The sequence below is a fragment of the Salvelinus fontinalis genome, chromosome 6, assembly GCF_029448725.1.
Source record: "Salvelinus fontinalis isolate EN_2023a chromosome 6, ASM2944872v1, whole genome shotgun sequence".
NCBI classification, from domain to species: domain Eukaryota; kingdom Metazoa; phylum Chordata; class Actinopteri; order Salmoniformes; family Salmonidae; genus Salvelinus; species Salvelinus fontinalis.
In genome coordinates, this window is record NC_074670.1 from 31371811 (window position 1) to 31443391 (window position 71581).

General features: G+C 43.4%; 5 protein-coding genes across 11 annotated transcripts in view; 3 read left to right on the forward strand and 2 right to left on the reverse strand.

Annotated features, from left to right (window-relative positions):
- Positions 1 to 11283: 11283 nt before the first annotated feature.
- LOC129856701 (beta-2 adrenergic receptor-like) lies at positions 11284 to 13481 on the reverse strand. Its single transcript, XM_055924433.1, has one exon. The coding sequence runs from the start codon at positions 13391 to 13393 to the stop codon at positions 12329 to 12331; it is 1065 nt and encodes a 354-aa protein (XP_055780408.1). The 5' UTR covers positions 13394 to 13481; the 3' UTR covers positions 11284 to 12328.
- Positions 13482 to 23488: 10007 nt separating this feature from the next.
- Positions 23489 to 49820, forward strand: LOC129857663 (pleckstrin homology domain-containing family F member 2-like). Of its 4 annotated transcripts, none has more exons than XR_008759935.1 (3): positions 31445 to 31778; positions 45663 to 47802; positions 48642 to 49820. XR_008759935.1 is itself a non-coding variant. In XM_055926132.1 (3 exons), exon 3 carries the CDS (start codon positions 45674 to 45676, stop codon positions 46418 to 46420), a length of 747 nt encoding a protein of 248 aa, XP_055782107.1. In that variant the 5' UTR covers positions 31445 to 31778; positions 40636 to 40725; positions 45663 to 45673; the 3' UTR covers positions 46421 to 49820. The 4 variants fall into 4 exon arrangements, 3 of the variants coding, with proteins under 3 accessions (XP_055782106.1, XP_055782107.1, XP_055782105.1); XM_055926132.1 differs by adding an exon at positions 40636 to 40725 and having other exon boundaries at positions 45663 to 49820; XM_055926131.1 differs by lacking the exon at positions 31445 to 31778 and adding an exon at positions 23489 to 23639 and having other exon boundaries at positions 45663 to 49820.
- A 5630-nt stretch (positions 49821 to 55450) lies between these two features.
- On the forward strand, positions 55451 to 60448 carry LOC129858596 (serine/threonine-protein kinase pim-3-like). Its single transcript, XM_055927920.1, has 7 exons — positions 55451 to 55484; positions 55724 to 56107; positions 56193 to 56287; positions 58991 to 59041; positions 59191 to 59569; positions 59774 to 59950; positions 60104 to 60448. Exons 1-7 carry the CDS (start codon positions 55451 to 55453, stop codon positions 60193 to 60195), a joined length of 1212 nt encoding a protein of 403 aa, XP_055783895.1. The 3' UTR covers positions 60196 to 60448.
- Positions 60449 to 62852: 2404 nt separating this feature from the next.
- LOC129857665 (cilia- and flagella-associated protein 418-like) overlaps positions 62853 to 71581 on the reverse strand; it is a 21996-nt gene continuing 13267 nt past the window's right edge. Inside the window, exon 7 of one of the 2 annotated variants that reach the window (XM_055926136.1) lies at positions 62853 to 65672. In XM_055926136.1, coding sequence (XP_055782111.1) covers positions 65628 to 65672 — 45 coding nt within the window. In that variant the 3' untranslated portion in view covers positions 62853 to 65627. The remainder of the gene's footprint in view (positions 65673 to 71581) is intronic. The other variant, XM_055926137.1, reaches the window with a different exon arrangement.
- Positions 68136 to 71581, forward strand: part of LOC129857664 (T-cell differentiation antigen CD6-like) — an 11953-nt gene continuing 8507 nt past the window's right edge. For all 3 annotated transcript variants that reach the window (XM_055926133.1, XM_055926134.1, XM_055926135.1), the window contains exons 1-4: positions 68136 to 68394; positions 69572 to 69652; positions 70821 to 71120; positions 71396 to 71581. The exon at positions 71396 to 71581 is cut by the window's right edge and continues 129 nt beyond it. In XM_055926133.1, the coding sequence (XP_055782108.1) occupies positions 68343 to 68394; positions 69572 to 69652; positions 70821 to 71120; positions 71396 to 71581 (619 nt within the window). In that variant the 5' untranslated portion in view covers positions 68136 to 68342. The remainder of the gene's footprint in view (positions 68395 to 69571; positions 69653 to 70820; positions 71121 to 71395) is intronic.

Below are 71581 nucleotides of genomic sequence, written 5' to 3' on the forward strand. Positions count from 1 at the left end.
GGGGATGAATGAGCCAATTGTAAACTGGGGATTATTAGGTGACCATGATGGTTTGAGGGCCAGATTGGGAATTTAGCCAGGACACCGGGGTTAACACCCCTACTCTTACGATAAGTGCCATGGGATCTTTAATGACCTCAGAGAGTCAGGACACCCGTTTAACGTCCCATCCGAAAGACGGCACCCTACACAGGGCAGTGTCCCCAATCACTGCCCTGGGGCATTGGGATATTTTTTTTTTAGACCAGAGGAAAAAGTGCCTCCTACTGGCCCCCCAACACCACTTCCAGCAGCATCTGGTCTCCCATCCAGGGACTGACCAGGACCAACCCTGCTTAGCTTCAGAAGCAATCCAGTAGTGGTATGCAGGGTGGTATGCTGCTGGCAAGAATTGCATTTGATGGGATTGTCAAGCTAAATAAATTGCTGTGATGCACAACATATTGAGATTAAATGTAAATTGTGTGCTGAACCCTATGTGACTTGACAAGGTTCCCTGTAGTCAAAAGCCTACTAATTCCATATTGCAGGAAATATAGGTCCATCCCAGCTCTTGATCCATTCTGTACAAAACAAAAATATAAATGCAACATGGAACAATTTAAAATATTTTACTGAGTTACAGTTCATCTAAATTAGATTACGACCTAATGAAAATAAATAAATTAGGTTCTAATCTATGGACTTTAGATGACTGGGAATACAGATATGCATCGATTGGTCACAGGTACCTTTAAAAAAAAGTAGGGGCGTGGATCAGAAAATCAGTCAGAATCTGGTGTGACCATCATTTGCTATTTACCTCTTGAGCTGTCTATCCTCCTGACTGGTGTTTCTTATTTTTAAGAAACTTAATATGCTTCCCTGTACCTCTGCTAAAATCTGGGTAAAAGATTCAAAAGAATGTGAGTCTTATCCAGTACATTTAGTAATTGCTTGCTTTTCTAAAGTCTACCAACCTTGCCAGCTAAAATACAGGTAACTGACAAAATAATGGAAACACTTGAGTAAATGAGAAATACAAAATATATTGAAAGCCGGTGCTTCCACACGTGTGGTTCCTGAGTTAATTAAGCAATTAACATTCCATCATGCTTAGGGTCATGTATAAAAATGCTGGGCAGGCCATTATTTTCACTATTATTTTGGCTACCATGGCTCTGCCCCAATAGGATGACAATGCCCCGATCCACAGGGCACAAGTGCAGCAGCAGCTGAAAAGATGAGCTCCTACAAATATTGAAATTTAAATGTTTTTTTAGAGTAAAGTACATCGAAAAAAAATCAAAAGAAAACTGCAAACTGAATAGGAGACCAAACAAGCAGCAAACAAAGAAGAAAGGCTTTTGAAAAAGTAACAATTTTTTCATAAAATTATACCGTTTTCTTAGCTAGCTAAGTTGTTTACCTGTTGCTAGGCAGTTGCTAGGAACATTCCTGGAAGAAGCTAGCTAGCTAACAAGGAGTGTCTAGTTGGCAGAAGAGAAGAAGGGACAAAGAAGGGACAAAGTGGGACAAAATAAGGACAGAAAAAAAGGGAAAGGGGGGAAAGGGGACATTAAGGTGAAGCAGTCCTCTAAAGACACAAAAGACAATAATACAAGAAACAACACTTCTATTGCCTCTCCCTCTACGATACGCACTTCCGGGTTGGAGCGAGTAGTTGCATTCCGCTTTGCTCCACAGGTAGTATTACATTTCATTTCATTACAGTACAACAGTTTGATTTGTTTGATCTTAGCTGGCTACATAGCCGTCTTTGTATCCAAGATAATTGTGTAGTCTAGAGTAATTGTCGAGGTTACCTAGCCAGTTAGAGGTTACCTAGCCAGCTACACTTTCAAACAAAGTCAACAACGCAGCCACTGCTAGCTAGCCTATTTCACCAGCCAGCAGTACTATATCATTTTAGTCAATAAGATTTTTTGCAACGTAAGCTTAACTTTCTGAACATTCGAGACGTGTAGTCCACTTGTCATTCCAATCTCCTTTGCATTAGCGTAGCCTCTTCTGTAGCCTGTCAACTATGTGTCTGTCTATCCCTGTTCTCTCCTCTCTGCACAGACCATACAAACGCTTCACACCGCGTGGCCGCTGCTACTCTAACCTGGTGGTCCCAGCGCGCACGACCCACGTGGAGTTCCAGGTCTCAGGCAGCCTCTGGAACTGCCGATCTGCGGCCAACAAGGCAGAGTTCATCTCAGCCTATGCTTCCCTCCAGTCCCTCGACTTCTTGGCACTGACGGAAACATGGATTACCACTGATAACACTGCTACTCCTACTGCTCTCTCCTCGTCTGCCCACGTGTTCTCGCACACCCCGAGAGCTTCTGGTCAGCGGGGTGGTGGCACTGGGATCCTCATCTCTCCCAAGTGGACATTCTCTCTTTCTCCCCTGACCCATCTGTCTATCGCCTCCTTTGAATTCCATGCTGTCACAGTTACCAGCCCTTTCAAGCTTAACATCCTTATCATTTATCGCCCTCCAGGTTCCCTTGGAGAGTTCATCAATGAGCTTGACGCCCTGATAAGTTCCTTTCCTGAGGATGGCTCACCTCTCACAGTTCTGGGTGACTTTAACCTCCCCACGTCTACCTTTGACTCATTCCTCTCTGCCTCCTTCTTTCCACTCCTCTCCTCTTTTGACCTCACCCTCTCACCTTCCCCCCCTGCTCACAAGGCAGGCAATACGCTTGACCTCATCTTTACTAGATGCTGTTCTTCCACTAATCTCATTGCAACTCCCCTCCAAGTCTCCGACCACTACCTTGTATCCTTTTCCCTCTCGCTCTCATCCAACACTGCCCCTACTCGGATGGTATCGCGCCGTCCCAACCTTCGCTCTCTCTCCCCCGTTACTCTCTCCTCTTCCATCCTATCATCTCTTCCCTCTGCTCAAACCTTCTCCAACCTATCTCCTGATTCTGCCTCCTCAACCCTCCTCTCCTCCCTTTCTGCATCCTTTGACTCTCTATGTCCCCTATCCTCCAGGCCGGCTCGGTCCTCCCCTCCTGCTCCGTGGCTCGACGACTCATTGCGAGCTCACAGAACAGGGCTCCGGGCAGCCGAGCGGAAATGGAGGAAAACTCGCCTCCCTGCGGACCTGGCATCCTTTCACTCCCTCCTCTCTACATTCTCCTCTTCTGTCTCTGCTGCTAAAGCCAATTTCTACCACTCTAAATTCCAAGCATCTGCCTCTAACCCTAGGAAGCTCTTTGCCACCTTCTCCTCCCTCCTGAATCCTCCTCCCCCTCCTCCCCCCTCCTCCCTCTCTGCTGATGACTTCGTCAACCATTTTGAAAAGAAGGTCGACGACATCCGATCCTCGTTTGCTAAGTCAAACGACACCGCTGGTTCTGCTCACACTGCCCTACCCTGTGCTTTGACCTCTTTCTCCCCTCTCTCTCCGCCCAACAACCTGCCCGCTTGACCCTATCCCCTCCTCTCTTCTCCAGACCATTTCCGGAGACCTTCTCCCTTACCTCACCTCGCTCATCAACTCATCCTTGACCGCTGGCTACGTCCCTTCCATCTTCAAGAGAGCGAGAGTTGCACCCCTTCTGAAAAAACCTACACTCGATCCCTCCGATGTCAACAACTACAGACCAGTATCCCTTCTTTCTTTTCTCTCCAAAACTCTTGAACGTGCCGTCCTTGGCCAGCTCTCCTGCTATCTCTCTCAGAATGACCTTCTTGATCCAAATCAGTCAGGTTTCAAGACTAGTCATTCAACTGAGACTGCTCTTCTCTGTGTCACGGAGGCGCTCCGCACTGCTAAAGCTAACTCTCTCTCCTCTGCTCTCATCCTTCTAGACCTATCGGCTGCCTTTGATACTGTGAACCATCAGATCCTCCTCTCCACCCTCTCCGAGCTGGGCATCTCCGGCGCGGCCCACGCTTGGATTGCGTCCTACCTGACAGGTCGCTCCTACCAGGTGGCGTGGCGAGAATCTGTCTCCGCACCACGTGCTCTCACCACTGGTGTCCCCCAGGGCTCTGTTCTAGGCCCTCTCCTATTCTCGCTATACACCAAGTCACTTGGCTCTGTCATATCCTCACATGGTCTCTCCTATCATTGCTATGCAGACGACACACAATTAATCTTCTCCTTTCCCCCCTCTGATAACCAGGTGGTGAATCGCATCTCTGCATGTCTGGCAGACATATCAGTGTGGATGACGGATCACCACCTCAAGCTGAACCTCGGCAAGACGGAGCTGCTCTTCCTCCCGGGGAAGGACTGCCCATTCCATGATCTCGCCATCACGGTTGACAACTCCATTGTGTCCTCCTCCCAGAGTGCTAAGAACCTTGGCGTGATCCTGGACAACACCCTGTCGTTCTCAACTAACATCAAGGCGGTGACCCGTTCCTGTAGGTTCATGCTCTACAACATTCACAGAGTACGACCCTGCCTCACGCAGGAAGCGGCGCAGGTCCTAATCCAGGCACTTGTCATCTCCCGTCTGGATTACTGCAACTCGCTGTTGGCTGGGCTCCCTGCCTGTGCCATTAAACCCCTACAACTCATCCAGAACGCCGCAGCCCGTCTGGTGTTCAACTTTCCCAAGTTCTCTCACGTCACCCCGCTCCTCCGCTCTCTCCACTGGCTTCCAGTTGAAGCTCGCATCCGCTACAAGACCATGGTGCTTGCCTACGGAGCTGTGAGGGGAACGGCACCTCCGTACCTTCAGGCTCTGATCAGGCCCTACACCCAAACAAGGGCACTGCGTTCATCCACCTCTGGCCTGCTCGCCTCCCTACCTCTGAGGAAGTACAGTTCCCGCTCAGCCCAGTCAAAACTGTTCGCTGCTCTGGCACCCCAATGGTGGAACAAACTCCCTCACGACACCAGGTCAGCGGAGTCAATCACCACCTTCCGGAGACACCTGAAACCCCACCTCTTTAAGGAATACCTAGGATAGGATAAAGTAATCCTTCTAGCCCCCCCCCCCCTTAAAAGAGTTAGATGCACTATTGTAAAGTGGTTGTTCCACTGGATATCATAAGGTGAATGCACCAATTTGTAAGTCGCTCTGGATAAGAGCGTCTGCTAAATGACTTAAATGTAAATGTAAATGTAAGTGGTCACTGAATGGTTTGATGAGCATGAAAACAATGTAAACCATATGTCATGGCGGTCTCAGTCACCAGATCTCAACCCAATTGAAAACTTATGGGAGATTCTGGAGCGGTGCCTGAGACAGCGTTTTCCACCCCAACAAAACACCAACTTATGAAATTTCTAGTGAAAGAATGGTGTTGCGGCCCTCCAATAGAGTTCCAGACACTTAGAATCTATGCCAAGGTGCATTGAAGCTGTTCTGGCTTGTGATGGCCCAACACCCTATTAAAACATGTTATGTTAGTGTTTCCTTTATTTTGGCAGTTACCTGTAGTTGGACAAGCTAACTACTGTAACTTGATTGATAGCCTGAAATGGCTTTTTGGTAGCTAGTTATGAGGTTAGCAGATAGGTTTCCAATCTGGGCTAGCTTAAGCCAACTTCATAAAATGCTAGTAGTATTACAGAAAAACAACACTTTTTTAAATGTATTTTATTTATCTTTTAAACAGGACAAATCTGAGGTACCCCTGTGCCCCCTATGGGCATGACACCTCTGTATATGAACATATGCCCAGTCATACCCAGAAACACAGACAGTTATCTAATTCTGGAGGATCTATTGTCACTGTCTGATAGGAAACATGATCATGTAAAGTGTGAGGAACAAGGGGTTAGGAGGAAGAACTAGTAAACAACTCCTGCTCTTCTGTTCAACTTCTTCAAAGGAAGTGGTGGGTGAGTAGGAAGGCTCCTGATGCTTACCAACTTGAAAAGATGCACAATGGCTCCTGCCCTGTGTGTGTGGGCAGACTGGTTAGCTAATTGTAATTTTCGTGACAGATCCAGAGTCATGCCAGATAGGTTCATGCCAACATCAGATTGAAGACCTTTTTACAGCCACATTCCCTCAGCAGGGTTGCATAATGAGACAAGAGGGGAAATCATCAGAGAAGAGTAGGCTGGGAATAGATAATGGAATAAACTGAGTTTATCATTTCTCTCTTGTCAAGTCCACTATTCACATTTTATCCTTTGAAATTGCTGGCAGGTAGAGATAATGAATATATCACCCATACCAGTTACAGGACTTCTGTTGCTTCAAGCAGGTCCAAACAAACTGCATACTCAGGCCCTAGACATGTTTAAATGAATGCAGTTTAATACATCTGGTCTCCTTCTGTAAACAGCATTTTGATGAGTACATGAATCCTAGAGTGTTATGTAGCATAAGAATTATATTTCTGACTTATCCTGGACACACTGTTCCGGGTTTCGATTCACTAAGGCGTTCGGTTTTTATGGAGATTACAAAATGTATCTCTGGGAGGTACTTAAATACTCCCTGGTTCCCCCACAATAGATGTTTACAGAGGAGCTGTAAAGGACTAACTCTTAAACCACCTGAAAAGCCCTCCCACATGCACCGAACAAACACTACAATCCTTTTAGCCATAGATTTGATATACTTCTTAAAGCAACTTCTCCTCTTCTATTATTTTCCATGGCAACCTACTGTAGATGTTATTCTATGTCATTACTGTGATGTTACAAAAGAACCTCAAGGTTGTATGGGTTTATTCAGAGAACTTGGGTATTTCATGAAGTTCTACTGTTGTGTGGTTTACTGGTTGGAAACACTTGGTTAACAGTATGGACTTGATGTAGCCTACAAGATAGAAATGACAATCACAACAATTGTATGCTGAATATACTGTAAATAACGCTGAAGGAGAGTGCATGCTAAATCAAACACATCAAAAAAGGGGCAACCGAATCAATATCATTAATATTTCATAACTACTTGCTGAGAAAGACAGCAACATCAACTTACACCCCTTAGTCATGGCATCTTGCTTCTCAGAGTTTCATATCTAGAGGCAATTACGTTAGTAAATAGAGAGAAACATGGGGAAATATAGTACATTGTTTTTTATAAGCACTGGACACATACACTAAGTCTCTTAAAGCTGAGAGTGTTTTGTCATTTAGGAGTGTCAAATGAAGAAAATGAAATACTGGATGTGCTCCTTTCATCTGCTGCTGGGTTATGAGTGTAATGAAAATGGCTCTGCGTTCTGCTAATTTAATTTTGTCACCTAGTATGCCTACTTTTCACATAATTGTTGTCAAAGTGGACTTCACCCCATAGTAACCCTGTATGTGATAGGCTGTGAAAGTGCTTGACAGAAAGCTCAAATATTATTTTTGAACTGTTACCCTTTTTAGCTTTTGTGTGAATAATGTCGAAGCCTGCTATGGCCTGCTATAATCACTTCAGAGGCTACTTCTTGATAACCAATTTGTTCTTATATTTCCAGTATCAGCATGAAGCTCATGGTGGTTAGGCTAGTTAGTTAGGCTAGTTATAGCCATGGATAATGAAGGAAGAGTGGAAAACAAAATAATGACATGAGAGAGGGAAGACAAATGCCTTTGGACTCTCTTAGATTAAGGTCAATCTTATTCACTCAGCTGAAGAAAGGATCCTTATTCCCATCATTTGTTTTGCACTTTACATTTTGAAAGCTATTTATTGAAGTGAAGTAAACATGAGCCTTTTCATGTAAACAACAAAGGTAATAATGCCACAAATTAAGTCTGAGGTATGTCAGCGCCGTGTTGCCTGTTAGCTCCTGAGAGACCCATAATCAAAGGTTATTTCTGTCACGCCCTGGCCTTAGTATTCTTTGTTTTCTTTATTATTTTAGTTAGGTCAGGGTGTGACATGGGGAATGTTTGTGTTTTGTCTCGTTTTGGGTGGTTATATGGAAAAGGTGGTGTTGGGTTTAGTGTATGGGTTTGTGTTGAGTGAGTGTTTCTAGGTATGTCTATGGTTGAGTGAATGTTCTAGGTGAATGTTCTATGTTCTTCTGTATATGGTTGCCTGAGTGGTTCTCAATTAGAGACAGATGTCTTTCATTTGTCTCTGATTGGGAGCCATATTTTAGGCGGCCATAGGCATCATGTTTTTGTTGGGTCATTGTCTAGGTCTGTGTCTGTGTCTAGGTTGCATGTTTGCATGTTGTTCGGTTATAGCTTCACGGTCGTCTATTTGTTGTTTTGCTTCGTTCGTTCATCTCCTAAATAAAGAGAAGATGTATTTTTTACACGCTGCGCCTTGGTCCTCTCTCTCTCCCATGGTCGATCGTGACAATTTCAGTAGAACTATTGTGTCTTTCTAAAGAGGATTGTAGGTAACTTCAATGTGTGTGTGTGTGTGTGTGTGTGTATTGCAGTGCAGTCGCTCTGTCTCTCTCTCCCTCTCTCTGCGGTGACGTACAAATGTCAACCTCACCATGTGTATGTACATGTATTGCAGTCTCTCTCTCTTTGTCAACTTCACCATTGGTCCAGATTGGTCCAGATGGTTGGTCCAGATGCCGTAGTAACATATGTAATTCTGAGAAGAAAGAGGATATACAGTATACTGAACAAAAATATAAACGCAACATGCAACGATTTTACCTAGTTACAGTTTAAATAAGGAAATCTCTCAATGGAAATAAATAAATTAGGCAGGCCCTAATCTATAGATTTCACATGACTGGGCAGGGGCGCAGCCATGGCTGGCGCCTGGGAGGGCATAGGCCCTCCCAAAACAACGTTGTAACAAAAAATATAAAGGCAACATGTAAAGTGTTGTTCCCGTGTTTCATGAGCTGAAATAAAAAATCCCAGACATTTTCCATACACACAAAAATGTATCTCAAATGTTGTGCACATATTCTCTAAAACGGCATTGTAACCAAAAATATTTTCTAAAACAACGTTGTAACAAAAAATATAAAGGCAACATGTGAAGTGTTGTTCCCGTGTTTCATGAGCTGAAAGAAAAGATCCCAGACATAGAGAAATGGTAGAGAAATTAACATTAAATTATCTGGCAACAGCTCAGGTGGACATTCCTGCAGTCAGCATGCCAATTGCACGCTCCCTCAAAACTTGAGACATCTGTGGCATCTGTGACTAAACTGCACATTTTAGACTAAACTGCACATTTTAGAGTGGCCTTTTATTGCCCCCCAGCACAAGGTGCACCTGTGTAATGATCATGCTGTTTAATCAGCTTCTTGATATGCCACACCTGTCAAGTGGATAGATTATCTTGCCAAAAGAGAAATGCACACTAACACAGATGTAAACAAATTTGTGCACAACATTTGAGATACATTTTTGTGTGTATGGAACATGTATTGGATCTTTTATTTCAGCTCAAGAAACATGGGAACAACACTTTACATGTTGCCTTTATATTTGTGTTCAGTATATATTGGTCTCATGTCCTTAGAAGGGGCTAAGCAGAGAATCTTGGTAGGGGATAAAAACCATCTGCACAGAAACATGACTGGCACACTTTCCAGGGCTTTCCTCCTAACTCCAGGTGTAGTACAAACAATTAATAAATAACCTGTCTTTGTTTACAATGGGTCTAAAGAGAGGGGACGCTGACAAGAATTTCAAATAAGTAAACCTAAACTTTCCTTACAATAGCTACTATTCACATTTGTAGTTAGCTAATTTAAAATAAAACTAACAGTGGTGACCACCTTCCGGAGACACCTGAAACCCCACCTCTTTAAGGAATACCTAGGATAGGATAAAGTAATCCTTCTAACCCCCCCCCCCCCCCCTTAAAAGAGTTAGATGCACTATTGTAAAGTGGTTGTTCCACTGGATATCATAAGGTGAATGCACCAATTTGTAAGTCGCTCTGGATAAGAGCGTCTGCTAAATGACTTAAATGTAAATGTAAATGTGATGTTTTCAAGATGTTTTTTTTTTTTTTGCCACAAATGGGAAGACGGACAACAAAATCTCTGCTATCGCCACCTTGTGTATGTTGCTATTCGTGGGTCTAGGAACATATGGACCTGCTAGAGCAAGGGGGCCGTACTTCTGTCCCATGAGACATTAAAAACCCGGCCCACGAGACATAAAAAAAAATATATATATATTTTGTTGCTCGTTTTTCTCCACAATTTCGTGGTATCCAATTGTCCTATCGCTGCAACTCCCGTATGGACTCGGGAGAGGCGAAGGTCGAGAGCCGTGGGTCCTCCAAAACATGACCCAGCCAAGCCGCACTGCTTCTTGACACAATGGCCACTTAAGCCGGAAGCCAGCCGCACCAATGTGTTGGAGGAAATACCGTACACCTGGCGACCGTGTCAGTGTGCATGCGCCCGGCCCACCACAGGAGTCGCTGGAGCACGATGGGACAAGGAAATCTCGGCCTTCCAAACCCTCTGGGCCAATTGTGCGCCGCCTCATGGGTCTCCCAGTCACGGCCAGCTGTGACACAGCCTGGGATTGAACCCGGGTCTGTAGTGATGCCTTAGACCGCTGCGCTACTTGGGAGGCCCAGCAAATGGATTTTAACTAACAATTGATCCCCCCAAAAAATGCATCCCTCTGTTGAATTTCAAAATCCTGATGTGGCCCTCAATCAAAAAGTTTGCCCATACACCCCTGTGTTAGAGCGTCATGTTACTAAAGGTGCGCGTTGCTCCCCCCAAAAAGTGTCCAGCCAAGCGCACGCACGGTCCTAGATCTATGAAGTGAAATGAGGAGAGACCTTAAGGGCACAGCTAGCGCGCGAGTAGGGGGGCGAAGAGCATTTTAAATTGCGCGATGGTTCTCATGTGAATGGTCAGTCGCCACGAAAAAGAGTGGCAAGCGCAAGGCTGGATATCAGAGAAGAAACTCATGATTGCAGCTCCGCGGAGCCGTAATCCCCAAAACGAAATTTAAGACAGGTTTAGAAAAATTCCAACTCTGCTCAAGATTACCACTGGCAACGTTTGAATATTTTCTCCCTGTGTGTATGTGCGTGCGCGTACGAGTGGGTGTATGCGTAATCAGATTGACAATGATGGACACTTCGGCCTGCCTATAGGACACCTATAATAGAACAGACGCATTACACATCTTCTTCATCATCATCGTATTCATTCCTTTCAGGCTACAATTTTAATATCCAACTATTTTAATTTCTGCACAAAACAAATTCATATGCTGCCATGTTCTTGTTAATGTTGAGATTGACCCTCTGCGCACTCACACGCCGCTCTACCCCAAAGTAGCCTATCAGAGTGAGGTGAGGTGTAGCTCCCGTCTGTGATTATGGTGTTAATAGAAAGTGCGACTTCCACCCATCTGAACAGGCTCCCTAAATTGTATTTGTAACAAAAATACATTTATTTTTAATAGTCAGAGAACACATTGTGTCAATAATACCACATATTTGAGCAAGTGCAGTACACACAGTTTACACGCAGACAAGTATTGCTAACTAAAAACAATAATTTCACAAAATGGCTAAGTGTGCGCTGAACATGACATAGCCTAAGTAAGACAAAGCTGCTATACCATCATATTTGAAAACGTTTTATGCTTTTATGATGTAATTTTATTTTTTATTGTTGGACATAAAAGACTGGGAAAACACCAGCAAATCAGCTCCAAGTGATTTGAATTTTTGGAATCTGTTCCAAAGTATTCCAAAAATTGGAGAAATATACACTGAGTAGACAAAACATTAAGAACACCTCTTTCCATGACATAGACAGACCAGGTAAATCTAGGTGAAAGCTATGATCGCTTATTGATGTCACTGTATTACATCCACTTCAATCAGTGTATATGAAGGGGAGGAGACTAGTTAAGGAAGGATTTTTAAACCTTGAGACAATTGAGACATGGATTGTGTGTGTGCCATTCAGAGGGTGAATGGGCAAGACAAAACATGTAAGTGCCTTTGAACGAGTTATGGTAGTAGTTGCCAGGCGCACCGGTTTGTGTCAAGAACCGCAATACTGCTGGGTTATTCACGTTTAACAGTTTCCCGTGTGTATCAAGAATAGTCCGCCACCCAAAGACATCCAGACAATTTGACACAACTGTGGGAAGCATTGGTTTTCCTAATGTTTGGTATACTCAGGTTATGTGATCGTAAACAAATATAAGCAATGTTTGAAATTATTGTTATAGTCAAATATTATCTATCTGGGCTTCTTGCGGTAAATGTGTAGTCGACACATTATTTGTAATTATGTTACTGCCCCTTAACCAAAAGATCTGCCTGCGGCTGAACCTAGTTGATGATCCCTGCCCTAACAGGTGTGTGCGTAAAGCATCGATCACATAGATACTATAGCCTAGCATTTCTCTGTAGGCTGCTTTGCTTTCGTTATTACATTGTCTTTGGTACCATTATCATAAATCCGTCATTTCGACATGTACAGAAATGTCAAAATGAGATTAAGACAAAATGTCCACCGTTTTTGAGGTCTTGGAGACATTCTTGATTTGGGAAGGAATCAGAAGCTTGTGCGCGCGCAGCCTAAACTTCTGGTCTCTCACGCTGTATATTATAACATTCCAACAGCTATTCGTAGTCAGTATCCAAAAAGCAAAAAGCGAAAAGTTGCACCATTCGTTTCCAATAACATTTCCCACGACAAAGACAGCAATGGGGGTGAAGGATAACGTAAAAGCCAGCGTTAAGGTCCCTATCGTTTTGGCAGCCTTGATATCGGAGAAAGTGGGTTTGGAGCCGCTTTGGCTTTCGCTTTCAGCCAGATGTTTTCTCTGCTTTGAGTTCTGGCGTATGCTAGACAATGAAATTATATTTATCACCACGGTTCCACCAAGGAGTGTGAAATCAAACGCGGGAAAGAGCAGGAGAATGTTCCATGCCTGGGAAGGAAACGTGTCGATGGTGCCCAGTGCGTAATTGCACATTCTACTACAAAGGTTATATTCAAGGGCAATTTCATTGCTGAAAATCATCGGAGACACTGCCAGAAAGAAACTTCCCATCCATGAGAAGAGTATGAGGATAGTGGTTCGTTTGCGCGTAATGACTGATTCCTTGTGCAACGGCCTCAAAACTGCGATGCTCCGTTCGATAGTAAGGAAAAATATAGTCGTAATGGACACAAAGGTGCAGCCAGCGAAAATGGGGCCAATTAAATTGCACGGGTGAAAAGTTGTTGTTTGTGAATTGTTCACGATCCATTCTGGCGCGGAGTTGTTCAACATAAGCGACACCTCTGCGTAAACGGAGACGGGCACCACGAATATCCCTACCGCCAAGTCAGCCACCGCTAGCGACGCCTTCAGATATCCCTGGGGCGTATGAAAGTGCTTAGTTCCGCACAGTACGGCTAATGTCACGGAGTTGCCGAACAAGATAGCAAAAATCAAGATGACCATAAAAACGACCATCAAAATCTTGTTGGTCACAGCCCAGCAACACAGAGTACAGTTTGTCGGCTCGGTTCCCTCCGGCAGCATGATTGGTCTATAAGAGAAACAGACCATGAACTGAAGTTACTGTAATAAGGATGACTATCTTCCTCTCTTCAACTGCATGTTACAGCAAGAACAGCTGTGGTAAACATATTTGACTCCAGGACAGGGCACGCGCTGTGCTGTCTCGCGTCGAGCTGTCACTACGAGTAAAGCAATGACGTCATATATAGTCATGACAGCAGCTGGAATAGTAAATACAGATTATATTATTGGTAAAGTGGATTTCATAACGGATATCTTGCAACCCTAATATTTGATAATAATGAAAAAAATACGATAAAATGTACTAAACACATAATATTCTAGGCTATTGTTATACAGTAGGCCAATCGCAATTATAAGAGTCGTTATTGCAGATGGTAGAAACACCTCACTTACTTTAAATTGATTTTCAAATTATTAGATATAAAATTCACCAATATGCTTTATTGGGCACACATAGGCCTACACAGTGGCTGCATCTTTTGCTCCAATTGAAATATTCCATATATAATCCCTCTCATAAAATAATGAAATATGACAGATTACTATTCTCAAACCCACTTTTTCCGATGACTCTTGGAGACGAGGACCAGACCCAGTCAGTCCGGGACGATATGACTGGACAGGGCTTGACGTCAGTATGACTGTATGTGCACTGCATGGTCGAATATTATAGGCAGAACTAGAGATTACATTTTTACGCAGGCAGATTCAACCCCATTGGCTGATGTCCTTGATGACAATATTTATGTTTAAATTGTTTTTTTTTTACATATGAGGTTTGCTTTGCACACCTTTGGGATGACAAACCTGCCAATTTACAGTTGAAGTCGGAAGTTTACATACACCTTAGCCAAATACATTTAAACTCAGTTTTTCACAATACTTGACATTTAATCCTAGTAAAAATTCCCTGTTTTAGGTCAGTTTGGTTCACCACTTTATTTTAAGAATGTGAAATGTCAGAATAATAGCAGTGAGAATGATTTATTTCAGCTTTTATTTCTTTCATCACATTCCTAGTGGGTCAGAAGTTTACATACACTAAATTAGTATTTGGTAGCAATGCCTTTAAATTGTTTAACTTGGATCAAACGTTTTGGGTAGCCTTCCACAAGCATCACACAATAAATTTGGTGAATTTTGGCCCATTCCTTCTGACAGAGCTGGTGTAACCGAGTCAAGTTTGTAGGCCTCCTTGCTCGCACACGCTTTTTCAGTTCTGCCCACAAATTTTATATAAGTGTGAGGTCAGGGCTTTGTGATGGCCACTCCAATACCTTGACTTTGTTGTCCTTAAGCCATTTTGCCACAACTTTGGAAGTATGCTTGGGGTCATTGTCCATTTGGAAGACCCATTTGCGACCAAGCTTTAACTTCCTGACTGACCCAAGCAGAATTGAGGCTGTAATCACTGTCAAAGGTGCTTCAACAAAGTACTGAGTAAAGGGTCTGAATACCTATGTAAATGTAATATTTCATTTTATAATTTTTTAAAACTCTTTTTGCTTTGTCATTGTGGGGTATTGTGTGTAGATTGATGAGGGGGACTTTTTTGGGGGGTCCATTTTGGAGTGGGGCTGTGGCGTAGCAAGGTGTGGAGGAGGTCAAGGGGTCTGGATGCTTTCCGAAGGCACTGTATAACATTCTATAGGCTACACATACTGAGACAGACGGGCATTGTTTCACTGTCCAGACAGTATCAGATACATGGTCTACACATACTGAGACAGAGAGGTGTTGTTTCACTGTCCAGACAGCATCAGATACATGGTCTACACATACTGAGACAGAGAGGTGTTGTTTCACTGTTGTAACGTTCGTCTTGTGGTGATTGAACGGACCAAGGCGCAGCGGTTGATGAATACATACTGAATTTATTTAACAGACGAAACACTGACAAAACACTAGAACAAACTACAAAACAATAAACGAAGGCAACAGACCTGAAACAAACGAACTTACATATAGACGAAGAACGCACGAACAGGAACAGACTACCTAAAACGAACGAACAAACGAAACAGTCCCATGTGGATTACACAGACACAGGAACAATCACCCACAAACAAACAGTGAGAACAACCTACCTTAATATGGCTCTCAATCAGAGGAAACGTCACACACCTGCCTCTAATTGAGAACCATACCAGGCAAACCATTAATCCAACATAGAAAACACATAACATAGACTACCCACCCCAACTCACGCCCTGACCAATTAAACACATACCAAACAACAGAAGACAGGTCAGGAACGTGACAGAACCCCCCCCCCCTCAAGGTGCAAACTCCGGGCGCACCCCTAAAAGTCAAGGGGAGGGTCTGGGTGGGCATCTGTCCGCGGTGGTGGACGAGGACACCACTCCACCACTGTCTTTGTCCCCCTCCTTAGCGTCCCTTGAGTGGCGACCCTCGCCCCCGACCATGGTCCAGGAACCTTCACCAACGCCCCTCCTAAATAGAGGAGACAACTCAGGACAGAGAGGTAGCTCAGGACAAAGAGGTAGCTCAGGACAAAGAGGTAGCTCAGAACAAAGAGGTAGCTCAGGACAAAGAGGTAGCTCAGGACAGAGGGACAACTCTGGACTAGTGGCAGCTCCGGACTGAGTGGCAGCTCCGGACTGAGTGGCAGCTCCGGACTGAGTGGCAGCTCCGGACTGAGTGGCAGCTCCGGACTGAGTGGCAGCTCCGGACTGAGTGGCAGCTCCGGACTGTAGGGCAGCTCATGACTGGAAGGCAGCTCATGACTGGAAGGCAGCTCATGACTGGAAGGCAGCTCATGACTGGAAGGCAGCTCACGACTGGAAGGCAGCTCATGACTGAAGGGCAGCTCATGACTGTAGGGCAGCTCTGGCAGCTCCTGACTGGCTGGCGGCTCCGGCAGCTCCTGACTGGCTGGCGGCTCCGGCAGCTCCTGACTGGCTGGCGGCTCCGGCAGCTCCTGACTGGCTGGCGGCTCCGGCAGCTCCTGACTGGCTGGCGGCTCCGGCAGCTCCTGACTGGCTGGCGGCTCCGGCAGCTCCTGACTGGCTGGCGGCTCCGGCAGCTCCTGACTGGCTGGCGGCTCCGGCAGCTCCTGACTGGCTGGCGGCTCTGGCGGCTCCTGACTGACGGACGGCTCTGGCGGCTCTTGACTGACGGACGGCTCTAATGGCTCGGGACAGACGGGCGGCTCTAATGGCTCGTGGCAGACGGATGGCTCAGAAGGCGCTGGGCAGACGGATGGCTCAGAAGGCGCTGGGCAGACGGATGGCTCAGACGGCGCTGTGCAGACGGATGGCTCAGACGGCGCTGGACAGACGGATGGCTCAGACGGCGCTGGACAGACGGATGGCTCAGACGGCGCTGGACAGACGGATGGCTCAGACGGTGCTGGGCAGACGAGCAGTGCAGGCGGCGTTGGGCAGACGGCCGACTCTGACCTGCTGAGGCGCACAGTAGGCCTGGTGCGTGGTGCCGGAACTGGTGGTACCGGACTGGAGACACGCACCTCAAGGCTAGTGCGTGGAGCAGGAACAGGGCACACTGGACTCTCGATGCGCACTACAGGCCTGGTGCGTGGTACCGGCACTGGTGGTACCGGGCTGAGGGCACACACCTCAGGGCAAGTGCGGGGAGAAGGAACAGTGCGTACAGGGCTCTGGAGACGCACAGGAGGCTTGATGCGTGGTGCCGGAACTGGTGGTACCGGGCTGGAGACACGCACCATAAGGCGAGTGCGGGGTGCTGGAACTGGAGGTACTGGGCTGGGGCGGGAAGGTGGCGCCTGATATACCGGACCGTGCAGGCGTACTGGCTCCCTTGAGCACTGAGCCTGCCCAACCTTACCTGGTTGCATGCTCCCCGTAGCCCGTCCAGTGCGGGGAGGTGGAATAACCCGCACTGGGCTGTGTTGGCGAACCGGGGACACCATGCGTAAGGCTGGTGCCATGTACACCGGCCCGAGGAGACGTACTGGAGGCCAGATATGTTGAGCCGGCTTCATGGCACTTGGCTCAATGCTCACTCTAGCCCGGCTAGTGCGGGGAGGTGGAATAACCCGCACCGGGCTATGAACACGTACAGGAGACACCATGCGCTCTACTGCGTAACACGGTGTCTGCCCGTACTCTCGCTCTCCACGGTAAGCCCGGGAAGTTGGCGCAGGTCTCCTACCTGACTTAGCCACACTACCCTTTAGCCCCCGCCCCCCCCCCCCCCCAAGAAATTTTTGGGTGAGCCTCTCGGGCTTCCAGCCGCTCTGCCTTGCTAGCGCCTCATAATGCCGCCTCTCCGCTTTAGATGCCTCCAGCTCCGCTTTGGGGCGGCGACACTCCTCTGGCTCTGCCCAGGGTCCTTCTCCGTCCAGAATCTCCTCCCATGTCCATTCCTCCTTGAACCACTGCTGCTGTCGCTGTTGCCCGTTAACCCGCTGCTTGATCCGGGTTTGGTGGGTGATTCTGTAACGTTCGTCTTGTAGTGATTGAACGGACCAAGGCGCAGCGGGTGATGAATACATACTGAATTTATTTAACAGACGAAACACTGACAAAACACTAGAACAAACTACAAAACAATAAACGAAGGCAACAGACCTGAAACAAACGAACTTACATATAGACGAAGAACGCACGAACAGGAACAGACTACCTAAAACGAACGAACAAACGAAACAGTCCCATGTGGATTACACAGACACAGGAACAATCACCCACAAACAAACAGTGAGAACAACCTACCTTAATATGGCTCTCAATCAGAGGAAACGTCACACACCTGCCTCTAATTGAGAACCATACCAGGCAAACCATTAACCCAACATAGAAAACACATAACATAGACTAACCACCCCAACTCACGCCCTGACCAATTAAACACATACCAAACAACAGAAAACAGGTCAGGAACGTGACAACTGTCCAGACAGCATCAGATACATGGTCTACACATACTGAGACAGAGAGGTGCTGTTTCACTGTCCAGATAGCAAAAAAAAAGAAGAAAAAAAAACTTCCTGACTGATGTCTTGAGATGTTGCTTCAATATTTCCACATAATTTTCCTACCTCATGATGCCATCTATTTTGTGAAATGCACCAGTCCCTCCTGCAGCAATGCAACCTCACAACATGATGCTGCCACCCCATGTTTCATGGTTGGGATGGTGTTCTTCGGCTTGCGAGCATCCCCCTTTTTCCTTCAAACATAAGGATGGTCATTATGGCCAAACAGTTCTATTTTTGTTTCATCAGACCAGAGGACATTTCTCCAAAAAGTACGATCTTTGTCCCCATGTGCAGTTGCAAACCGTAGTCTGGCTTTTTTATGGCGGTTTTGGAGCAGTGGCTTCTTCCTTGCTGAGCGCCCTTTCAGGTTATGTCGATATAGGACTCGTTTTACTGTGAATATAGATACTTTTGTACCTGTTTCCTCCAGCATCTTCACAAGGTCCTTTGCTGTTCTACCACTTCTTCCTGAGTGGTATGACGGCTGCGTGGTCCCATGGTGCTTATACTTGCGTACTATTGTTTGTACAGATGAACGTGGTACCTTCAGGCTTTTGGAAATTGCTCCCAAGTATGAACCAGACTTGTGGAGGATTACAATTTTTTTCTGAGGTCTTGGCTGATTTCCTTTAATTTTCCCATGATGTCAAGCAAAGAGGCACTGAGTTTGAAGGTAGGCCTTGAAATACATCCACAGGTACACCTCCAATGGACTCAAATGATGTCAATTAGCCTATCAGAAGCTTCTAAAGCCATGCCATCATTTTCTGGAATTTTCCAAGCTGTTTAAAGGCACAGTCAACTTAGTGTATGTAAACTTCTGACCCACTGGAATTGTGATACAGTGAATTATAAGTGAAATAATCTGTTTGTAAACAATTGTTGGAAAAATGACTCGTGTCATGCACAAAGTAGATGTCCTAACCGACTTGCCAAAACTAGAGTTTGAAATGTGTGGAGTGGTTGAAAAACAAGTTTTAATGACTCCAACCTAAGTGTATGTAAACTTCTGACTTCAACGGTATATCGTATCCAGTGGAGAGATGAGGAGGAAAGTATCAGTTGGTTGTCATGGTGTGCGTGACCAGGTTGGGAATTTATACAGGACTGTTAAAACCCCTATTTGTCATAAAACTCCACTATCACTGCCCTGTGGTGTTGGGGTCATCAGATTAATGGCCCTAGTTCTCCAACAGCGGCAACCTGATTTTGTCTACCCATCCATCTCCCTAAAGCCTACTAGGTCTGACCCTGCTAGATGAAAACCAGTAGAGGGACAGATGTTGGTGTGGTTTGGTTGACTAAAATCATACAATACTGCACAGATTAAACGTGATTGTCTAAGCAGTCTGTAACATGGATTTTCGGCTTTTTCTTTGTTTGGGCTTTAGCTCTGTTCGGCTTTAGCTTTGATCGGGCAGAAGTAGACACAAAGAAAAACAAAATAATAATCTCATGCCATAGTGGGTGTAGTGTAGTGGTAATATTCCCTAATCCAGGGTCACCACGTGTGACTCAGGTCCCAGCTCTGCAAAGCTCCATAAACAGAGGAAGACATGCAGTTGGCATCATGCCCATCTCACCAGATGCAACAGTCAATATTGCCTTTATCGCAATTCAACAGTGATAGGAGAAAACCTACCACTGTTGAACAACAACAGGGCCTCAAAACAGATGTGGAACGTCAAAAAGGGAAAACTTGAGAAGTCTTATCACTTAACACGGAGATGAGATAAAAAGAAATGCACGGGATTTAGAAAACACAAAAACATGGCTTTGGTAAAAAAAAAGGTACTATGTGTAAATTCCTTAAATGTCCATTAGTATCTACCTGGAGAGAAAGAGTCTAGAGAAAAGGTATTCACTTCCTTCTGGTTTTCTGTTCTACCTGATAATTAATTGCAGACACCCGGTGTCCCAGGTCTAAATCAGTCCCTTATTAGAGGGGAACAATGAAAGAATGCATTATAACTGGCTTCGAGGTCCAGAGTTAAGTTTGACGGGTCTAGAGGATGAAGCTGGGATTTAACGAAATCTCCTTGAGGCCACTCGAGCTGATACGAATGTTTATTTCTCCCTTTGCTCTCAATTCGGTTTTTGGAACTTGCCCAGAGGAGTCTTTTCCTTGTAGTCACCAGAGTACACACTTCAATTGAACAGACTAGTCTCTACACACCAGGTTTTTGGACTACAATTTAACCTGTTGTGTGTGTTCATGATCAGTCAATGTAGTTCAGATAATAATCAGTGCATTATCATTGTGCTCTAACTCCTAGCCTGGCTCTATGCTCTAACTCCTAGCCTGGGTCAGAATCAGCTGCTAGAGACCAAGGAATATGCTCCTCATAAAAGTGTGAAACATTCAGGTGCACTGAATTAGATGTACAATGAATTGTACAGGAACATGTACTGGAACATGTTTTCTGAGTGTTCTTGGATATCCCTGACCTACTAGTGCTATGTCTGTGTGTACTAGATGGTTGTCCATGCTTACATGATCCTCCAGGCTATATTCACCTCTAATAAGAGTGTGTTCCATATTTAAATATCTAGGCATTGGAGGATAAAGTTTAGAGAGGAGCAAGGATGTGGCATTGTCCTGATCCTCTTAACTACACAAAAATACAAATGCAACATGTAAATTATTGGTCCCGTGTTTCATGAGCTGAAATGAAGAATCACAGAAATGCCCATATGCACAAAAAGCTTATTTCTCTCAAATTTTGTGCACAAATTAGTTTATATCCGTTAGTGAGAATTTCTCCTTTTCCAAGATAATCCATCCACCTGACAGGTGTGGCATATCAAGAAGTTGATTAAACATGATTAAGCATGATAATTATACAGGTGCACCTTGTGCGGGGGACAATAAAATACCACTCTAAAATGTGCAGTTTTGTCACACAACACAATGCCACAGATGTCTCAAGTTTTGAGGGAGAGCTCAATTGGCATGCTGACTCCACCAGCTCTGTTGCCGGATAATTGAATGTTCATTTCTCTACCATAAGCCGCCTCCAATGTCGTTTAAGAGATTTTCAACAGTACGTCAAACCGGCCTCACAACCGCAGTACACTGAGGAGTATTTCTGTCTGTAATAAAGCCCTTTTGTGGGGAAAAACTCATTCTGATTGGCTGGGCCTGGCTTCCCAGTGTGTGGGCCTGGCTGCCAAGTGGGTGGGCCAATGCCCTCCCAGGCCAACCCATGGTTGCACCCCTGCCCAGTCATGTGAATTCCATAGATTAGAGCCTAATGAATTGATTTAAATTGACTTATTTCCTTATATGAACTGTAACTCAGTAAAATCTTTGAAATTCTTGCATATTTTTGTTCAGTATAGAAGAGAAAGCAGATGGGCTTGATGGGAAAGTGATGTATGGTAGTCCGTTCCTGACTTAATGCTGCGTTCAAAAACAACTGGGAACTCGGAAATCTCAGACTTCCGACATCAATGCGTCCAAAGCAAAAAAATAACGGTTGCGTGCCATCGACTGAAACATTGCTATAATATTTGGGACGCGTTCCTCTGACCAGGTGTTGGTTCCTCTGACCAGGTGTTGGTGATGCATGCCAAATCTTACAATGCCTGGATAGGTACACTACATGATCAAAAGTATGTGGACCCCTGCTCGTTGAACATCTCATTCCAAAATCATGGGCATTAATATGGAGTTATAACAGCGTCCACTCTTATGGGAAGGCTTTCCACTAGATGTTGTAACATTGCTGCAGGGACTTGCTTCCATTCAGCCACAAGAGCAAGTTCTGGTCAGTCAAGTTCTTCCACATCGATCTCAGCAAACCATTTCTGTATGGACCTCGCTTTGTGCACGGGGTAATTGTTACGCTGAAAAAGTAAAGGGCCTTCCCCAAACTGTTGTCACAAAGTTGGAAGCACAGAATCGTCAAGAATGTAATTGTATGCTGTAGCGTTAAGATTTCCCTTCACTGAAACTAAGGGGCCTAGCCCAAACCATGAAAAACAGCCCCAGACCATTATTCCTCCTCCACCGAACTTTACAGTTGGCTCTATGCATTTGGGGAGGTAGCGTTCTCCTGGTATCCGCCAAACCCAGATTCGGACTGCCAGATGGTGAAGCTTGATATATCACTTCAGTTTCCACTGCGCCAGAGTCCAATGGCGGCGAGCTTTACACAACTCCAGCCGACGCTTGGCATTGCGCATGGTGATCTTAGGCTTGTGTGCGGCCGCTCGTCCATGGAAACCCATTTCATGAAGCTCCTGATGAACAGTTCTTGTGCTGACGTTGCTTCCAGAGGCAGTTTGGAACTTGGTAGTGAGTGTTGCAACAGAGGACAGAAGATTTTTTGCATGCTACGCACTTCAGCACGAGGCGGTCCTGTTCTGTGAGCTTGTGTGGTCTACCACTTCGCGACTGAGCCATGTTGCTCCTAGACATTTCTATCTCGCAATACCATCACTTACAGTTGACCGGGGCAGCTCTAGCAGGGCAGAAATTTGACGAACTGGCTTGTTGGAAAGGTGACATTCTATGACAGTGCCACGTTTAAAGTCACTGAGCTCTTTAGTAAGGCCATTCTACTGCCAATGTTTGTCTATGTAGATTGCATGGATGTGTGCTCGACGTTATACACCTGTCAGCAACAGGTGTGGCTGAAATAGCCGAATCCAGTAATTTGAAGGTGGGGTCCACATACTTTTGTATATATAGTGTATTTTAAGTATTAGCCAACCACATTATATGTTATAGCAATCTGTCAGTCAATGAAGTGACACGCAACCATTGGTTGATGCGTGCAACATATGAGCAGGGGAACATATGTGGTTAGCTGATAAATAACTATCATGCATTGTAAGATCTGACAGGAGTCAGAAACATCTAAGCAGTGGAACATGATATAAGTATTTACTCAGTAGGGAGTCCATGCAGTTATCTTCTCTACTATTGTTGGATCCCAGTTTACTAGTGGAGTACCCTGCCTACTTCACAACAGGGCCTGTTGACCAATCCTGAAACAAATGATGGATAAGAAAAATAAAGACCAAAAACTATTGTACGCCAGTGAGCCACACTATCCACCGATCCGTCCTGTTTATGACTGCACGTCCCAGTCCAGCACTCACTCCCATATTTTTTGAACAAGTCAAGTGACGCCACTACTCCCTGTAGCCATATTGTTATTACTTTCAAGGCAACGAGTGAGCCGCTACCCGCGGACAGCAAGGTAGAGGGCGACTGACAAGTGTGGAATTTCATTAAAACGAAGCTACTTGTAAATTGCTGGCCGAAGTTAAAGTCGGGTATGTGCTTTGTTGGAATGATATCTCACTATTTGTGTTATATTCTTAGCCATAGTCACAGCTACTGTAGCTAGCTAACGTTAACTCACCACTTGCCCACTGCACTGCGCTAACACCACAGCAGCTAAGTTCGCTAGTAAGTTGGAAACGGGACCGAATGGAGGATTTAGCTAGCCTTTGCATTAACATTGTGGCTAATGAGCGTAGCTAGCAACTAACTAAGTTGATCTAGCGATACTATGTTAGCTAGTTAACCAGTACACCATAGACGTCGTTAGCTAAATACCTACTTTAGCGCCCATTGACGATAGTATCGTCTGACTGAGGGTGTTTTGTTTAAGAGCCCCGACCCTTGTTCTAAAACGTTAACGCATCGTTTGCGGTAGGGTTTTGAAAACATAAGGAACGTATCTTTCATATCAACAGGTGGGAAAAAGTACTCAATTGTCTTACTTGAGTAAACGTAAATATACCTTAATAGAAAATTAGTCAATTAAAATGAGTCACCCAGTAAAATACTACTTGAGTAAAAGTCAAAGTATTTGGTTTTAAATATACTTAAGTAGCTATCAAAAGTAATTGGAATTGCCAAAATATCAGATCAGAGACAGTAGGGATGAATAGGGATGTTCTCTTGATAAATGTGTCAATTGGACCATTTTCTTGTCAAAGTGTAACGAGTACTTTTGGTTGTCAGGGAACATGTATGGAGTAAAAGGTACATGTTATTCAGGAATGTAGTTTAGTAAAAGTTGTCAAAAATATAAACCGTAAAGTACAGATACCCCCAAAAACTAACGTAGTACTTTAAAGTATTTTTTACTTAAATACTGAACACCATTGCATATCATAGAGAAATAATTTTCTACAAAGGTTAAATTACACACACCTTTTATAGGGTTATGGTTCCCACAGAGACATATTTCCATGTTACACCGCTTGATTTCAGTAGTGATGGGGAAACAAAGCTTCCAGAAGCGTTGCACATTTCCAGTCAAATAGGTTCATTACGCGAGGCTTTGATCGACACTGTGTACACTAGTGGCACCTGGTAGTCAAAACAATTTAGCACAGCCATATTATAATAGATGACATCCCACACACTATAGTACGTGCACAGTGTAGCCTTAGTGTCTTCTCCCAAAACAATCAGTTGTTTGGCGCCAGGTAGCCTAATGGTTAGAGCGTTGGGCCAGTAACCAAAAGGTTGCTTGGTCAATCCCTGAGCTGACAAGGTAAAAATCTGTCGTTCTGCCCCTGAACAAGGCAGTTAACCCACTGTTCCCCGGTAGTCATTGTCATTGTAACGTCATTGTAAATAAGAATTTGTTCTTAACTGACTTGCCTAGTTAAATACAAATAATAATTTGTTAGATGAAAAGAAGCTTCGGACGTCATTGATCACGTGCCTTTGATACAGCATCTGCACACTGCTTCAAAATAAACTGTTTAGCGATTGCCTCCGCGCACCGGTATTAAACGTAACATCACTAATTTATGGAAGACAGAGTGGACTAACAACCTGTGCTAATTAGCTATCTGCATCACTGTCACCTGTGTGTAACAAACATCTTGTCACTGAAAAATACTGTCGGGTGTAACTGTGTTAACCGGTTAAAACATTGTACAGTAAGTGTGTATTTTTAATTTGTGATTTTTTTTGTTGGGAGATGTAAGTAGAGGGATTTCTGTTTCTAGAACCGTACTGCAATAGAATCAATGCTTTCTTAGTGGCTGGAGTCTTTGACAATGTTTTAGGGACTTCCGCTGACACTGCCTGGTATAGAGGTCCTGGATGGCAGGGAGCTTGTCCCCAGTGATGTACTGGGCCGTACGTATAACCATTAACACCTTGCACTTGGATGCCAAGCAGGTGCCATACCAAGTGGTGCAACCATTCAAGATCTTTTCAATGGTGCAGCTGTAGAACTCTGAGGGCCCATGCCAAATAGGGCTGTGGCGATACCAGTACCACAATATTTTTTCAATGTCAAAAATGAAAACGCGAAGCAAACCAAACTATTTGTACATCAAATATTGTGTGCTATATCTTGGAAAATATACTGAACAAAAATATAAATGCAATATGCCATGATTTAACTAAGTTACAGTTGATATAAAGAAATCAGTTAATTGAAATAAAATGATTAGGCCCTAATCTATGGATTTCATGTGACTGGGCAGGGGCGCAGCCATTCAGAATGTGTTTTCCCTCAAAGGGCTTTATTACAGTCAGAAATACTCCTCAGTTTCATCAGCTGTCCGGGTCTCAAACGATCTCGTCGTGGAAGGAGCCGGACGTGGAGGTCCTGGGATCTTTTTATTTCAGCTCATGGAACATGGGAACAACCCTTTACATGTTGTGTTTATATTTTGGTTCAGTATAAATAAATGTGGCTCTGGATGACTGTTTGTTTCCAACATTAGGTCTGTTTTCCTAAAGAAGTTGAGTCTGCTTTGTGTTTGGTTTCCTTGCCACAATACTAACGAGTTTTGCGGTACTGGTATCATCATGGACCTAATGACAAATCTTTTCAGCCTCCTGAGGGGGACGAGGCGTGGTCGTGCCTTCTTCACGACTGTTTGGACCATGATAATTCCTTAGTGATGTGGACACAGAGGAGGAACTTGAAGTTCTCGACCGGTTCCACCGTCGGCCCTCCATTTCCTGTAGTCCACGATCAGCTACTTTGTCTTGCTGACTTTTAGGGAGAGGTTGTTGTCCTGGCACCACACTGCCTACCACTGTGTCCTGAGGAGCCTAAGGGGTGTCTGTGATCAGGCCTGCCACCGTTGTCGTCAGTAAACTTAATGATGGTGTTGTGTGTGGCTACAGGAGGGGACTAAGCACACACCCCCGAGGGGCCCCTGTGTTGAAGGCCAGCGTGGTGGATGTGTTATTGCCTATACTCACCACCTGGGGTCGGCCCGCCAGGAAGTCCAGGATCCAGAGGGATGTGTTCGGTCCCAGGGTCCTGAGCTCAGTGATGAGCTTGGAGGGCACTATAGTGTTTGAACGCTAAGCTTTAGTCAATAAACAGCGTTCTCACATAGGTGTTCCTCTTGTCCAGGTGGCAGAGGGCACTGTGGAATGCAATAGAGATTAACGCTAGGCTCCTTTAGTCCATTATTGGGCTAGTTAATTAGACAGAATTTAGATAGCTAGGTGTTTTGTTGTTTATCACCACATCCAGTGTTTAAGTAGCTAGAGAGCTTACAATGGCCATAAATAGATTCAACTCACTTAGCTAGCTACCCAACTAGCTATCATGACAAATAACAATCACCATTTTAAACTTGTAGAAACTTGAATGCAGTACACCATCACAATGACGGCTCAGCTATCATTAAATGTACTTTATCCTTGTCCTGAGGAGCCAAAGGGATGCACCTTTTTAGTTTTTTTTCTTGCTCAGTTTTTAGAGCATGGCACCTCCGACGGCAGAATAGTGGGTTCGATTCCCGGGACCAACCTTACGTAAATGTATGCATGCGTACTGCAAGTCGCTTTGGCTAAATGCGTCTGCTTATGGCATATTTTTGCTTTAGCACTACACATCTGAATCAAATGATTAACTCATCAAGCCTTGAGGATTTGAATCTGGTGTGTAGTGCTAAGGCTAAAATATGCAACTCTTTCAGTCACTACGACCAGGATTAAGAAATTGTGATTACGACATTAGCTAGCTAGTTTTTAACCTGGTCAGAGCATCAGCGTTGTACAATTATGTTAAAATTAGAGGTATCGAGCAATCTAGCTGTTGCTTTTACACACACACACACGACTACCCAGTGCCTGATACTGCTCACTTTACTGTAGAGTAGCAAAAGGACAAGGTTGTGCAAGTGTGTCAATAGGCTATTGCCTATTGAATACAGGTGCTGTCATATTTTTCCCCTCGTAGTTTCACATGGTCAGAGGCAAAGCATGAAATGTGCATCTGCAAAGAAGCACCTACAAGTAGTCTTTTGACAGCGGTTTTGTCCCTTGTTTTTTTTAGCTTAACAGTGTTAAACAAGTTTTCTACGAGCTAGGCCTAGGTGAGGCTAAATGCAATCGACTTGCCCGGGAGGACTCCTCCCAGCCTCAGGCAACTAGCTGCTCTGCCACACTGGTACAGGATGTTGCTCTGGTTCCTGTAATCCAATTTAATCCAATATGACACTGTTTATAAATGGATGCAGATTAAATACACTAGAATACTTCCCACTCTGAAACAAATAGGTTGCAGTCGCTTTAGCAGCTCACAAATATTGTTTAGCTTGCTAAAGTGATTGGTGTAGTGTATGTCAATTGTGCTCATCTTTCTCACCGGGAAGTAGTTCTGTCACAGAAAGGCCTATAATGTATTGGTAAATAGTTTCCTGTCCCAACAGGAGGGTTCTTCACATTATGTAAGCGTTTCACTTCTGCATTTGTTGTGCCTGCCTCCCACCTGGCGTTTTTGAAAAGGCACAATTCAGACTCACTTTTGCAATGCCTTTTACTTCTGATTTATTGTCTTTGTATGTCTCTGTGAGAGGATTTCACTTGAGAGCTTCACTTCTGTGAGAGGATTTCACTTGTTAGAACTTCACTTTCATCGAAATGGGAGGTAAGCAAACAGTTAGCAAGATGGGCCATGAGTAGCCTAGTTTTTTATTACTATTAGAAGACAGTTTTATTCAAAGTGGCTAACTCCAAGCCGTACCACTCAACTTTTTTACCGTTCTCTGCTACCTTTTGTATTAAAATGTCCCAGAAGTGAATATGATGAACGAATGAGCACATCTGAACGAGTGTAACAGATGTTGTTATGGTGCATTCCTGTGTAGCCAAACTCCTCACTCTCGCTGGTTCTGTTCCTATGGTTGAGCTTAACGAGCGCTACCAAAAACCTGGAAAGAGTTTGGAAGAGCAGCCAATTCACATGTCATCAGAAAATAGCATGTGTTAATACTCAAACCCCATATGGAGCTCAGCTACCCTTTTTTCACGTTAAACATCAATCTGTAGTGAATGCTGTTGCCTGCTGCTGAGGGAGCGATCATAGCTTTCTGAGTGAGTGGTATGAGTAACAACAACTTCTCCACATAGAAGCAGAGAGCTTAAGGATCAACCACATGACACAGTGCCCTTTGACCTCTACTACAACTCGGTCGGAAAGAGGCGTGTCAGTCGGACTCTTGATCTCCATGGTGATTTTACAACCCTGTGAGCGGTCTGAGGCTGAGCTAATGCATAGACTTACTAAAGCTCCCACGCTCAACAAATTGTAGTGGTGGAAATTCTGTTGTCAGCCTATAGGCCTCGCCTAAAAAATAATGGTGAGACATAAAGGTACTTGGATCATACAGTTGAAGTCGGAAGTATACATACACTTTGGTTGGAGTCATTAAAACTCGCTTTTCAACCATTCCACAAATTTCTTGTTAAACTATAGTTTTGGCAAGTCTGTTAGGACATCTACTTTGTGCATGACACAAGTAATGTTTCCAACAATTGTTTACAGACAGATTATTTCACTTATAGTTCACTGTATCACAATTCTAGTGGGTCAGAAGTTTACATACACTAAGTTGACTGTGCCTTTAAACAGCTTGGAAAATTCCAGAATTATGTCATGGCTTTAGAAGCTTCTGATAGGCTAATTGAAATCATTTGAGTCAATTGGAGGTGTACCTGTGGATGTATTTCAAGGCCTACCTTCAAGCTCAGTGCCTCTTTGTTTGACATCATGGGAAAATCAAAAGAAATCAGCCAAGACCTCAGAAAAACATTGTAGACCTCCACATGTATGGTTCATCCTTGGAGCAATTTCCAAACACCTGAAGGTACCACGTTCATCTGTACAAACAATAGTACGCAAGTATAAACACCATGGGACTGCACAGCCGTCATATCATTCAGGAAGGAGACGCATTCTGTCTCCTAGAGATGAATGTACTTTGGTGCGAAAAGTGCAAATCAATCCCAGAACAACAGAAAGGACCTTGTGAAGATGCTGGAGGAAACGGGTACAAAAGTATCTATATCCACAGTAAAACCAGTCCTATATCGACATAACCTGAAGGGCAGTCAGCAAGGAAGAAGCCACTGCTCCAAAACCGCCATTAAAAAGCCAGACTACGGTTTGCAACTGCACATGGGGACAAAGATTGTACTTTTTGGAGAAATGTCCTCTGGTCTGATGAAACAAAAATAGAACTGTTTGGCCATAATGACCATCGTTATATTTGGAGGAAAAAGGGGGATGCTCGCAAGCCGAAGAACACCATCCCAGCCGTGAAGCACGAGGGTGGCAGCATCATGTTGTGGGGGTGCTTTGTTGCAGGAGGGACTGGTACACTTCACAAAATAGAAGGCATCATGAGGAAGGGAACATTTATGTAGATATATTGAAGCAACATCTCAAGACATCAGTCAGGAAGTTGAAGCTTGGTTGCAAATGGGTCTTCCAAATGGACAATGACCCCAAGCATACTTCCAAAGTTGTGGCAAAATGGCTTAAGGACAACAAAGTCAAGGTATTGGAGTGGCCATCACAAAGCCGTGACCTCAATCCCATAGAAAATGTGTGGGCAGAACTGAAAAAGTGTGTGCGAGCAAGGAGGCCTACAAACCTGACTCGGTTACACCAGCTCTGTCAGGAGGAATGGGCCAAAATTCACCCAACTTATTGTGTGAAGCATGTGGAAGGCTAACCAAAACGTTTAACCAAAGTTACACAATTTAAAGGCAATGCTAGCAAATACTAATTGAGTGTATATGTGATGTGATGAAATAAATAAAAGCTGAAATCATTTTCTCTACTATTATTCTGACATTTCACATTCTTAAAATAAAGTGGTGATCCTAACGGACCTAAGACAGGGCATTTTTACTAGGATTAAATGTCAGGAATTGTGAAACTGAGTTTAAATGTATTTGGCTAAGGTGTATGTAAGCTTCCCGACTTCAACTGTATATAGCGTGTCAACTTTTGGCCTGAGAGGCAGCTGAAGTCAATGGGTGGTGACCTCAATGGTTTTTGCCAAGTTCATTTGAGTCAGTCACTTAGTCAATCTTTCAATGATTTGGTCCATTGCCTGCTCCATTAAATTGATTCAGAGGTTTTATATAGCCTAGCCTCACAACACTGGGGGATGGCTTCCCCTCCTCTAGTCAAAGTTAACATCCTTTCTGCTTAATGCTTTTTTTTTTACTAGCTTCTGAGTCAGCAAGTTATGGCAATGACTAAAGCTTTCCCTCCAAGGTTTTCAGTAGAGAGTAGTAGCTGAATAATTATTTGCCATTTTAAGAGTATATATATATATATATTTTTGTCCCTCGAGAACCAGTGCTTATTGTCCTTCTTTTTTTTTTTTAGCTCTCACCTGCGCAAGGTTATAATCTAGCCTATCTACAGGTGGCTTCACTGTAATAATTTACACAGTGGAATGTCCCACTCCACACCTTCACCTGAAGGTAGAGGTCCCATAACAAAGGTTAGCTGAAATTCGAATGAAACCTTGTTGCTATTGGATTGATAAGGGTATTCTGTGAATGCAGTGCATTGGACATGCTTTGGTTAGACTGCCCTCTTGCTCTGGGTTAGAGAGCACATTCACAACAGTCCCAAGCAATTGTGCATGTCATGAATTAGGCTTGGGCAGTATATACCGGCGTATTTGGAAAAGCCACGGGATACATTTGAATATTTGTAGAAACTTTTTAAGTAAATACCTGCAGTCAACTTGTGCAATACTATAGGAGATAAAGAACAGTGCGTTCTTCAGTTCGTCTGTCACATTCTTATGAAGTTTACGGTAGTCCCCAGTCACGTGTCACATGGTGTTTGTTTACAAGAAAACGACGAGAGACCGGAGCTTTGTGAGTCATTCACTGTAGTGCAGCATGCGCCAGGGGATCTAATTACAGTATGGAATTCACAACTAAATGTTTGCCAGCTAGATATATTTTATAACGTATGTTAAATCTAAAATGCGCGAAATGTCTGCAGTTGTGCATTTGGTGTGCAAATTTAGTAGCTAGTTAGCTATCTAGCTAAGTGGTTAGCTTATTTCTAAATCAAGCATTCGCTTGGTAACAGCAGAGAATCCCGTCCTGGATCAAGAGCCTTGCTGGCAAATATTAGTTTTGTGCGTGCAGAAAAATGAGTGAGTAGTATTTTTGAGTTACTTTTTTAGGTCAGAAACTGTACAAAATGTTTACAATGCGCTTTTTAGCATTTAGTTGGCATTCTCAATTGGGATTTCACAAATACAGTGCATTCAGAAACTATTCAGACCCCTTCCCCTTTTCCAGATGTTGTTAAATTACAGCCTTATTCTAAAATGGATTATGTACATTTTTACTCATCAATCTTAATGACAGCGAAACAGGTTTTAAGTAATTTTTGGAAATGTTTTAAAAATAGAAAACAAATCTTATTTACATAAGTATTGACACCCTTTGCAATGAGACTCAAAATTGAGCTCAGGTGCATCCTGTTTCCATTGATCATTCTTGAGATGTTTATACAACTTGATTGGAGTCTACCTGTGGTAAATTCTATTGATTGGACATGATTTGGGAAGGCGTGCACACACCTGTCTATACAAGGTCCCACAGTTGACAGTACATGTCAGAGCAAAAATCAAGGTCGAAGAAATTGTCCGTAGAGCTCTGAGGCAGGATTGAGTCGAGGCACAGATCTGGGGAAGGGTACCATATCGACTGTAGTACCCTAAATGTGAAGTGAGAATGCCATCATGCCACTATATCATCAGAGGCTATTAGGTCCAGTGGCTTGTTTTGAAAGGTCACCAACCCTCCCTATATTTGCAGTGAGGGGTTTGACCTTAACTCAACCCTGTCCTATTCAACAGGTCAATGTGGCTGCACTGCACACTTGTTTAGATATCACATAAACGGCCACTTGACACAACATATTTACAACCCCCTTATCTCATATTGAGATCATGTAATCCTCTGTGTAGACATGCTGTGCTCATGGTAAGCCAGGAGTGTCCTTTGCAAGGCTGAAGTTGTTTGTTGTAAGCTGATGATAACACAGCGCGGTAGTGTTGTCACGATACCAGCATTTTTTTATTTCGATACTCGATACCACAACAAATAAAGAAGGCGTATCAGCCAAAGTCACATAATGTCACTTGAACCAGACAGATCTTTTGAGATCAATATCATTGCATTACAATTTGAGTTTTGGTTAAAAATAACTAACTACCTAAAGGTAATCATTTATTTGAATGGTAAATCTTAGGGATGTGCAACTTTTGGGGTTTTAAATGATTCGGAGCGATTTGGTTTGATTAGAGGAACGATACGATTCACTAATATTTGTTATTTAAGCACATTTGTTTTCCATTCTAAATTCTAATCTGCAGCTAATGGAGTTTGAGCTGGGTGCCTTTAAGCTGAATCTGTCTGAGCTGACCTTTCACTGTGTCTATGGTTTATGTCGGCACCTGAGCTGAGCCATAAGGATGACTCGGCATCTACCACCCCAATGGGGATAAAAATGGGGATAATGTTTGCTTTTTGTCCCTAAACTTTAGATCTGAAATCCCCATCACCCACTAATTAATTTGTCATTTTTGCAAATTCAAAGTGTTTGACCTAGTAATGTATCAATATTCATCGTTACAAATTAGCTATGACATAGCCAATGAATATATAGCACAACTTTGGATTTCAGCCCTGTCTCAATTGAATGGTTTAGACCTTTTTTGATAACTTAAAATCTATATATCTCCCCCCGCTTTGCCCATGCAGTGTGGGTAGCAAAAATTGTTGCAGACATCGCTTATACAGGATAAAGTTTATAATATCATATCTAAAAATGACCATATACACTGATTTTGTTTAAAGAAAACGATCAAAACTGTTGCTGATGGTGAACCTGAACAATCAAAATCAAATCTAATGTAGCCTAAGCCCCAATCAGCAGGTTGGCTATAGGCAGCAGGTTGGCTATAACTCATCTGGCTATAGCCAACCTGCTGACTATCTCAGGTGGTAGCTTAGGCTACTTTATAACACAATTTTCAACAGCGCATTTGATAACAAAAACCTAGCAAATTACATTAGTTGACAATCAACTAATAAAGCCTAATATTGGCCTCCCGGGTGGCGCAGTGGTCTAGGGCACTGCATCACAGTGCTAGCTGCGCCACCAGAGTCTCTGGGTTCGCGCCCAGGCTCTGTCGCAGCCGGCCGCGACCGGGAGGTCCGTGGGGCGACGCACAATTGGGCTAGCGTCGTCCGGGTTAGGGAGGGTTTGGCCGGTAGGGATATCCTTGTCTCATCGCGCTCCAGCGACTCCTGTGGCGGGCCGGGCGCAGTGCGCGCTAACCAAGGGGGCCAGGTGCACAGTGTTTCCTCCGACACATTGGTGCGGCTGGCTTCCGGGTTGGAGGCGCGCTGTGTTAAAGAAGCAGTGCGGCTTGGTTGGGTTGTGCTTCGGAGGACGCATGGCTTTCGACCTTCGTCTCTCCCGAGCCCGTACGGGAGTTGTAGCGATGAGACAAGATAGTAATTACTAGCGATTGGATACCACGGAAATTGGGGAGAAAAGGGGAGAAAATTAAAAAATAAAGCCTAATATTGCACAAGCCATTTTACAAACATTTGAATGCGGGAGGCGACGTGTGGCCTCGCGGGACGCAGTGTACACAGTTTGATTAATCTATTGATATTGCCTGGGGTTGTTGGTAATCCATAATGACACAAATTGCCTGTATTGATGCGATAAATACAACAATACAGTTCAAACATGAATGTGCACAAGTTGTTATTTTTCTAACTTTAAACTACAGCTACTAGTTTTATGGTTGCAGCCATCAATTGTTCCATTAGCGATCACCTATATTGGTAAACCTCACATTTCTCTAGTATAGGCTACTTATCGTAATGAACGATATCAGCGAAATGCCTGCGATAAGTGATTGGTATGGTCGGCGTCGATCATTTTCGGTTTACTGTCCCAGCTCTGGTTGTTCGGCATGCAAAATTACTTGTTGATCAATGATTATCAACACAGTTACATGCTCGACACTGAAGGAGAGGAGACATCAGTTGTCACAAGATGAGGTATTTTCGGAAGTTAAGAAGAAAGTAACAGCATATGATCAACGTTTTAATGGATCTTCTGACCGGTTGGTTTGGGGTCCCTCCAACCGATATAGTCATATCTTAAACATTTGAACCGGGGACCAATGCGTGTTTAGATCCCTAGTAAATCTCTATTCCCAGGGGTATTCAGCTCTTACCCTACGAGGTCCAGAGCCTGCTGGCTTTCTGTTATACTTGATCATTAATTGCACACACCTGGTGTCCCAGGTCTAAATCAGTCCCTGGTTAGAGGGGGGAAAAGCAGTGGAACTGGCTTCAAGGTCCAGAGTTGAATTTGAGGGCTTTAGTCTATTGATAGACTGGGTAAATCAAGATGTAACCTAGGCCTATCCACGGTACAGGTTAATGCATATTCAATATTCATATTTAATGCAATGAGTTATTGAGCTTGTTTTGGCTGATTTCCATGCGGCTACAGATGAAAAACATTTTACTTATTTTATTATACTGATCAACATTTGCTGCTTTTTATTTGTATAAAAGTGTGCGCAGTCTCGTAAGACCCTTGACTTCATTCACACACAGTCAGTTCGAGGCTAGAGAAAAGATGATATGTGAATCGGGGGAGACGATGAAAATGTAAAGTTTTTGGTGTCAATCAGCTTTGAAATCAGCAATATTTTGCCTTAACGTTTACATATTATCAGAAGCATGTTACTAGGGAAGTGAATTGATATTTGCTTCAGCTAGCAAGGAAAGTTGGCCTAAAATTTGTATTTATTAAACTAGGCAAGTCAGTTAAGAACAAAATCTTTTTTACAATGATGGCCTACCCCGGGCCAAACCCTAACCCGGACGACGCTGGGCCAATTGTGCGCCGCCCTATGGGACTCCCAATCACGGTCGGATGTGATACAGCCTGGAATTGAACCAGGGTCTGTAGTGATGCCTCTAGCACTGATATGCAGTGCCTTAGACCGCTGTGCCACTCAGAAGCTACTGGTATCTTCTTGCAAGTGTTCTAGCCTGTAATGCTAATGAGTGCAGTGGTTCCTCAGGCCAGGCTAGCAAAGAGTAAGTGGAGCAGGCACGGTGCTCTCCCGTTATAAGGGGACATCGGCTGCCCTGATAGACATACTTGATCCTCTCTCAATCAGTAGACGATGTGAGGCACATTTGACAATGACAGAAGTACCGAAAGTAACAAACTGTTTTTCATGTTCTATTATTGAAAAAGTACTGAAAGTTCGGTGTACTGTGCTACACCACAGTGCAGCGGTACTTGTCAGTCCCAAGGACTCAACATATTTTTTCTGGCTGTCTGGTAAGTTCTGCCCTTGGTGATTGGGGCTGGCTGTGGAGTGGGCATCAGCTCGTGGTTCTTGGACTTCCTGCCATCCTTAAAATGAGCAGAGTTAGATACCAAATGGAACAACTCTGTGAAATTTAGTCTACTTCTGTTACCAAAAAGCAGTGATGCTAGTAGAATCACCTCAGCACGATATAAGAGGAGATTTGGATTGGAAGAGAAGGAAGAGCAGAGAGTTGGGTGTAGTGAAGTAGTAGCCCAAATTCTTTTGGAGGTGTCTGGTCACTGGTGACATTCATTCTCAGTGAGGAGGCATAGGCCTATAGCTGTACTTTACGTCAGCTTACATAAACACCTGCTAGTGGTGGTGAAGTAAAATGTGTCACATACAGTGAGGGTGGGCTTATCCTCATACAACCTGTGCTACATGGTCCAAGGTGTAGTGAATCATGAGCTTGGCAGTCATACTTTCACTTTAATAGCTGAAATGCTTGAGGCGGATCTTCTCTTCCTGTCTGGTTGAATTATGCTATCCTCCGTCTTTCATCCAATGCAATGCTTCCTTCAATTAAAGGGGCAGTTAAAGGGGCATAAATCAGTTTCTACATCCATTTGAGACTTATACACTGAGTGTACAAAACATTAAGAGCACCTTCCTAATATTGAGTTGCACCCCCCCACTTTTTTTTTGCCCTCAGAGCAGCCTCAATTTTGCCCTCAGAACATGTATTCTACAAGGTGTCGAAAGCGTTCCGCAGGGATGCTATGCTGTGTTGACACCAATATTTTCCACAGTTGTCAAGTTGGCTAGATGTCCTTTTGGTGATGAACCATTCTTGATACACACAAGAAACTATTGGAAAACCCAGCTGTGTTGCAGTTCGTGACACAAACCGGTGCACCTGGCACCTACTACCATACTCCGTTCAAAGGCACTTCAAACTTTTGTCTTGCCAATTCACCCTCTGAATGGCACATACACAATTCATGTCTCAATTGTCTGAAGGCATAAAAATCCTTTAACCCATCTCTTCCCCTTCATCTACACAGGTTTTGAAGTGACATCAATCAGGGATCATAGATTTCAACTGGTTTCACCTGGTCAGTCTGTCATGGGAAAAGCAGGTGTTCTTAATGTTTTGTACAGTGTGTACCCATTTGAGTCTTGAAGAATATAATTTATAAATGCCTTATGACCTAAGTTCAACTGTCGTGCTGCATCATAACCCCAAATATAAACATGTTTTACTCTCAATCTTTGTCAACAAAGTAAATGCAAACCCTATATCATGATTAAAACTATAATTTTAACATCATGGATGGTGAATCCTTGCATCCATAGCTCTATGAATTTGAGAGTGGTTACATTTCTCAAGCCCCATCCCTTAACTTTTTACTGAAACTGGTGAGGAGGTCGCTTTGTTATTGTTTTAACTGCTGGTTTCTGCTTTAAGGTCATGAATTCGTGTTTTAGTGAAAGGTGTAAAAATAACTTGATGCTCTTCTCTTTAGATGAATGTGTGCAAGGTATTACTTCCTCTGTAGGAGGAGGCTGTGACAAACAAACTGTGCATACACCAAAAACATGAGCCCCCCCAACAGTGACATTGTTAATTAAGCTACCACGCCACAATTGTTTCTAAACCCAGAGGCGCAACATTGTGAGGCTTCCAGGAACGTTTGCGAAATGGACTAAGCAGGCCGGGGTTTGAGAAGTCTTAATAAGTAGTTGAACGTGTTATTATGCCAACCTCGTTAAAGTGACAAACGAACACGTTTTCATTTTCGTCAAAAACAACTTTATATCGAAGGAGTGCCTTTGCTTTGACGGCCTGGACATGTGCAGTTGTGCACCAGACGACCGTTAGACCCGCTGACGTGTTTCTACGCATGAGCTTAGCTAGCCAACGTTGCCATGACGTCGCCTACTAGCGTGATCGGGGATTTCTATTGGCGAAGCAGTTTCTGCCTGTCTTTGACCTCTCATATGCAAAAGCAGCAGCATCCTTGTCAACAACCGAACCATCTTAATCGATTTTCTTGTTTTGGAGGTTTCTGTTTGGGTTAGAGCATACAAATTCCTCTTTCTCCTTTTCTTCCTTCTGACGCTTTCATTCTCTTGGTATCTGAGTCACTTCTGTCTTGCCAGAGTTCATGAGACGTGGGCCGGTATATTTCAGACTCAGTGGTCCTCAAAGAGTATTGAAAGTTAGTTAGTTAGGCTAAGTAATGTTGGAGCCCAGCACTGAGGAGAAAGGTTCAATGTCCCCTGCTGCCTCCCTCCATCTGCTTCATGAAGACAAATGTTTTGCAATGGCGACCCATCTGTGGAAACCTTGGATTATTTTTAGATGCACTGTCTCCCAATTTGAGACTGAAAGAAGACTGTTTTGCATGCAGTGCCTCTTCTGTTCAACGTTACAGGAAGGAAAGGGCAAAGAACCATTCATTATGAGAGCCAAGCCTTTTTATAGCTGCTGTTTATTGGCAGTGTCTCCTCCTATACCATTAGTTTATAATGATCATTACACCATGTGTAGCTTGGATGCCCTCCTACCTATGGAAAATGTTAGCATTATTGGCCTTCATGTTGCCTCAGAAAGATGTAGGGTGGCAACTGTGTTCATTGGGACCTCTCCACAAACTCATATAAACCTAACATAGAAAATGTTGTGGGGAGAAGAAGAACTAACATCATGAGTGTTGACTTTCTGAAGTAGTCCTATTTTCATGTCTGCATAATGTTGGGTGTATTTTCACAACCTCAATCTGATTCTGGGCAAAATGGCTAGAAAAATAAACCTGAAAGAGCGAGAACAGAGCTCGTAATCTATTAGTCATGGGTTTATCTTTAGCTACTGCTTCTCCCGTAACCTGAGGTAGGCTATAGCAACAAGTGTTGGCGTCAGCTAACCCTGCCATTCAAAATTAAGTCTTTCGTCCTGTTACTCCAGCATCCAAAACTATGAGGAGTGCGCTGTAAAAGGTTGTCCTTTTTCCCAACCTGTCCGAGATCTGGTGTCGCTGATGGTGGATGGAAAGCTTATGAGGTTCTGAAAGGACCAGCTGGTGATGGGGAAGCCCATAGTCAACCTGGTGCTGGGATAGAGGTGTATTCACCACCTTGCTACCCTCTGCTACCTGGCAACCTTCTCCCACCTGTCAACTTGGCAACCTGTACGTCCACTCAGAGACAAGAGGCACAAGAGCAACCAATCAGCAAATGACCAACTAAAACACTCCCAAGTGTTGTTGTTGCTACCTGTTGCGTGGTATCTGACCGGAGTCCAGATTTGTGTGAGGAGGTGGTTATCCTGTATGTGTTTTGGCTTGGTAGTTCTTTTGCAAAGTTTTTGTTTTTTGTTGTTATTACTCTTGAAATCAAGTCTTTTTTATCTGTCATTATTAATAACAGTACTAAATCTTTCGTGGACATACGGATGTGTTTGATTCGATGACTAATTACCCTGTTCCAGTACATATTTTCTTTTGTCACGTATCATTTGGACAAATCACGATTTCACAGGTGTGCACATCTTTAACATTTCAGAGGGGAGGGGACATTTGGCCCATAAACTTGCCTGTAGCCTGCAAGGAGAGGGGGTGGAGCTACAGCTCTGCTTCCCCTCCTCGTTCTAGTATCTTTTCTAGCAAGTCTGCCCCCAGAACTTAATCAAGCATCTGATGCAATTGCATGGGATTTTAGTTATGGATTTCTGAGATTACTCGATACTAGGTAGTGGACCCTGTGTACCCTAACCTATTTGACAGCAGAAGTACATGCACGCACAAGCACATGCATAGTATTAAAAGGTCTAAATTAATTCAGTCAGCATGTGCTTACTCTTTCAGGCAGTGCACTGGTTGACCCGTTGAGCTGAAGGTGGTGTATGACCTGAGCTAAGCTGAAAGGACATGAGAAGTTTTTCTGTCTTCCCCATCTGTTTACTGCGTGTCACACTGAAGAGGAGGTGGTGTGAAAGTGAGACTGAGGTCATTCTGCTGTTATTTTGGATGAGAGCTGTGTGAGAGCTGGAATCTGCTTCTTCGGAACTAAATCTATTGAATCCACTGAAGCAGTACATGTACTATAGGCCTAAGACACGTTAGGCCTGTTACTGTATAAAGTTAATGCAAAATCTATAGCCTCACTCTGAAGCACTTTTCTCTGAAATGGCATAGGCCTCCCTCTACTCTGTGTTTAACTTTGCAAAGCAGAGGTGAGTCACAGTAGTTCACACGGTCACAACCAGGATTGGCAGTTGGTTTTGTCCCAACATGTTGGGCCCTTCAGATGAAAACGACCACGCCTAACCTGGTGGGCGCAGAACGTCACGCCTAAATGCTGAATGTCAGTGTCTTCGTATGCCTTTGCCATTTACATGTAGGTGTTTGAATCGATGCCTCCATGCAGCCTCACCACCGCAAAGTATTGAAACATTTTTTGACAGTGTAACGTGATCAAGATCATCTGTTGTAATCAGACGTGTTGAAAGGTTTAGGCCTTCTCTCTTTCTATTGGGCATTAAGTACCAATATAGAGACCAAGCAGCCTTGTATCTTCCTCTTAACCTAACTCCCTATGATTCATTTCCCTGACACAATCCTTCATCTTTTTTTTTTTTTCTCAGGCCCGGCTCTAGATCTCATCTTCCTCATCTTCCTCTTGACTGCAGCTGAAGCCTGTCGTCATGGCAGTAGGCAGAGGCCTCACTAACAGGGTTAATATGTCTCTAAACAATATCCACTCCAGGCAGGGGCACACAAGGCCCTATACTCCATTGCTCCATATCACCTGTCGTCAATAGTGTTAGCTCTCTGGGCTAGGTGGCTAATGCACAGATAACTGTGAGCCTGTGTGCCCTCCCTGCCTGTAGCCTGGTCCCAGTGCTTATGTTAGTATTAGCTTCTGCTGCTAATTAGCACAATCCCAGAGCAGCAACAGTGGGGCCAGGCCTGGAGTTGCATTGCGTTGCTATGATCCACTCCATATTAGAGATCTGCCAGAGGTGTGTACCTAAGTTTGAATTTGTCTTGGTATCAACATCAAGAGATGGCCTAGTTGAGTAGACTTTGTATGTAATCTGTAGGCTTTATTTGAGATTATTTTTGATCACTCAATGTGCCTATAGTATCGTATGCATCAGACGCATGTGCATCACCAGTTCAAACAACTGAAGTCTGTCCCTTTTGCAGGGTACCATCCCCAGGCCCACAGGGCAAACACAGCCCATCGTCTTTCTCATCAATTACCTTTGACCTATATGAATGTACAATTACAAGCTCCCGCTCAGTGCCTTTGCTGGAAGTTGGGTCAAAGCAGATAAACTTCTGTGTTTGCTTTGCTAGTTTTGGATTCACTCCAAAGAGTGGGTGAGATGAGGGTAGTATTTTATTTGTAACTTGCGCCGAATACAACAGGTGTAGACCTTACAGTGAAATGCTTATTTACAAGCCCTTAACCAACAAAAAAAGAGAGGTATAAAATAACAGTAGCGAGGCTACATACAGGGAGTACCGGTACAGAGTCAATGTGCGGAGGCACAGGTTAATTGAGGTAATATGTACATGTAGGTAGAGTTAAAGTGACTATGCATAGATAATAACCATAGAGTAGCGGGGGGTAGACTTTTGACTAGCTGTTCTTATGGCTTGGGGGTAGAAGCTGTTAAGAAGTCTTTTAGACCTAGACTTGGCGCTCTGGTACTGCTTGCCGTGCGGTAGGAGAGAGGACATCTATGACTAGGGTAGCTGGAGTCTTTGACAATTTTTAGGGCCTTCCTCTGACACCGCCTGGTATAGAGGTCCTGGATTGCAGGAAGCTTGACCTCGGTGATGTACTGAGCCATACGCACTACCCTCTGTAGTGCCTTGCGGTCGGAGGCTGAGCAGTTGACATACCAAGCAGTGATGCAACCCGTCAGGATGCTCTCGATGGTGCAGCTGTATAACTTTTTAAGGATCTGAGGACTCATGCCAAATCTTTTCAGTCTCCTGAGGGGGAATAGGCTTTGTCGTGCCCTCTTCACGGCTATCTTGGTGTGTTTGTACCATGAAAGTTTGTTGGTAATGTGGACATTAAGGAACTTGAAGCTCTCAACATGCTCCACTACAATGAATAGCATTCTCATGTAGGTGTTCCTTTTGTCCAGGTGGGAAAGAGTACTGTGGAGTGCAATAGAGATTGCATCATCTGTGGATCTGAGGCGGTATGCAAATTGGAGTGGGTCTAGGGTTTCTGGGATAATGGTGTTAATGGTTAATGTGCGCCATGACCAGCCTTTCAAAGCACTTCATGGCTACAGACATGAATGCTACTGGTCGGTAGTCATTTAGGCAGTTTACCTTAGTGTTCCTGGGCAAAAGGGGCTTTCTGGTTTCATGCCATGGTTCTGTGAAGCTGCAGATGGAAGTTCCCTAAGGATAGAGAGAGTGAGGGAATTAGATTGGGAAAGACAGATGGTGTCTTCTGGGCAGAGAGCGACGTTAAGGAGGCAAGCGAGTAACAGAGATTGTCATCGTTAGGAAAGTTAGATAGGAGCAGCTTGGTTTTTCTACTGGTACGTCAGAACCTGTTAGAATATAATGTCACAGTGAAATTCTCTACTGGTACATTAAAGGGATAGTTCACCCAAATGACATATTGGTTTCCTTACTCTGTAAGCGGTCTATAGACAAGGTATGAAATCAAATCAAATTTTATTTGTCACATACACATGGTTAGCAGATGTTAATGCGAGTGTAGCAACAATGCAGTAATAACCAACAAGTAATCTAACAATTCCACAACTACTACCTTATACACAAGTGTAAAGGGATAAATAATATGTACATAAAGATAAATTAATGAGTGATGGTACAGAACGGCATAGGCAAGATGCAGTAGATGGTATAGTGTACAGTCTATACATATGAGATGAGTAATGTAGGATATGAAAACATAAAGTGGCATAGTTTAAAGTGGCTGGTGATACATGTATTACATAAATATGGCAAGATGCAGTAGATGATATAGAGTACAGTATAAACATATGAGATGAGTAATGTAGGGTATGTAAACATTATATTAAATGGCATTGTTTAAAGTGGCTAGTGATACATTTTTACATAATTTCCATCAATTCCCATTATTAAAGTGGCTGGAGTTGAGTCAGTATGTTGGCAGCGGCCACTAAATGTTAGTGGTGGCTGTTTAGCAGTCTGATGGCCTTGAGATAGAAGCTGTTTTTTTTTTTTTTTTTTTCAGTCTCTCGGTCCCTGCTTTGATGCACCTGTACTGACCTCGCCTTCTGGATGATAGCGGGGTGAACAGGCAGTGGCTCGGGTGGTTGTTGTCCTTGATGATCTTTATGGCCTTCCTGTGACATCGGGTGGTGTAGGTGTCCTGGAGGGCAGGTAGTTTGCCCCCGGTGATGCGTTGTGCAGACCTCACTACCCTCTGGAGAGCCTTACGGTTGTGGGCGGAGCAGTTTCCGTACCAGGCGGTGATACAGCCCGACAGGATGCTCTCGATTGTGCATCTGTAGAAGTTTGTGAGTGCTTTTGGTGACAAGCCGAATTTCTTCAGCCTCCTGAGGTTGAAGAGGCGCTGCTGCGTCTTCTTCACAACGCTGTCTGTGTGGGTGGACCAATTCAGTTTGTCCGTGATGTGTACACAGAGGAACTTAAAACTTTCCACCTTCTCCACTACTGTCCCGTCGATGTGGATAGGGGGGTGCTCCCTCTGCTGTTTCCTGAAGTCCACAATCATCTCCTTTGTTTTGTTGACGTTGAGTGTGCGGTTATTTTCCTGACACCACACTCCGAGGGCCCTCACCTCCTCCCTGTAGGCCGTCTCGTCGTTGTTGGTAATCAAGCCTACCACTGTAGTGTCGTCTGCAAACTTGATGATTGAGTTGGAGGCGTGCATGGCCACGCAGTCGTGGGTGAACAGGGAGTACAGGAGAGGGCTCAGAACGCACCCTTGTGGGGCCCCAGTGTTGAGGATCAGCGGGGTGGAGATGTTGTTACCTACCCTCACCACCTGGGGGCGGCCCGTCAGGAAGTCCAGGACCCAGTTGCACAGGGCGGGGTCGAGACCCAGGGTCTCGAGCTTGGTGACGAGTTTGGAGGGTGCTTTGGTTTAGTTTCTGTTTCAACATTTTCCAAGTCATGGGACTGATATTAGCATTTTTTGTGCTTCATGTTCATAGCATCAATAAGTGACTTTATTGAACTTTACAATCAAGATACTTTCAGATGATTTGGATATGATGCGTGGGGGGAAAAAGCTATCGGTCCCATGACTTGAATGGGATTTGTGCCAAAAATGCTAAAACGTTATCATTTGGAAACCGTGCCAGACAAACTAAACCAAAGTATGGATTGTCATACCTTCTCCATCGACTGCTTACAGGGCATAATTAAGTAATTTCAGTGAACCATCCCTTAAAGACCCATATTAAACTCTTTCTGATTTTAACACCCATCTTCTGTGGACACCATTTATTCTGCAGCTATCAACCTTCATTAAAATGGCTGTCCAGGTTCTTTTTTGCGGACGATGGGAGTTATTAATACTAAGCATTTGCTTCTCTGTGTGTTTGTGTGTGTGTTCCTTGAAGCAGTGTTTCCCCTATATTAATTTAGCAGCGGTGCTGCCACTGAAAAAAGAAATACAAATAAAATACAGATTTCTGCCGAGACGCACTTTTAAGATCAGAGTGACAAGTTACAACAAGTTGCATATCTTCCTCAGATTTTCAGCAGCTCGCCCGAGAACCTCCAAGGTAACTTGAAATCCTGGAAGTGTAGCCAACCCATAGAGAGAGAGGATTCGAGAGCCCAAGAGCCCGTTTTAGCATGGGCAGCGCTATTGAGGACTTTCACCATTTTGAAGTAGTTAGCAGGGTGGGACTTCTCATGAGTAAAGGAAGGATCACATAATTCAATCCAGGTCATCAGGAGGGATCAGTCAGTGAATTATACTTGTGTGAAAACATTCCATTACTGCAGGTGTCAGTAATGTATACCTGTTCAAACAGCACACTTCAGGTGGCAGTATGCACCCTTTCACTTTGTTTACCAACTCATAGGAGTAGTATAGGAAGAACATTTGACTACTTCAAAATGGAGATGGCATCAATGGCGCTGCCCATGCTCTCACAGTTGCCGTAATGGGACAAATACAACTATCTAACTATCTTTTAGCCAACCTTAATAATAGCTGTATGTGATAATTGTTAGCTAAGATTACTTTTTGGGTTAATATAGAATGGTCTGGTGGTGTCATTAAGATCAAGAGAGAGAATGAAACTGTCCTCGATTTTCAGAAGCGTTTTAAAGGAAGATAACATAATTACATGTTAATGTATTTTGGAGTAGGATGTCCAATAAAAAATCCTCATTTTTGAGTGAGCTTATCTTTTAAGTTAATAAAGCAGCTAAGTGAATGAGACTTCAGGCCTAGTCCATGGACATTTTTGAGAGGTTCTCAATTGAAATTCGTCTGTATTGCCTGACATATTTCCTGTCGCTTTTCATATTCTTAAAATACAGTTAGTTGGATGACACTTTTTTTCCCACTTTCAATCTTTGTATCACAGCTTTGAAGGGTTATTTGCACAACATTAAAATACAATAGTTTTCTCTCTCTCCCTCCTCTCTCTTTTTGATCCAGGCGAGGCTAAGATGGTGGACCGGCTGGCGAACAGCGAGGCCAACTCCAAGCGGATCCAGGTAGTCGAGGGCTGCTTCGGCGCGGCGGGCCAGCCACTGGTCATACCGGGCCGCGTACTCATCGGTGAGGGTGTGCTCACCAAGCTGTGTCGCAAGAAGCCCAAGGCGCGCCAGTTCTTCCTGTTCAACGACATCCTGGTGTACGGCAACATTGTCATCCAGAAGAAGAAGTACAACAAGCAGCACATCATCCCGCTGGAGAGCGTCACCATCAACACGGTGGCTGATGAGGGCGACCTGCGGAACGGCTGGCTCATCAAGACACCCACCAAGTCCTTCGCTGTCTACGCCGCCACCGCTACTGAGAAGTCAGAGTGGATGAGCCACATCAGCAAGTGCGTGGGCGACCTGTTGGAGAAGAGCGGCAAGGCGCCGACTGGCGAGCACGCAGCCGTCTGGATACCAGACTCGGAGGCCACCCTCTGCATGCGCTGCCAGAAGATCAAGTTCACGCCCCTCAGCCGCCGCCACCATTGCCGCAAGTGCGGCTATGTGGTTTGTGGCCCATGCTCTGACAAGAAATTCCTGCTGCCCAGCCAGTCGTCCAAGCCGGTGCGTGTGTGTGAGTTCTGTTACCTGCAGCTGGCCTCCGCAGGAGGGGGGACGGGCTTAGACCCACGCTCGGACTCCTACAGCCGGTCAGGGTCGAAGTACAACAACGTGTCGGACGACGAAGATGAGGAGGACAGCAGTGACTGAGGAAGGCCCTCCTGACAGCCTTCCATCTTCCCCTTTTAGTAATCAATTAGCAATATTCCACTTATAATAATCATTTTTTTCTCCGCACAGCAGTGTTTTGAAGAAAAGTAATTTTTTTCTTCTAGCTGAAATAAATGCTTTTTAATGATAATATAGTGAAATGCCTGATGGGAATTGTAGTAAGTTCGGTAAAAATATCCCACACACTATTTGTAGTATGGCTGCTTCCTGTATGGCGTGCTCCACAGTCATCCTCTTTGTTCTCCATTAAACAGTGGACCTCACGACAGGAGAGAATGATGCCAGGAGTAATGTAGCACCTCTCATTGTCCTCTCTGCTAATGTCATCCTCTTCTATTATATTCCTGATTTCATTTCCCTTTTTTATTTTTTAACAGATGAACCTTAAGAGGTACATGCCTCAATGCGGATATTTCTGCAGGGAGAAGAGATTAGCATTCAGTCACACTTCACATGGTCAACCTACCCATTTAAATATTTCAGGTAAAATACCTATAGGTGCTTTTTTTTCTAGGTTTGTAGCTGCTTCAGTATTTTCTAGCCTAAATAACCCCTCCTTCACTAACCTCTCAAAGGATTACAGTATCAAAGCCAGAAACATAAACAGCCTGATCTGTTGATCTCTTTTGTAGTTATTTGCTTATGACAAATCAGCTAAAGCTTTATGATTGTATGGTGAAGCTCCTCTAGGTGTATATGTCTTAGCATACAGTGGTGGCCAACGTTCAGTTTTGAAGTTGAAGAGTTTTTCTACACAGCTTAGCTTGTAATAGCATGTATTTGAAATGCAAATATTCAATCATCCCAAAAATGTACCTCACACAGACCTTCATTTTCACACAGTGCCTTCTGATGAAGTGAGTTGTCTGGGCAGGCCTGTTTTAATGAGATATATATTAGAGTAGACCCTAGTACTGTAACTTCTGTTTTGAGGCTGTGTTCTGTCGGTATAACCCTAAGCTGAATGGCTGTAGGGAGAAGCTTTAAGCTGTCCAGTGTTGGAGATAGTTATGTGTTAGGTTTTGGTTCGTCTAGAGTATTTGGCAAGTTTCTGCCTGGAGTCTCCACTGAGTGCCTCTAGAGTGCTGTGAGAGCAGAAACTCGACCTGTGATGATCAGGAAATCAGCCCATTGTCTTACTGTGGTCTCCTCAGTATGTGACTGCTTCCTAACCTGCCCTCAAAGTTCCAGGGTATCCTGACCTGTCAGAAAATAAAGCTGAACTGAACTTGCCTGAACAGAGAACGGGAAATCATTGCATAACGTACAGGAACTCTACAGGAAGTGTCTACCATCGACTTCTCTGAGGAACCAAGACTGTCCCCCCCCGTGTCCCTCTTCCAACTGAGCTTCCCTATAAGGTATGGCCATTCTGTGTCTGTGTCAGCTGACACTGACATGTGAAAGGCTTGTTGGAGAACTAATAATGACCTACCCGCAACCACCATCACTTTTTCACGCTGTGAAGCGAATGGGAAATGCACTAACCATTTCAGGTTTTACACTCTGGGACAGACAGATCTAATTCAATCACTTTCAGTCTGGGCATAGTTTATCTTCCTGTGTTTCCATGGGAATCCTTTCTCCTTTTTTAAAGCAACTTGTTTTTATACCTAAGCAGTCAGGCTCACAGGTGGCAAAGACTTGAACTAATTTGCAGTCTTTCAGTGTAATATGGAACGTTTATCCTGAGATGTGTGTATTTGAGTGACAGAACTGACAAAAGGGATCATTTCTTTCTTTTTTTTCTTTTTTTTTAGCTTCTCTAAGAAGTAACTGTAGAGCCCTATAAAAGTCCATCTCTTTGGCAAGCAATAAGACATGAGACAAATCTCCTACCCCATTGTCTCTGATTATCAGGTTGTATTGTTGCAGATGCTCAAAATACTACATCCCTCACTCTATTGAAGGTTTATCATCATACTCAAACAACAAACAGATATTGGGCACATCTATATTAATGCAAATCCTACCATAATCTGTAGTTTCCTTAATCAACACTTTTTTTTCATCTTTCACCTCACTTAAGGAATATTTTGAAATGACTTCTGTTGATTTTGTATATTTGTATAGTGTTTGGGGTTTGTTTGGACAGTATACTGTGTAGTTATACAAATGCCGCTGTTTCAGGTCTCTTGTGCTCGTCTCACCTTCATGTATGGACCGGATTAAACACCAGCACTTTACTCCCTTTCTCTAGAGAGAGGTCGTAAACAAGAGCTACATTGCAGCTGAGACCATAGACTGACGGGACTGGATTTCCTGTCTGACATCACCTCAGGAGAGTGAGCTAGGGGTACCTACACAACCTGAGAATTAACATTGTACACCCGTTAAACAAAAATTATGTCTGAACACAGAAGGAACAATGTGAGATTTCTGAAAGGGCGCATACCATACTTTTTTGAGTTTGTTTTCTTTGCCTGCTTATCTGGTTTGGTTTGTTAACCTCAAGTCTCATGGAATTTAAGTTCTCTCCATTGCTCTCGGGTGGTGTTTTTTGTTGTCTTTAAAAAAAAAAATTTTCTGTTGCCCATTTAAATTCTTGTTTTAAAAGTCTTAAGGGCTTAAACCTGAATGTAATACAGCATATCATCATTGGATACTAATTTTCTCTGAATTGAAATATATAAATACCATATTGCCTAAAATCTGTCTCTTCTTTGGCTTGTTGGAAAAAGTCCTCATGGCTTCAGAGGGGAATGACTATTTACCATGGTGTTTAGAGGGAGCTTGCTAGGTGGTGGCGACAGTCTTCTCGGGGAGCTGAGAACTGACTGCCCCATGACCTCATAGGCTGCCTGATAGTCACATGGCCTGTAGTGCTCGTAACAATCATGCCATAATCCAGCAGCCAAACTGCTCTGTCAGTGCAGTTTTCAAGCTCTGTTTGTCCAGTGACTCAATGGGAAGCCCAGAAAATTCTCAGACTTATTTTGTTTTCCTTATGCATATCTTAACATTTGTGATCAAGTTACTTTTAGTTATGTAGTCGAATTTAATTAGCCACTGCTTTCTATTCCGAGCATCGCAGAATTCCTTGTGTCTCCGCATTGTGCAACTGTAACAAATTCTTACACAATGTTGAGGAATCCTGCCAGGCTCTGCACCAAGCATTTCTGAATGCTATTTTACTCATTCTGAAGATGCCATGTTCATAGCTGTCCTTTCATTTATCTGTTCGACATCTTACATTCATCCGTTTCTGATGAATTATCAAGAGGCCCTCAACTGAGCCTGTGGTGTCTTAACATAAAGTCAAATAAAGTTAAGATTATAGGGATGGTTGTTTGTCACATTTACCAATCCCATTCCCTGAAACAATAAATGATGTATGAAGCTTAACTTGTCCAACAAGTGCAATAAACGTTTGAAAAGATCTGGAATAGGAATATTTTACTGTCCATCTCCCCGCAGGTACAGGTCTATCAAAACGTTCAGGTTGAAGTTTGTTAAATGCCTCCAAATCCCTCTGATACACCATCCAGCCCAAGTCCCTCTGATACACCATCCAGCCCAAGTCCCTCTGATACACCATCCAGCCCAAGTCCTGCTCACTACAGCCCCTGGCTAATCTCCACTGTACAGTTCCCATGGAAACCGCAGAGGGCTGCAACCTGGCCTGGATTATGACCCAGTTGTTGCAATTTTGACTTCTGTCTGGATAAGTTTAAGTGCTATTGAGTTTTTACTGAGACTTCACAGCAAATAATTGTTTTGAAATCCCATTGAGAAAATAGGAAGGTTTAGTATTTGTACGTTGATACTTTAGATTTTTGTGATAATGTTCCATATGGTTGCATATAGATAGCCCCCTTTTTCAGGCCAGTATAAACTTGTGGTAGTTATACATCTTAAGATTTTTCTTACTCAAATGATGTCAAGGATATTGACTGGGACCAAACTAAACCTAATAGTCCAAGCTGGGGGGGGGGGGGATTCAGCCCCAGCATGGCAAAAAAAATTGTGTACAACATCTTCAGAAAAGCAGTATTGATTGCATAAAACCTACGACATCAAGCTGAGGAAACAACAGACAATCAGACTGGGAGCCATCTGCACTGATGTCCATCCGGACTCTAAAGACTGGAAGGTCGACAACCAAAGACTGGGTGGAGGAAGAGAAAAGAGGTATCGATTAAGCTAGCCGCCAGTGGGATGTGACAGTTTAACACGCCACTAAGAAAACAAGATGTACTTGCTCAGGTCCGGTTGGGTGGTGTGATCAGCGGGGAGCTAGACCACTTTGTCTGTGAACAACATTCAATAAATGCACAGACAACTGTTGAGTGGGGTATTCGGTGTAAAAGTGAGAACTGCTTGTGTGTGACTGCTCTCTTACAGATGGGAGCGATTGCTGGTCCTGATGCTGTAACTTCGAAAGCTGCAGGGCACTTTCTACTGGCAGACGCTTAAACTGGACGCATGTAGCCTACTGTCGCAGTCTTCTACTAGGGACAGTGTTCCTACTGAGAATAGAAATTGACATTACCGCAGAAGGCTGGTGTGTTAGACAGTTTATGCCACACATGCTATACATCCTCTATTGCAGCGGTTTTGAGCTGGGGGATGTTGGAATGCCTTCTCCTGGCGTTCTCCTTTTCTACTTTCTTTTTGACATAGGGGCGCAACAAAATGCGATATTTAAAACTCATTTTCATTTTCTATCTGAGTACCTTATTCATACTGCTTTGTATGAGAAACTGATTCAAATGAATAGAGGTGGAAAAGCAGTTTTTAAAAGCAGCTGTATGTGTTCCATGTTTCATTCTACAAAGCCACATTGTTTCACTCCACATGTATTAATAGCCTTACTGTTGTAACAACTAAACACCTGTGCTCAGTTAGCCTGCCTTGTCTCTCCACGGTGGGGTATGTGATGAACTACCCTGCATCGGAAACAGAGGTGCATTGTTTGAATAGTGATGGCTGTAATAGGAAATGCTTTACTTTAGAAGTGACTTTTATTGTGAGACCCCAACGGGCAACTTCCTCATTTATTTTTGTGATAGGAAATGCATGAACATACATGGGGAAGTTACCCGTTGGGGTCCCACAAAAGTCACTTCAATAATATGTCAGATACATTTCAAAAGACAGAGGCCTAGAAAACAATACAAAAAGCTGTCAGAAAAGCTTCAGCTATGCAATTATGATCTTAACGACGTTTTTACTGACAGAAATACAATGGAACGAACTTGTAAAAGAATGTTTTGACCATTAATAAACATAATAGTAATAGTGACTATGATTGTGTAATCAGCAGTGCTTCACAATGATGAATCATAGCTAACTGAACATAAGAGGTACAATGGCAAGGGAATGTTGTACTTTACCTACAACAGTACAACCATCCCCACACATTTTAAATGATGCCTGTTTTCTGTCCATCACACTGATCTGACTTGACAGGTAACTGGCAAATAATGTATGTCTGTCCACCTCAGTATGAAGCAAATGACTGTAAAGCCAGGATCAGCAAGAGTGAAGCTGTTGCAGATAATTGGGGAACTGTAATTTCTATAGAAATACAGTAAATCAAAAATCAATGTAATTCAGTAAAAACTTCCACTTTCAAAGAGTTACTTTGTCTCCGTCAAACAGATCAAATTTGATTAAATGGATGTCTTGTTAACGAGTGCAAAGATGTGTGAAGCACACCACCGACAATCACCCTTCGCCCGTCCTTGTCAATTAGCTCCAGTGAGCAACAGTAACAAGACGACTAAAGAGAGAGAGAGAGAGAGTCTTGACTTAGCTATTGTGAAGAAGCATGTTATTTTTTGACTAAGTGATTGTTTACTCTGGTCTTGTTATTCTGACCACTCGACACAGAACATCACAGCAACAGTTGGTGAAAGTGAGAAATTGTTGTTGCGCCAAAGTCCCTTCTTCTGTAGAAACCCTACGCCATCTATCTGGGTGTTAATCACCAACTTGCCATGTAAACCCATGTGAGTCATTGTGGGTGCTTACTGAGGTATGTGATCTGTAGTACAGGGATAACGGTATATGGAGAGTTGTGAGGCAGGGGTGTGTGCTTTGTGATACACCAATCAGTATCATCATGGAGACCTGACCTACAGTATAGTACTGTAGGGACTCAAAAGGGTTGTAAACCTGGTCTGGAGCAGGATCCATTGGGTGGTGGGTTGCAGAGTTGTTACACAACCCTCCCCTATTGAAAAGCATGTCAACACTGACTCACTAACTAGTCCTTCAAAGGACTTCAGGAGTGATGGTTGTCATGGTCACGATTCCACTTCTGCCACCAACGTAACAAAGCTTTGGCCTCATGTATAATGGCTATACAGTATATTGGCCTTGTACAGTGTGTATAAAGGACACATTTTTGACAAAAGCACGAGAAATGGACATGCATTGTTGTCTTCCTGGATCTGCTACAACATGTCAAATGAGTTTGGGCCAAGTTCTGGGCCCAGGCCTTCTACAGGCCCTTCTGACTGAAGGAGTCTGTGTTTGTGTATGGTGTGACCACGTCAATCTCATTGTCAAAGGATTCATGATCAACGGAGGAGAACATCAGGGGTGTAATCATTAGTCCAAACAGTTTCTATTGGACAAATTCAGGTAGGTCCCTCCCTGTTTCATTCCGTACTGGTTGTGGGCGTACTGGAGGAGGTTTAATCATGTTGTGTATTCAATGACACTCATAGGATATTTGGTTACGAAATCACACACCTACTCCCTCCTTGGGCATTCGGTCCGAGGCAATATTGAACAGTATACCTGAGGTCTCAAAGTGGTTTTGGTTGTGGTGGGAAATGAGTCACAGAATATTTTTTCTAAGTAAACAGCCAGATTTAGTAGTCCTGTCTGCAGTCTAGCTGTTTTAGAGGGAGATGATAATGGTTTGTTGTGGTAAAAGTGCATCTGTAAATTGCTTGTCAATGTAGTAGGTAGTATATGAATGTGTTACAAAACTATTCAAACCAATAATTGACTCATTAATGAAATGTCTCATTAGATTATATAGGCACGTCTTCTATAACTTTCTCCAATTATAGCAAATTACAACCTTGTGCCTCATGCAAATCAGTCTGTTGACATCCACCCGGCCCTCGAGTGGTTCAAGTGGCTTTCCTGTTCAAACCAGAAGCCCCGTGGAGGTATAAAATACATTTAGTTAGGGGAAAACCCTGAGTCTGATATCCAAGCCAGGGCAGAGTATCATTCCAAAAACTGTGGCCTTGTCCATCTGGCCTTAACCAACCTCTTTGACATTGGAAAAGACTGGACATTTGGCATGGGGGCATTGTCATGCTGAAACAGGAAAGGGCCTTCCCCAAACTGTTGCCACAAAGTTGGAAGCACAGAATTGTGTAGAATGCTATTGTATGCTGTAGCTTTAACATTTCCCTTTACTGGAACTAAAAGGCATAGCCCAAACCATGAAACACAGCACCAGACATTATTCCTCATCCACCAAACTTTACAGTTGGCACTATGCATTGGGTGCGGCTGCTCGGCCATGGAAACCCATTTCATGAAGCTCCCAACTAACAGTTATTGTGCTGACGTTGCTTCCAGATGCAGTTTGGAAGTTGGTAGTGAGTGTTACAACCGAGGACAGACAATTTGTACCCACTTCAGCACTCGGCAGTCCCGTTCTGTGAGCTTGTGTGGCCTACCACTTCGCGGCTGAGCCGTTGTTGCTCCTAGTCGTTCCCACGTCACAATAACAGCACTTACAGTTGACCGGAGCAGCTCTAGCAGGGCAGAAATTTGACGAACTGACTTGTTGGAAAGGTGGCATCCGTTGATTATCACTGAGCTCTTTAGTAAGGCCATTCTACTGCCAATGTTTGTCTATGGTGATTGCATGGCTGTGTGCTCAATTTTTATACACCTGTCAGCAACGGGTGTGGCTGAAATAGCCAAATCCACTAATTTGAAGGGGTTTCCACATACTTTTGTATATATAGTGTATGATAACCACTTATTACTAAGAACAACATAGCAGTTTTACCTCCTCACTTTATATTTAGATTCTTGGAGGGTGGAAACGGTTTGAACTGTGTTTGGAGAGAGCAAATCACAGGTGCCTTTGTCCATAAACACACACACAAACACACAGAGAGCTCTTTTTAATCTCTCTCCACTGCTTTCTTTCAATCTTGTCTGAGGGTCATCGCCAACAAAGTGCAAATTGATATTTGGCCAATTTTCTAAAATGTTTTCACATTGGGTGTTTATGCAGAGCTTAAAAGGTATGGATATTGACAACAAAATCCATACCTAACTTATTTGTTGTGGATTCAGAGAGCTTAGGGGCATTTTTCTCAAAAACACTGAATTTACAAATATATATTTTTTTTAACCAAAATGTGAGATCAAGTAGGCCTAATGATGATGAAAAGTTTGACTGTATAGTGTTAGATCATATTAGGCTTTTTGTAGCTGATTAAATTTGTCAAGGTTTTGTTGTTGATCCGCTATAGTTTCATCAGTTGGTATGGGTTAAAACAAAAGCCTGCACAGTATGTGAGTCTCTCTCCATGGACCAAGATTTCAAAAACAGTTGTAGGGGTGTGAAGATTTCTACATTTATAAAAAAATATATGTGATATTGTTAGCATATGGCGTCACAAAATGCAAGGTCGGGCTGCTTTTATCTTGGCTTTGAACCTTTCTCTTCGTTTCTAACCCATGGAATGGAGGAATGGGTCATCTCAGAAATCTTGGGTAAAAGCAACAATTTAAGGCGATTTTGAAAGATCTAACAGCGTCCTCTTTTGGATTTTCATGTACAGGCACAATTAAACTCGTAAAACAGGCGGTCGTTGCTTGTAATAGGTGTGGGCCACCTGGCGCGCACGACTCTTTGTTTTACGTCATGGCACGTCATAATTGTCTCTGTACATTACGTCAGAGCAATAGTGTTTTTTAAGGCCATGTGACAATCTGTCAGACGCAAATATCTGGTTTGATATCCGTTTCAGCCTACCTAAAATCATGGCTGATTTAAGAGGATAGAATTCAACCATGATGACTCGTAGCTCCCAGGAAGTTCTCTCTCCAGGTAAACGAAAATAAAAAGTAGCCTGGGTGCCTAGTCTTGTAAAGTAGGCTAGATAAATACATTTAGGCTATATTGTAAATGGGTATATGGAAGGAGAAGGGATGGAAATGACAGAAGAAATGTTATAATCAAACTACATTGACCTTGTTGTTATTATCAAAAAAGTTAACCTAATATTTAAATATCTGTTTTAAAGGATGTTATCATTAACTGTTTGCCCCTCTCTGTTCTCCCTATAGTCCCCAACAGCTCTGACCAGGGTTGGGGTCTGAATGGAGGCGGCAGGCGGAAGAGGAAAAGGTCTGGGTTCCACAACGCCAAAACTGCTTCCCCCGACTTAGAATGTAGCGGGTCCAAGGAGCCAAAGGCTTTCCAGGAGATATTTGCTGTGCCGGCTCCCCCTGCACCCAAGGTCCTGTGCCGGCGTACAGGGAATGTTAGCCAGAGATGCAACGCGGTGACCTCCAGGGCCTGGGCCCCAGGCAGGGGGGGTTGGATGGAGCCTGTAGGCCATGGTCCAGCCCTGAACCAGACTCAAGGCCCCTGGCCACTGTGCCTGGTGGGGGCAAAGGATGACTGCCCCTCCACTTCCCGCCCTAAAGCCACTAAACGCCACCGCAAAGGTAAAAGTGACCACCAAACAGATTCAGAAATAATTTCCGGTTCCATCAGGAGGGAATTCATTTTCACAGCTTTGTTTCGTTTCAGCCCGGCTGGAAAAGCTGTATGTAAAGGGCCCGTTGCTGGGGAAAGGGGGCTATGGCTCTGTCTATGCAGGGACCCGCAAATCAGACGGCATGCCGGTGAGACAACACACAACTCTTCCCTTTCCTGTGAAAACACATGTTGTCTGTGTGACACTTAATATTGTTTTAGTGTCATACAAAATCTTAAGCCAGTCTGCTTACCCAGTCTGTTTCTGCCTCAGCCAACTTGTTGTTGTCCTGCTTGTTTGGCAAAGCAACAAAGAACTGATAAATTGTTGAAAGCGGAAACAGTCTGGTAGTCTTATATATGTTTCTACTCTCACATTCTCAATCTTACACACTCGCAGAGTCCTCCTACTCACGCACTCAAGGGATCTAATCATCATAGACAGCCTCACTCCCTTGCAAATTCTTATATTCTTATCGTTTGAGACATTCTGTCTCATCGATGCTATAGCTTTTGATTGTCGGCTCTCTATGGCAGTGGACTGATTTGTGTTCCTTTTGCACAGTGCTTGACTTGGGCAGGAGGTCATTGGAGCTGAGTACTGGCTCCTCACATTTTCTACTGCTTAAACTCCTTTTCCTTTTATAGAATATTAGCTCAAATGTATTGTGTTGCTCCGGCACCTAAATGTAAACAGTAACTGCACCCAAAATGAGTACCGGCACATATTTCAGTCCAAATCAAGCAGTGCTTTTGCATGAAGCTACTGTAGTTTATTTAAGCAGCCAAGGGTATTTAAAACAAAGAGGCTGCTCTCGATTCCATCTTACACCTAAACTCCCATAACTCTTGTCCAGTGTCATGGATCAAGCACACACTCACCTTCCCTGGCCCACCAGGGGGCAAGATTCAACTGAGGCTGGTCTTCTCATACAGTTGCAATGGTAGTCTGAGATATTTTCTTGGTGAGAGAATGGAGACTAAATATTCCTCTGGAGCAGTGGTTCTCTGCTGTACTGTGACATGGCCACCCAAAGTCAGTGTGACCTGAAACAGGAACAAACCCAGGGCCCAGTGTTAAGCTATAACCCAAATTGGACTGAGCTGTGACTCACCATTTGAGACTGCTCTGCGGTAATACATGCCTTGGGCCATTGAATTGACAGGCCTATTCTCACCTAGGTCCTCCTGTTACAGTACATTTTATTTCCCTGTGGGCTGTCAGTCAATATAATTGCTCACCCCCCTCTCTGTCTTTCGCTCCATCTATCCTCCAGATTTAGCCTCTCTCCTTTCCTAAAAGTGGCAGTGTAGGAAATGAGTTACCCAACCTCACTAAACTTTCCTTTTCAATAGAAAATCTCAACTTTCTTTTCATTTAGTGAGATCTTGCGCTGCTCCCTTGCCAATCAGGAAGAATGACCCAGTCATTAAACGAGCCTGTAATTATACTGAACAAATATATAAATGCAACAGGCAAGTATCTCAATGAGTTACAGTTCATATGAAGAAATCAGTCAATTGAAGTACATTCATTAGGCTCTAATCTATGTATTTCACATAACTGGGCAGGGGCGCAGCCGTGGGTGGGCCTGGGAAGGCATAGGCCCACCCATTTTGGGAGCCAGGCCCACCAACTGGGGTGCCAGGCCCAGCCAGTCAGAATGAGGTTTTCCCCACATAAGGGCTTCATTACAGACAGAAATACTCATCAGCTGTCCAGGTGGCTGGTCTCAGATGATACCGCAGGTGAAGAAACCAGATGTGGAGGTCCTGGGCTGGCGTGGTTACACGTGGTCTGTGTTTGTGAGGCCGGTTGGACATACTGCCAAATTCTCTAAAACGATGTTGGAGGCAGCGTATGTTAGAGAAATTCACATGAAATGATCTGAAAACAGCTCTGGTGGACATTCCTGCACTCAACATGCCAATTGAGCGCTCCCTCTAACTTTTGAGATCTGTGGCATTGTGTTGTGTGTCAAAACTGCACATTTAAGAGTGCCGTTTTATTGTGCCCAGTACAACAACCACCTGTGTAATGATCATGCTGTTTAATCAGCTTCTTGATATGTCACACCTGTCAGGTGGATGGATTATCTTGGGAAAGAAGAAACGCTCACTAACAGGGATGTAAACACATTTGTGCACAACATTTGAGAGAAATAAGGTTTTTGTGTGTAATCAACATTTCTGGGATCTTTTATTTCACCTCATGGAACATGGGACCAACACTTTACATGTTGTGTTTATGTTTTTTTTCAGAATATTTGACGTAAAATTAAGCAATAAGGCACGAGGGGGTGTGGTACATGGCCAATATACCACAGCTAAGGGTTGTTCTTAGGCACTCCGCGATGCGTCGTGCATGGATACAGCCATTAGCCGTGGTATATTGGCCATATACCACAAACCCCCGAGGTGCCTTATTGCTATTATAACTTGGTTTCTAAAGTAATTAGAGTAGTAAAAATCCTTTTTTTGTCATAGCCATGGTATACGGTCTCATATACCACAGCTGTCAACCAATCAGCATTCAGGGCTGGAACCACCCAGTTTATAAGGGAAAATAACTCATGTCTGCTTTAATTGCACAGTGCAGCTAAGCAGCCTGACAACATTCCTTCATAATGGCTTTTTATGATGGTGTAACTGCTTTTCCTTTAATAACTTTCATATATCTTCACCTTGTCATTTACTTCTGTAAGCCCTTCATCATACCTGACCAACCTCAGCTGTCTCCTATATGAGTTCATTTTGTATTATTCTCATGAAAGCACTGAGAATGTTATAACAACAAATGTTTTACATGTAACAGCTGTACTTAGACTGTTGTTGCTATTCATGTCCCACAGGTAGCCATCAAGTATGTGTCCAAGGCCCAAGCTGAGGAGGAGCTGGACATTGTGAGTGTTAGCCTACTGGTTGATTTTACTGTAGGGGTTATATCAGTTATCTCTACTAATGCTAGCCTAACTGCAATTGCTAACAGCAGTTCACTCTCCCCTTCCTCCTTTGCACGTGTGTACACGCACACACACACACGCACACACAGCCTGGGCAAGAAGGCCCCCTGCCCCTGGAGGTGGCGTTGATGAAGCAGGTGAACGTGGCGCCACAGTGTCCCTACATCATGCAGCTGCTGGAGTGGTTTGACCAGCCATCGCGTTACATCATGGTGCTGGAGCGCCCCGAGCCCTGCCAGGACCTTATCGCCTTCTGCCAGGACCGGGGAGGCACCATGAGCGAGGGCTTAGCGCGCCAGGTGATGGTGCAGCTGTTGAGGGCGCTGAACCACTGCAGCGAGCGAGGGGTCCTGCACCGGGACGTCAAGCCAGAGAACCTGCTGATCCAGACTGACTCGCAGCACGTCAAGCTGTTCGACTTTGGCTGTGGAGACCTGCTGAAGAATACGGCCTACAAGGACTTTGCAGGTTAGAGACCTTAGAGAGTGTAAGGGAGGGAATGTGGTGGTTGAGAGAGCAGATCACTAAAAATTGCTCAGTGAGAGTGGAAGCAATATGACGGAAACGCCACTTAGCCCTATTGTTGATTTCAGCATGCAGCCTACGCTCTCAGTATGCTTTCAAAAAGGCTACTGAATAATAAATTTCCTGTGTCTGTCCGCCCCCTCTCAGGCACCCTGGAGTACACCCCTCCAGAGTGGTTCCTACATAGACAGTACCTGGCAGGTCCAGCTACTGTCTGGTCGGTGGGCATCACCCTCTACAACCTGATATGTGGCTTCCTGCCCTTCAGCACCATCCGAGAGACCATCAAGGGCCGCGTGCGCTTCACCAAGGGACTGTCCCCCGGTCAGAGATAGAGGGATGAGGGAAGGAGGGTTGGATGAAGTAGGGGAAGAGGTTTCCATAAAGGGGTAGATGATGTAACCTCATACTACAATAGATGATTATGGAGTTATCCTCTGTCTAATCATATACCTGTTGTTACTTCCTCTCCACCAGAGTGCCGTCAGCTGATTCGCTGGTGCCTGAGCACTAAGGCAGCGGACCGACCAACCATGGAGCAGATCCAGCTCCATCCCTGGCTCCTGTGAGGGGCCACCCAGGCCAATGAAAAATACAATTATAATCTCAGTTCATTCTTGTCTTAGTCATTTGAGTCACTTTTAAGCACTTTAACCGGGCACTTTATAGCGTGGTTTAAAACCCCACCCCAAAAGACTAATAGCGAACGCGCATAAAGATGGCATTGTTTTACCACTATCCAAAGTTTTTCAACAAAACCTTACACAAATGAAGATGGGTTAGGTGGAACTGGTGCTGCAGTTAAATGCTATACTTTTGATTTATTTCCCCTGGAGTCTTCCATTCTGAAAATATCAATATTTATAGGTTTAGTGCTTCTACTTTTCTTTAAAAGTAACATTTTTACAAATATCAAATATTTTATATTTTTATGAATGAAATCCTGAAAGCGTAGCTTTTTCACAGAATTTTTTAAATAAAAGGAAAACATGTCTACTGTCTCTTCAATCCTAATGACTGTGGGCACTTACTCTCCAAGACACCCACCCACACACAGGAAACAGGCAGGCCTAGGACATAGTTACACACAGACTTAGAAATGACGGGATGAACGGGAACAGAAGATGTGTCAACATAAATACCACTCTTATATCTGTCTTTACCTTCTCCCATACACCCACCACTACTATCATTTCAGTTAAGTCTTCAATTCATCTCCACCATCAATTCAAACTGCCACTGTCAATTACCATCCCCATCAATTCACAGCAACATCCAATAAACTGTCTTTACAGACTGTGGTGGGAAAAGTACTCAATTGTCATACTTGAGTAAAGATACAATACCTTAATAGAAAATTACTCAATTAAAAGTGAAAGTCACCCAGTAAAATACTACTTAAGTAAAAGTCTAAAAGTATCTGGTTTTAAATGTACTTAAGTACAGTGGTGGAAAAAGTACTATATTTTCATACTTGAGAAAAGTATAAAGTAAATGCTATACATCAAATTCCTTATATTAAGATTTTTATTTTCTATGGACAGCCAGGCGAACACTCAGACATAATTTACAAATGCATTATTTGTGTTTAGTGAGCCCGCCAGATCAGAGGCAGTAGGGATGACAACCCGTTATATTGATAGGTGCACCATATTGCTGTCTTGCCTGAGCATTCGAAATGTAACGAGTACTTTTGGGTGTCAGAGAAAATGTATGTTAGTAAAAAGTACATATTTTCCTTAGGAATGTAGTGAAGTAAAAAAAATATATAAATAGTAAGGTAAAGTACAGAAATCCTAAAAAACGACTGAAGCAGTACTGCAACATCACATAGTGATGCCAGGGGGGAAATAGTTTCAGGGCCGGGATGGGGGGGTGCTCCCCAAAGCTGAGGGGAAAGACAGACGTATCTGCTCTCTGCAGTACAATATAACATCAGAATGTGAGAGGGAAGCCTCTTGAACTGAGGGTGTATAGAGGGTGGGACGGGTCACTAACAACAGTCCGTGCCTTCCTTTTGGTTGACCGATGATTTAGCTGGCTGACAATTGTGGCCAGCTTGTTTTTACTCCTCACATTCAAGTTGCTGTATCAGACTGTCATGTTGATGGTTAGGATGCGCTACACCATCTCCAGAGTATCTTGACCATCTTATTACCTTGCTCTCTTTCTTCCTATCCTTTAACCCAGATTTCTAGTTTGCAAAACACAGTTCTCACAAAACAGACTGCATATGTCCGAAAAAGGGAAGAATTAAGATCAAACTGAAAATACATTTTGACCTCAGTTTGAAAGTCTGGTAAATGATCTAGACGTATTCAGAGTGTAGACAGAGCTTGGACATTTCTCTAAAACTTTTGTTGGTTATTCAAGCATGACGTTGGCTCCAATCTCTACTGTTTTCTGATAAATACTACCCCTCTGCAAATGCTGGGGCTAGTTCAAAAAGTGAGATATGTCTGTAAAATTAATGTTTGAGTTGTGAAAGACATTACTTAAATAAAGCATATAATCTATGTAAAACTTCAAAAAATAAAGATTGAGTCAAAAAGACAAGTTACAAAAAATCACAAGTTCTCTGTGAAACTAATTCTTTACAAAACAAATCAAAACATGAATGGATGGAAGAGAGTTACTGACTTTTTCTCTGAGAGTGTAATCAACTCCTTTCATTTATTTTTTCGATTCTATTTAATGTATTCAATTTTGCTGAATCTCGTTGATAATTATTTTGTTCACATTCTCGTATTACTTGGCAACATATTTGCTGCACTACCAAATCAACATGCTTGGTATTCAGTCTGTGTCCAAAATTATCAATTTAATTTCAATCGAGATGTGCCTCTGTCAGATGAAAGAGTTGATGATTTATATTAATGACATCTCCGTGTATCTGCCTGCTGGCTTACTGGCATTTTGTGAAGCATACATTTCCCAGATATTCACTCAGAAATTGTTTTCCAATCAAAAACGGGAGAAGGTAGACATCACAGCTACACACGGGTCATTGATTTCCTAGCAGATAGCTGTCCTGTAGCACAACAGAGTAGACAACCAAAGAGTTCTAACCTTTATGCATTTGAGTTTATTGAAAACATTGTTTAGTTTTGGGAACAAAACAATTCTGCCAGTGCAAGAGTTTTTTTATTAATACAATGATGTGTTTGAATAGGGTTCCTAAGTTTACAAAGGGACACCAAAAGTCAGATTAAATGGGGGGTGAGAGGCTAATTGTAATTGGAACATAAATAATTAACTTGTCAAAACATTTGATTTCATAATGCTGCACTATTTTGAATGCAGAATGCAATATTCAACCTGTTTGGGGTTTTGTTAATTTTGATTAATATGAGTTCGTCTAAATGATCACTCTGAAGCTGAAACACTGTTTCTTTCAATAATCAGTAGGAATGGCAGGAACAGTAATAATAATTATAATAAAAGCGACAAAGTGACCATAGTACCAATTTCATTGGGAGGAACAGTGATCATTTTAATAAGATGAGAACAGCTCAAGCCCAACTCTGTGACAGATAAATCCCCATTGCCCATTGTCTGATTGTGACCACATTATGCTAATGACGGGTCGGCATTGCTTTATGCAAGGCCCTGAGGGCGGTGGGAGGCGATCAAGTCACCAGACTGGAAAGGTAGGTAGGAATTGTATTATCATATAAAAAGGAAGAGGCATTTAGTCATGGGAACTGACCTTCATGGCATCATTTGGAGATATTCTGCAGGGATAACAATAAAAGGTACTGTAATGCAAATTTAAGATATAAGTTTAACTCAAGTAATAATTAACGCTATGAAACACTAAGGATTTTCATTGTCCTCAGCTTACCTAACTAAAACAACGCTATACGGTTGTTGTATCAGTCATTAGGATACTCAGTTGATTATATATTTGTTCCCATCATTTCACAGGCATGTCTGCAGAGCTGTCATTTAGTAGAGACGTGATTGACACATGACTTAAAAAGTCTACTCCGCCCCCAGAGAACTCTGGGCAAGTCACCCATCTGTCACATCCTGACAATCCTTTATTTACTTTGCCATCGGCGGTTTAGATGTTGTCAGTCATGTATTAAGCTAAATAAAAGCTGCCCCAAAAGATACAAAGGAACGAGATGTGGGGGTCAGAGAGGAGATGAAAGAAAGAAGATGACAAAAGTGAGGGTCATCATTGAAAATAATCCTGCAGCAACAGGAAATTAGAATTATTATGTGGATTATAACTCATTAAAAAATGTATAGGGGTTGATACATTTTTCCTAGGGGAAAATCAAGTCTCAAATTTCAAAGTGGAAATTACAAACTTCTGCCTTTTTAAACCTCAAATACACTACACGTTTTACAATTCCTGCAATGAAGGTTCTCCTGCAACAGGGTGATCGAAATTAAGATGCTACATCTGTATGTTTACTGTATTTGTTATGGTTGATATAGTAGGAAGTTATTGTATTCAGTCAATCCCCAGGAAAGGAAAGCGAAGTCACCTCTCATTGAGTAGTGTACGTTTTCCAACAAACTTTCAGACTCAATGGAGAGCATTAAGAAGCCCACGGTCTTCTGTGGCGCTATATGATGAATCAAATTAAATGAGAAGCCAACTGAATAGAAACACAATTCGAAAGGGTGTCAGGGTGAAACAGGGTCAAGGTGTGTGAAGCATGATTCACTTTCTCTAAAGAGTTAAATGAATAGGGAGGTTGACTAGGCTGACTTGGGAGCTCTGCTGTGGTGGCTAAAGGCAGTTTGTATTTACGTCCCTAAACCTGCCTCCAGGCTGCAACCATAGAGCCAGGCCTGCACTGGCAGATTCAATAGTGTTAATTAGATTCACTGGAATAGGCCTGGGCTGTGTGGTTGAGGAAGGTTCCACAGTAACTTCCTGCCTGGCCCTCAGGTTTGTGAGGTGTCTTCAAGGACAGGAGAAATCATTTCAAATGAAATGACCTTGATGACCTTTGGTATATGGGTACTCAATTATATTCAAGGTTATGGTACAGCCAAGGCCTTTTCCATTTAAGTTAAGTTCAGTTGCCTCACATAAAGGGAAACTTTTACTTGTTTGAGGTAGTCTTTATTGGTAACAATGGTGGCCTCGCTTACTGAAGTTCAGGATGTTTGTGAAGTGCTATCATAAAATAGCCTTAAATAGATTCCATTACTGTGTATGGGGACAGCTTCTACTCAACTCCTTTATTTGCTCAGACTGTCGAGGCAGCTAGGCAGACCTTCCATGCCTTCCCTCACTCTGGGCCTATAATTTACCAGCTGAATGGTATTGGAGTTCGTCTTTGTTCACAATCACACAAACAGTGTTAAAATTCTTCTCCAGCCCATGTAAAACACTGATGAAAATCTCTTCGCTTCGATCAATGTTTCATTTAGACAGTAATAATGCAGTTTTAGTATTGCCAGCAGCTACAGCTTCTCTCAAAAATGTTCTGGCATATAAAGCTTTTCAAGTCAATCAATCAAATGTATTTATATAGCCCTTTTTACATCAGCCGATGTCACAAAGTGCTGTACAGAAACCCAGCCTGAAACCCCAAACAGCAAGCAATGCAGATTTAAAAGCACGGTGGCTAGGAAAAACTCCCTAGAAAGGCCAGAACCTAGGAAGAAACCTAGAGAGGATCCAGGCTCTGAGGGGTGACCAGTCCTCTTCTGGCTGTGCCCTTGTGGAGATTATAACAGAACATGGCCAAGATTTTCAAATGTTCATAGATGATCAGCAGGGACAGATAATAATAATCACAGTGGTTGTAGAGGATGCAACAGGTCAGCACCTCAGGAGTAAATGTCAGTTGGCTTTTCATAGCCGATCATTCAGAGTTAGAGACAGCAGGTGCGGTAGAGAGAGAGTCCAAAGCAGCAGGTCCGGGACAAGGTAGCACGTCCAGTTAACAGGTCAGAGTTCCATAGCCGCAGGCAGAACAGTTGAATCTGGAGCAGCAGCATGACCAGGTGGACTGGGAACAGCAAGGAGTCATCAGGCCAGGTAGTCCTGAGGCATGGTCCTAGGGCTCAGGTCCTCCTAGAGAAGAGAGAGAGAAAGAAAGAGAGTGAGAAAGAGAGAAAATGAGAGAGAATTAGAGGGAGCATACTTAAATTCACACAGGACACCGGATGAGACAGGAGAAATACTCCAGATATAATAGACTGACCCTAGCCCCCTGACACTTAAACTATTGCAGCATAAATATTGGAGGCTGAGACAGGAGGGGTCGGGAGACGCTGTGGCCCCATCTGATGATACCCCCGGACAGGGCCAAACAGGCAGGATATAACCCACCCACTTTGCCAAAGCACAGCCCACACACCACTAGAGGGATATCTACAACCACCAACCTTCTACCCTGAGACAAGGCCGAGTATAGCCCACGAAGACCACCCCCACGGCACGAACCCGAGGGGGGCGCCAACCCGGACAGGAAGATCACGTCAGTGACTCAACCCACTCAAGTGACGCACCTCTCCTAGGGACGGCATGGACAGTTGGAGGGCCAGTAGGAGGCACTCTTTCCTCTGGTCTAAAAAATATCCCAATGCCCCAGGGCAGTCATTGGGGACACTGCCCTGTGTAGGGTGCCGTCTTTCGGATGGGACGTTAAACGGGTGTCCTGACTCTCTGAGGTCATTAAAGATCCCATGGCACTTATCGTAAGAGTAGGGGTGTTAACCCCGGTGTCCTGGCTAAATTCCCAATCTGGCCCTCAAACCATCATGGTCACCTAATAATCCCCAGTTTACAATTGGCTCATTCATCCCCCTCCTCTCCCCTGTAACTATTCCCCAGGTCGTTGCTGCAAATGAGAACGTGTTCTCAGTCAACTTACCTGGTAAAATAACGGTAAAATAAAATAAAAAAATGGAAGAGCACCAGTAAGCCAGTGACTCAGCCCCCATTATAGCATTAGAGGCAGAGAATCCCAGTGGAGAGAGGGGAACTGGCCAGGCAGAGACAGCAAGGGTGGTTCGTCGCTCCAGTGCCTTTCCGTTCACCTTCACACCCCTGGGCCAGACTACACTTAATCATAGGACCTACTGAAGAGAGCAGTCTTCAGTAAAGACTAAAAGGTCGAGACCAAATCTGCATCTCTCACATGGATAGGCAGACCATTCCATAAAAATGGAGCTCAATAGGAGAAAGCCCTGCCTCCAGCTGTTTGCTTAGAAATTCTAGGGTCAATAAGGAGGCCTGCGTCTTGTGACAGTAGCGTACGTGTAGGTATGTATGGCAGAACCAAATCAGAGAGATAGGTAAGAGCAGGTCAATGTAATGCTTTGTAGATTAGCAGTAAAAGCTTGAAATCAGCCCTAGCCTTAACGGGAAGCCAATGGCTAGCACTGGAGTACTATGATCAAATGGTTTGGTTCTAGTCAAGATTCTAGCAGCCGTGTTTAGCACTAACTATAGTTTATTTAGTGCTTTATCTGGGTAGCCGGAAAGTAGAGCATTGCAGTAGTCTAATCTAGAAGTGACAAAAGCATGGATACATTTTTCTGCATCATTTTTGGACAGAAAGTTTCAGATTTTTGCAATGTTACGAAGATGGAAAAAAGCTGTCCTTGAAATATTCTTGATATGTTCGTCAAAAGAGAGATCAGGGTCCAGAGTAACGCCGAGGTCCTTAACAGTTTTATTTGAGATGACTGTACAACCATCAAGATTAATTGTCAGATCCAACAGAAGATCTCTTTGTTTCTTGGGACCTAGAACTAGCGTCTCTGTTTTGTCCGAGTTTAAAAGTAAAATATTTTCCGCATCCATTTCCTTATGTCTGGAAAACTCAGGCTTCCAGGGAGTGCAATTTTGGCGCCTCACCATGTTTCATTGAAATGTACAGCTGTATATCGTCCGCATAGCAGTGAAAGTTAACATTATGTTTCCGAATGACATCACCAAGAGGTAAAATATATAGTGAAAACAATAGTGGTCCTAAAACGGAACCTTGATGAACTCCGAAATTTACAGTTGATTTGTCATAAGACAAACCATCCACAGAGACAAACTGATATCTTTCCGACAGATAAGATCTAAACCAGGCCAGAACTTGTCCGTGTAGACCAATTTGGGTTTCCAATCTCTCCAAAAGAATGTGGTGATCAATGGTATCAAAAGCAGCACTAAGGTCTAGGAGCACGAGGACAGATGCAGAGCCTCGGTCTGACGCCATGTATTATTGTGTTCTCATGAATCCTAAAACAGAGTTATTTGGGTCCGATTCATTTTACATGCACCTCTTTATCAACATAAGGATATAATAGTAATTTGGGTAAGCCTCTTTTAAATTGCATATGAATTTGAGTTTGTTTGTTTATTCAACCTTTTTTGAGTGTTGTGTTGGGAGGTTAAAATTAGTTGTTGAGGGTGTTAGCCAACAATTGAACATCTCGTAGTTGTGTTTAACACAGTGGGTGTATCTCACAGCCAGTCTATGTGTCTGAGAAAGTAGTGTGCTCTACAGACAGAAGCCTATTTGATATTGTGTCAAAGACGATGCTCATGGAAACCACAAGTTGCAGCAGTGCAAACAGAAATAGAGTGAGTACACAAGTTCTGACATATAGCACACTGCTTGATTCATGATAAGATCAGTAACGTGCGTTATTTCTCATTTGATTGTTATTAATATTAAAAGAACAAAGTTGTTTCTGTTGAGGAGTATGCTCAAAGGACCCCGGCCTGACTGTTTTCTGGGAGATGGAACTGTTCAGGACGGCAATACTTCTGCCAGTTCTGGTCCTCTCTCAAGGTAACACAGTTTAATCTAATATTTCTGCTTAGATTGTATTCAGTTCTATTATCTTCAGCGGCTCTTTTGATGGAAAGTATGACGGTTGTACTCTATGTACATCAAACACAGCATCAAATGTATTTTAGAATTGTTTGTATAAGATGTTTGATAATACTAAAGATATGCACATCAAAATAGTTGGCAGTGGAGTCACATTTGCTTTTTTATTATGCTTCTACATCACCATATTTTTTTATTAATTTCTGTTTGCTTATTATTCATGTCTGAATAAACAAGTGCATGGCGTTTCATTCTACTTGTTGACAGCACGTGTTGGTGTGTTCAAGCAAATAATAAAATATTCATACATAAAGGGTCTGACCGTAGTGATGCCAATTAGGTGTAGGCTAAATGCTGCATTATCTTACAGAGGATTACTTTACTTCCCAATGTAAGGTGTTTACTGCAACACCCAATACGATTCATCGAACACTAGCTAGCTAAAATTCAAAGACTGCTTGACGCAACATAAAAGTGCAGGGAATTGAAATCAACCAACCATAGTAAACAATGATTTGTAAGTCGCTCTGGATAAGAGCGTCTGCTAAATGACTTAAATGTAAATGTAATGATTGGCTGAAGCGTAATTGTTTTTGTATGAATCACTAATTTGTCACAGAGTGATACATAAACAAAGTGATAGTTCAAAATGCATTGCTTTCTGAGGAGAGCTGTGACATGGGTTAAAGCATGAACAAAATATTATTTTGCTTCACAAGATGATGCATTATCTGCATTGATTAATTCAACAATGAGCCACAGATGTTATTAATTGAATACCCATCTAACAACTAAATTAACCAATTGGGGCAGTTGATAATAGCTGTTTTGAAAACCAGTGTAAATAAAGTGATTTAAGGACTCCATATTATATCCTTCTAATTGAACTATTGTGTAGCCACCTTGAAATACCACCAACAGACAGTTTACAAAATGGAAAAGATTATTCTGATTAGAGCCAAATTCAATAACTTTTTTGTAATGTACTGCTGCGTGCCCTGGGCTTCATATAGCATTGACAACACAAAGTAGGCTGAAATAACTGATTGGACAGCTGCATGAATATTCTCATCTATGCATAACTACAATAATTTATCATTTATTTTAGTTTAGTTTGTTGTTTGTCATATTTCAGCCTTTCTAAATAAAGACCACTCTGTTCCGGGGAACTTCTCTGGTTCGAGAGAGACTGATGAGCAGAAGACATCCAATCTAAGTGAGTTCCAATTTTATTTAAATGGTTGGTATTATGCTAAAAAGATCCTCAGAACCCGAGCCTCCAATCAAGCTTTATTTGGTCCGGAGGCCACTGCAATCTACATCGATCTTACTCTCTGAATACCACCCCCCCATTCCTTCCTAAACCCCAAATTCCATTCCCTCGTGCCCATCCAGTCAAATTGCTAGGTGCTAAAATAGAGGGATGAATGGGTAAGGTGTCTGTGTGCTTCTTAGAGGGAGGAGACACAACCTCAAGCAACAATCCTGCAGAGAACTTGATTGCTCACAAGCCATTATACTGAGATCGAAATGAGATGAGGCAAAGGCTTTTTTTTTTTACTATAATGATACAGGTCACCAGCAATTAAGCCATAGTGAGAGGATATTTTCATTGTTCTGAGGGTGATGATGATGCGTGATGATGATGGGAGGAACATCCCACACAAACATGCTCTCTCTAACACACAAACATACAATTAAAATAAGAAAATAATGGGTCAATTGTCATTCGTGTCATAGAGGATATCAAATGGTCCAGTGGATTCAGATTTTTAAGAAAAATACTATCAATCAGTTATTCAGTTATAATCATACTACACTAACCTGGTTTTCATTCTCTATTTGTTGAACCTAAAAAATAAAAAAGATTTAACCTTTATTTAACCAGGTAGGCTAGTTGAGAACAAGTTCTCATTTACAACTGCGACCTGGCCAAGATAAAACATAGCAGTTCGACACATAACAACACAGAGTTACATGAAGTGCAATTCCACCACCTTTAAACAGGGAAAAAAGTGAAGACTGAAGAGTGAAATGTAGTACCAAAGGCTCCTGTGTCCATTGGTTTGAAACTACTGTGAGTATTTGGTCCAGTGGTGTTTCTAGAATCAGGTTGGTCGACTTCAGTGTCCCCCTTCGAATTCACCACCCAGTGACATTTCCACAGGACATGACTCACAGGATGTGGCTGCTCTGCTGAACGTCTGCAAAGAGCACAGCAACCGATAGGCCAACAAACAGCTAGGCCATTCAATGTGTCTGGGTGTGTGTGTGTATTATGCTGTATAACATGTACTGTACATGTGGCTACACTACATGGGGAAATATAAACAGTCATCTGTATTTCACTCTCATATTGATTCTGCATCTCTTCATCCCTCCAGCCATATCTCACCCCCCCAGGCTATCTCAGCACTGCTCTGGGGTTGTCGAGGTGCTCCATCAAGGGCTGTGGAGGCCAGTGACCTTTGACCTTGGGTCTGCAGAGTGGGCCAAAGTGGTGGAGGACATATGTACCAACCTGAGCTGCGGGGCAGTGTACGAGCGCAGACAGAATGGCACAGCTACATTAAACTACTCCAGCTCAACGTGTCTGAGCCAGTGTGTCTACAGAGACCTACTGGTGGAGAACTGTACAGAGCTCTCATACACAGACTGCTCTAACCTGACTGAGATAATCTGTGGTAAGACCCTCATTGCAAAGCTTATGCTTGGATCGGCACAATTTATCTTGAGCAACCACAAACACGTTGTTGCAGTAACGCCTGCAAATTGCATGCAATGGAAAGCCATCATATGGGTTGCTCTCCAAGTGTTTTGTGGACGCTTTGCGACAAGTTCCTCCTTTCAGCACGCTTCCATTTTCAAGCTGCTTTTTAAAGATCCTGAGTGAGGCCCAGCTTCTATCGAGGTTAACTGATGATCTATGAACTGATTGGTTGATCTGTCCATTCCTCAGGGCACCAGGCCGTGCGATTGGCTGGAGGCTCACACCACTGTGAAGGACGGGTGGAGTTGTGGAGAGAGGAAAAATGGGGAACGGTGTGTGACGATAGTTGGGACCTGAGAGATGGGGGCGTGGTCTGTGCTCAATTGGGCTGTGGCTCTGCCCTAAATGTGAGCGGGCAGGACGGGTCTTTTGAAG

Bases quoted from the DNA above. Each gene is read 5' to 3' on its own strand.
- LOC129858596 (XM_055927920.1), top strand. From the start codon at position 55,451: ATGACTCGTAGCTCCCAGGAAGTTCTCTCTCCAG. The intron at 55,485-55,723 runs GTAAACGAAAAT...TTCTCCCTATAG, and splicing joins CCAGGAAGTTCTCTCTCCAG to TCCCCAACAGCTCTGACCAG. The intron at 56,108-56,192 runs GTAAAAGTGACC...GTTTCGTTTCAG, and splicing joins CACTAAACGCCACCGCAAAG to CCCGGCTGGAAAAGCTGTAT.
- LOC129856701 (XM_055924433.1), bottom strand. From the start codon at position 13,393: ATGGTCTGTTTCTCTTATAGACCAATCATGCTGCCGGAGGGAACCGAG.